The sequence below is a fragment of the Tiliqua scincoides genome, chromosome 4, assembly GCF_035046505.1.
Source record: "Tiliqua scincoides isolate rTilSci1 chromosome 4, rTilSci1.hap2, whole genome shotgun sequence".
Classification (NCBI taxonomy): Eukaryota; Metazoa; Chordata; class Lepidosauria; order Squamata; family Scincidae; genus Tiliqua; species Tiliqua scincoides.
This window is the reverse complement of record NC_089824.1, coordinates 170,167,107-170,228,054: the sequence shown is the minus strand read 5'-3', so window position 1 is coordinate 170,228,054 and position 60,948 is coordinate 170,167,107. Positions and strand designations below refer to the sequence as shown.

The 60,948-nt window shown below is 44.0% G+C and overlaps 1 protein-coding gene and 1 pseudogene across 1 annotated transcript; both read left to right on the top strand.

Moving 5' to 3' along the window:
* The first annotated feature begins 1,298 nt into the window (after positions 1-1,298).
* On the top strand, positions 1,299-27,741 carry PI16 (peptidase inhibitor 16). The gene is made up of 5 exons (XM_066625921.1): positions 1,299-1,469; positions 20,112-20,330; positions 23,260-23,369; positions 24,590-24,678; positions 26,406-27,741. The coding sequence occupies exons 1-5, from the start codon at positions 1,299-1,301 to the stop codon at positions 27,251-27,253; spliced, it is 1,437 nt and encodes a 478-aa protein (XP_066482018.1). The 3' UTR covers positions 27,254-27,741.
* Positions 27,742-40,767: 13,026 nt separating this feature from the next.
* Positions 40,768-40,887, top strand: LOC136650009 (5S ribosomal RNA; annotated as a pseudogene).
* The last annotated feature ends 20,061 nt before the right edge of the window (positions 40,888-60,948 follow it).

Here is a 60,948-nt window from a genome sequence, read left to right as displayed (position 1 = left end):
ACAGCTGACATATTAATACCTTATTAGTTCCCTTCTGTGTCATAATAACACTTCATTGGTTCTCGGAACAAGCAATCTCTTTGGTTAGTTTTGAATGATAGAAATCCACTTTTTGTTACATAAGGCAATTGTGTTTTCTTTTTCTGGTTATTGGCTATAACATTTCATAGAGTACAGACGATTCAATACAGTTTGTTTCATTACATTCTGCATTAAATTACCTGTCGAAAGATACATAATTTGATGGTATTATGTATAAATACCAAGGTTTCCACAATTTTAGCCCCTAGTTGAGTCCCCCCCACAACAGTGTCACCTGATGTGGTCCACCCCCCCGCCACTGCTAGCTACACCACTGATCCTCAGAACAAAGTGATAACCTTTTATCATGGCATGTATGTATATGCTGATATACTCATTGATCCTTATGCCAAATCACTCTATCCTGTTGTCATGCAGATCAATAATCTGTGTTCAGTTTCCAGATGATGCCAAGTAGTGTAAATACGCCACGTATTTCTTCATCCAGAGTGCTGTTGCTATGATTGATCATTGCTATTAGGGCAACACAGCCACTGTCCTAGTAATGTAGAGTGAGCAGTAGTGTAGCGCTCTCCATTTCTCACATGCAATTTGCATTCCATGAGAAAGCACCAGGGATTACCTGCTGTTCCAACATGTAGATCAGTCCTGCCACATGTGTCCATCCCCCCAAGCATGAGCTCTGCAGATCTGGAGGGACCACAGGGTTGATCCATTTTGCTGGTGGCTTTGGTGCCGACTTTTACTCAGTGTTTCTGGCTGCACCACATACAACCATTGCATCCAGGGCAATTTTGCTAACAGGTGAAGACAAGCTTGTGGGTAGTTTGACTTTGTATTGCAGTTGAAAGATTTGGGGAGAGAAGTAAGGGGGAGGAAGGGTGGCTATATGTCCACACAGTTTTGAGTGGGTTGGATTTTCAGGTTGGGGTATGTTAAGCATAAGGTTACCCAGCCATGTGCTCCTCAAACCACATTCATACTATGGAAGGAACTGTGGATGCAGACATCTCACGGACATGGCTGATTTAGTAGAATGGGCATGGCTTGCCTGACTGTCCCTTAAGGACCATTCTTCTTCTTCCATCAATGATACTATGTGAGATGGGTGTGTTCCTTCAATGGCTCTGAAAGGCATTCTAATAAAAAGATAAATTTCCTCCTTGCAGTCTTGGGCTTTGGGTGTTCCTTATTCTGGGAAGGGATTTAAAGCTGTCTGCCAGACCCGTGGGCTGTTAAAACAAGACAGTGCCACAATGCTGAGCTCAGGCCTGCGAATTCCCCTCCTTCTCCCCCTCCTCCTCCTGTTGCTCTCAGCGATGGAGCTGAGCTGGTCCTTTACAGATGATGAGAAGAAGCTGATTGTGAACCTGCACAATCAGTATCGTTCTGAGGTTTCCCCTCCAGCTGCAGACATGCTGAAAATTGTAAGTGAACTGTGGGGAGCCCGGGGCTGTGCTGCAATGGGGGGAATTCAGGGGGTTTTCATCTCCATTTTGCTGTGAATATATCTCTTGAAGCAACAAATTCTCTTAGCGAGCTGCCAAAATTCTTTTCTGTCTGCATCTAACTGGTGAGACAAGCCTTCTGAAAGCTAACTATTCAGCAGCCAGACAGATGATGACCTCTGTAGGTAGACATGCCTAGTGGTTCCTGGTGCACTTGACAGACAAGTGCTTGCTTATAAACAATATGATCTCTTTGCATATAAGGTTTAGTGCATAAGAGTCAATTTCTTAACTGGCTTGGACTCTGGAGATATTTTAGCACTGTACTGGAACTTTAAATGGAGGGATTATTTTTATTTATCAAAATTCTGTAATTATTATGATAAATTCAGGAGGGCAGTGTGGACTTGGCCACCAGAGCTCTGTGCCTTGTTGTGATGCTGAGCTGTTGTATGATTTGGGGCAATGACCTCTGTTCTCTCCGACCTTTATCTTTGCATGAAGAATTGCTTGGATCCCAGGTTTACTAGAGTATCAGTAAACCTGACTTGCACAGACTTTGGGGAAAAAATTCAAGACATGGTTGCACATTTGTAATTCATTTGTTGCAGTGGATATAAAGCAGATTTCATCCCTCCAGGTTGTGCTACTGTTGTTAGGATTCTGCACTCAAACCACTATTTGGCATAGCCAGTTAAATGAGATTCTTTCTTCCTCTTCAGCTAGTGGCTCGGTTGCTATCCCATTGTAATGTGCAACGCTGTTATGCAGCTGCCACAGACGTCTATTGGATAGTGCCCATGACATCACTAATGACAAGAAACACAATTCCACCACCCCCTGCCATGCTTACGCAATCGTTGCTGTTCTTTTAACAGGATTTTGTAAGATTTCTTTATTTTCTTTGATTTTTGCTTTTAGTCTTTCCAGGCTAATGTTTTTGCTGTTGTTATGTTGGCATGCTCACCCAGCACTTTGAACGAAAAAAAATGGCAAGTTTAAACAATGTCTAGGAGCAATATCCCACTGTGTGCAAGGCATTTCCTCCTTTTCCTCTGACGGACCTGCTTCTTTTGTAGTGATGGAATTATTTCGATGCATTCCAAAAAACACGGGCAAAAAAGCTTTTCATCTGCAGTTAAGGCTGTTACACTTCCCCGCCCCACCAATCTTTGTACTGATTCCAATCGCTTCAGAATCTGAGAGAGGAGCATATTTCTTTAGGCAAAGTCAACCCATTGTGTGCATGTCCGGTCACTGTTTGTATCACAAACCCATATACAGCAAATACTGAAATCGCCCCAATCCCTAAAATAAATACTGAGATCTGAAACAGTGTTTCTTAACCAGTGGTACTCGTACGCTGGTGGTATTTGAGGTTGTGTCCGGCAGTACACACAGGAACCCCCACTGCCTGACAGTGAGACCACCAATGCAACATGACAAATAGCAGTGGCAGGCTTGACTCCGGAGGCAGAGCTCCAGCGCATCCTTTTTGTGTGCTCGAAAAAACCCTCCTGTCCACCCTGAGCCTCTTACTGGTGTTTGTTGCATTACATCTGGTCTCCAAATGCTTGAAGTAACTGGCGATGACATCATTGCCAGTTATTTCACATGGTACTTCCAATAGGTTGACCATGTGAAGTGGTATGGTGGTGGACAAATGTTGAGAAATCCTGATCTAAAGCAGGCTTCTTCATTAAGACAACTCAGCCAGGAGTGATAAGAGAGAGCCAAGCAGGCTTACCCCTTATGATCATCTTCCCTCCACAATTCAATTTCTGTTTATCCTGTCAGACACCTTGATGTATTTAACTGTGGTTGAGTCGTGATTACCCTTTGTGAGATAATTAAAAGAAAAAAAGAAGACGCTTGAGTCAACTGCAACAACACCAATGCAACAACAACTGTGATTCTATGAATGCAGATTTGGTGGTTGTTAGCCTTTATTTTAAGGTTATTTCTTAAAATATATACAGTGATAATAACCAATTTAGAGCAATTAAAAAAATTTAGTAGCTCAACAGGCATATCCTATGGCAGGGTGAAAAGGAATTTCATTCTTTAACCAGCTTAAAATGTTTAAGGGAAGACATAGTGAGTGGATTGTCATTCTCTTTTTGCTGTTAAGGTGGTGGTTCATGATTGTTTAGGCTCCAAGGTACTGGCAAAGGGGCACCACATGGGGTGATGGTGGTCGCTGTCTGCAGCAGAAACTAGAACATTGGCATCTGGCCAGTTTTCAGATGGCAGATGAGAGAGGTGACGTAGCAGAGGCAGGAGGCCAGGGTTGAGTGAATGCTGATTGGACAGCAGGTGTCCAATTAAAATCTTAATCCCACCTCCTTAAACTGGTGGCAGAGAAACAGAGAACTAGGCTGAAGGAGAACAATAGGGAGGCATGAGATAGGTGGAGGGGGGAAATGAGATTTTTCTTTCTATCTGGCGAAGACAATGAGTCCTTTTAGAAGTAAATTAATTGACAGGGAATTAATTTGGGGAGATCTGAGTGGGAAATTAATTGAAGGGGAAATTATTACGGTTATTCAGGCTCATCTCTTTCCACCTGAGCTCCTACCATTGGGAAACTGTGTGATGTGATAAGAGACAATGATCCAGGATGAGACATATGATATGACAAAACATATCAGTTTCTTACATTCACATTGTTATACACTTGGAAGGAGAACTTCCAGGTACAGCAGCATTACGGTTTGGCTTCCTTTGGAGGGGAGAGGTCACTAGAGACTTATAGCATGTGGTACAGAGCCTGACATCTCCTTGAGTGGGTTTCTGCAGTAGAACATTTTTTTTAAATTTATCCTACTTTCATTCAAGAACCAAAAGCAGCTGGCAGCAAGAAATGTAAGCCAAGAACAACATGGCAGAATGTAATGCAATGATGGGACCATACAGGTTTACATAGGGAGTATTCCAAAAGCATCAGTGCCATAGCTAGTCCCCCGTCCTTATCGTACTGCTCTGCTGCATTTCAGTTGGTGGTGGGAAGAGTCAAAGCAGGACCTTTGATGTTTGGAGTGTACAAGAAGGGGCATACAGGTGAAGGCAGCCTTTAAGGAACCCATCATCTCTTCAAGGCTTAAGGATAAGTGTCAAACCTAGTGGTGGCCATTACCGTTTTTGAGAGTTCCAGGAAAAAAGTCTTCCAAGGGCTCTCCTGACACCCCCCCCCTGCTTTGGAAAGTGCATTCATGTTCAAGCTGCCCCCCATAGTGTCTAGAACCAGGCAGCAACAAACACAAGTTCTGGTTCATGTCACCTCCTGCAGCTAGAGTGGTGGTAATGAAGGAGGGCTCTTGCCCATCTGGGCAATGGTGGGGAGCAGCTGCTGCAGATCACCTTCTCTCTTCCTCTGATGCCATATGACAGTTCCCAGATTATCCCGAAAGGATTGGACAACCAGGAACTGTAAAGTGCCATTGAAGGAAGAAGATGGGTCTGCTGCTCCTGCTCCCCCCACTATGCAATCACTCCGTAAGTGTCCCCATGGGACTGGGCTTAGCAGGCAGTGGAGGAGAGCAGTAGCAGACCTGAGCTAGCTCTGGAATTGGCTGGATCTGGGTGTGGGCCTCTAGCACATGCACCTGTGGAGCCACCCCTGAGGGACAAAAGTGAGCAGGTAGACAGTGCAGGTCAAAGCATCCCAGCGTCATCTCATTGGCACTGTCTGGTCAGCTCCAATGAGCAGCAGTGGCATTTTGTGAAGAGGTAAAAAACCCCAACTAGCCTGGAAGGCCTTGCTAAAACCTTGCTGGTGGAGGGTGTGCCGAGAGACAAGTATGCCAAGAAGTGGGGCATGGGGGTCCTGTCTGTTGCGGTTCTACCTGCTGTGCAAGACATTCCTTGTGGCTCAGCAAGGCCAGCAGTTCCACACCCCTGTGCTTGGTGGTATCTAGTCCTTGAAGGACTTTGCCCATGCCCTGCTGCCTGATGCTACTAGTTCTGGGGAAGTCACATTCTGAACATGTTCCTTCCCTTGACCCCAAGCACGGGTGCTCAGAAGTTCTCAGTTGTGTCTGTGTTTGAGAACAGGACTTGCACTTCCATGGTCAGTGCCTCCTCTTGCCAATTCCCCCTCTGAAGTCACGTCACTTTTGTCTGGGTCAGCAGAGCTGGTTGCCAGGGAAACCCTTACATACATTGAGCTATACTGGCCAAATCATATTTTAATGGAAGAAGAAACACAGCTGCTGGACACTTTATATATGGGACTTGGCTCTGCATCACAGAAAGGGAATAATAAACCCACAAGTTGGACTTGCTATTTCAACTCCTCCCTGAGCTACAGAGAGAGCGGTCTTTGCCCCAGAGAGGGAGGAATGACATATGACATCTTCCATGTCTTGAACCTACACCTCATTTTTTTCCTGTCCCTTACTGAGAAGTGTTTTGGAACGATGCAATCCTATGCGTGTTTAGCCAGAAGTAAATCCTACTATATTCAACAGTGTTCATTCAGTGGAGGCTGATTTGAGGCATTGTGGGAATTTGAGGGAACAGGAAATACATGATTCAAAAGCAGGTGTTCTTCATCCTGTCAGCAGGGCCAGCCTTAGATGCTGTGGAGCCCAACTGGAAACATTTTTTGTGGGTGCCCAGATTCACAGCCATGGTCTGTAGAATCTTAGAGATATACATAAAATTTACTATAGACTTCATATTTCTATGGTAGGATGGAAAGTTATCAAAGTATGCACTTAAAAATGGATATGAGTTAATGGCCCAAATGCACTGAGTTCACAAATTGTGAACCGTGGCTCCCCAGGGAGCTGCAGAAACCCAGGGAGCTGCAGGGGAGCCATGGAATCCTCACAAAAACCCACCACCCTATACAATGTATAGGATTGTAGCCCTAATGGGGAGCCATGGCCAATGGCCAAGTAAGTCAAGGGCCAATTGAAAAAGATTGGGAATCACTGACCAAATGAATCTAAGCACATGTTAGTATAAAGCTGCATACAAGACTAGAGAAGATTACTCCAACACAGGGTCCCCTTAGGCACGGGGCCCAGTTGGGGGCAATCGGGTCCAATTGGCTTAAAGCTGGCCCTGCCTGTCAAGTCATTGATCTGACCCTGCCTGGCCCTTCTTCGGTGGTGATGCAGAAGCAAATACTTCCCCTATCTGTTTCATGCAAATGCATGCATCCCATGCAACCAGGCCTCAGGCATTAACCTGAAGAGTTTGGATCCTAGTAAAACCAGCTGATTTGCAACTGAGAATGTGTACTTCCATTTGCAGAAGCCATGCTGATTCTTCCAGAGATGGGCAAATCTGGTGTGGCTTGACTTGAGTCAAGTCAAGAGTCTCTGCCCCTTTTAACTTGACTTAAAAATGAGTACTAATGGGTGGACTTTTCGAGTTGCCCAAAGCTTTTTGGGGACTGTAAAAAACTCGAGTCCTGAGTCTTTTCCAAAAAAAAAGTTATCTGTGGAAAAAAAATGGAGCTGCTACAGATATGTGTGTGTGTCCTTCATCCAATGATCATCTGTTCCTACAGAGATGGACATGAGAGCCCACGTGTGCTTCCCCCTCATCTTCTGTTAGATACAAAACCAAAACATTCACCCTTCCCTGCCTCTTGGCTGGAACTTCCCTGCAGCTCTCCCAATCTGAATGATGGCCCCATGAGGTCTTTCACGCCACGAAAAAAACACACCCAGACTCAGGTCTGCATACATGGGGAGTCATTTCCGAGTCTGTGGCCTCAGACTTGAGTCCGTGCTGGAGGCATTGACATGACTGACTAGAGTGTAACGAGGCAGCCAAAAATACGTGATTTGCGACTGGACCAGAGGCACCTGACTCAAGTTCCTAACCCTGGATTCTTCCCCAGTAAGCCTTGCTTTTCTACATGTTTAATGATGGATTTTATTCATTTGTTTATCTGTAATAGAAGTTAAGCTAACCACTCTGTAATTCCCTGGTTCTATTAGCTACCATCCAATCCTCTGGCGAGGAGGCTGAGTTCAGTGACAGCTTGCATATTTTTTGTTTGATGATTGACACTTTTGCTTTGGCTTCTTGGTAAATTCTTCACATTTTTGTGTCGAAAAATTGTGCAAAGGTAACATGATCAAATCCATCTAGGCCAGTCTGGACATAAACTGCAATCTTCCTTCCTCTGTAGAAATGGAACCCAAGAGCTTTTCCTGGACCAGGCAAAACGTTACTTTGGGTCCTTGTGCTGAGAGAGGGCTTGCCAAGTGACCTTTCAGCATATTGAATTCCTTGTGTCCTTGGTTATTTATTTACATATTTAAAACATTTGCAACCCCACCCTTCAATGTTACAACTCCCAGAGTGGTTTATAATCCAGGATTAAAAACAATCAAACAAAATTACTAAACACAACAGAACAATTAAAGGACCAGCAGCAAATTAAACAGATATAGTAGGCATTGAAAAGCCTGGTTTAATAATAATAAATAATAATAATAATTTATAAAATCTTCACCTGGTTTGGGACAATAGATGCCTTGCTGCCGGACATGCCTCTCCTGTGAGAGCAGAGCTGGCCCAAGACTTCCTGGGGTGGCATGTCAAATGCTTCCTCCCTTTCCTGATGCTGTGCCATCCCCTGCTCCTCCTACTTAAGAACATAAGAACAGCCCCACTGGATCAGGCCATAGGCCCATCTAGTCCAGCTTTCTGTATCTCACAGCGGCTCCACCAAATGCCCTAGGGAGCACACCAGATAACAAGAGACCTGCATCCTGGTGCCCTCCCTTGCATCTGACATAGCCGATTTCTAAAATCAGGAGGTTGCACATACACATCATGGCTTGTAACCTGTAATTGATTTTTCCTCCAGAAACTTATCCAATCCCCTTTTAAAGGCATCTAGGCCAGATGCCACCACCACATCCTGTGGCAAGGAGTTCCACAGACCAACCACACGCTGAGTAAAGAAATATTTTCTTTTGTCTGTCCTAACTCTCCCAACACTCAATTTTAGTGGATGTCCCCTGGTTCTGGTGTTATGAGAGAGTGTAAAGAGCTTCTCTCTATCCACTTGATCCTTCCCATGCATAATTTTGTATGTTTCAATCATGTCCCCCCTCAGGTGTCTCTTTCCTAGGCTGAAGCGGCCCAAATGCCATAACCTTTCCTCATATGGAAGGTGCCCCAGCCCAGTAATCATCTTAGTTGCTCTCTTTTGCACCTTTTCCATTTCCACTATATCTTTTTTGAGATGCGGCAACCAGAACTGGATGCAATACTCCAGGTGTGGCCTTACCATCGATTTGTACAACGGCATTATAATGCTAGCCGTTTTGTTCTCAATACCTTTTCTAATGATCCCAAGCATAGAATTGGCCTTCTTTACTGCCGCCACACATTGGGTCGACACTTTCATCGACTTGTCCACCAAGATCTCTCTCCTTATCTGTCACAGACAGCTCAGAACCCATTAGCCTATATGTGAAGTTTTGATTTTTTGCCCCAATGTGCATGACTTTACACTTACTTACATTGAAATGCATCTGCCATTTTGCTGCCCATTCTGCCAGTTTGGAGAGATCCTTCTGGAGCTCCTCACAATCACTTCTGGTCTTCACCACTCGGAAAAGTTTGGTGTCGTCTGCAAAATTAGCCACCTCACTGCTCAACCCTGTCTCCAGGTCATTTATGAAGAGGTTGAAGAGCAGTGGTCCCAGGACAGATCCTTGGGGCACAACGCTTTTCACCTCTCTCCATTGTGAAAATTGCCCATCGACACCCACTCTCTGTTTCTTGGTCTTCAACCAGTTCTCAATCCAGGAGAGGACCTGCCCTCTAATTCCCTGACTGTGGAGTTTTTCAGTAGCCTTTGGTGAGGGACCATGTCGAACGCCTTCTGAAAGTCCAGATATATAATGTCTACGGGTTCTCCCGCATCCACAGGCCTGTTTACCTTTTCAAATAATTCTAAAAGGTTTGTGAGGCAAGACTTACCCTTACAGAAGCCATGCAGATTCTCCCTCAGCAAGGCTTGTTTGTCTATGTGTTTTGAGATTCTGTCTTTGATGAGGCATTCCACCATCTTACCAGGTATAGATGTTAGGCTGACTGGCCTATCGTTTCCCGGGTCCCCCCTCTTTCCCTTTTTAAAGATTGGTGTGACATTTGCTATCCTCCAATCCTCTGGCACTGTGGCCGTTTTGAGGGACAAGTTGCATATTTTAGTCAAGAGATCAGCAACTTCATTCTTCAATTCCTTACTAACTCTTGGGTGGATGCTATCAGGGCCTGGTGACATATTGATCTTTAATTTATCAACGAGGTCTGAAACATCTTCTCTTTTAACCTCTGTCTGACTTAATTCCTTGGTCAGGAGGGGCCGTTCGGGCAGCGGTATCTACCCGAGATCTTCTGCCGTGAAGACAGATGCAAAGAACTCATTCAATTTCTCTGCCATCTCTAAGTCTCCTTTTATCTCCCCTTTCCCTCCCTCACCATCCAGAGGGCCAACCGCTTCTCTGGCGGGTTTCCTGCTTCTAACATATTTGAAGAAGCTTTTATTATTCCCCTTAACGCTGCTGGCCATAAGTTCCTCATAGTCTCTCTTGGCCTCCCGTATCACCTTCTTACATTTCTTTTGCTGCAGTTTATGTTCCTTTTTATTAGGGCAAGACTTCCATTTATGGAAGGAAGCTTCCTTGCCCTTTACGGCCTCTCTAACTTGGCTGGTTAGCCATACAGGCACCCTCCTGGACTTAGTTGAGCCCTTCTTCCTTTGCGCTATACACTTCCACTGGTACACTTCCACTGATTTGAGCAACCTCCATGCACTCTGGAGAGACTGGGCTTTTCTTACCTTCCCTTTCAACCTCCTTCTAACCAGCCTCCTCATTTGAGAGAAGTCCGCTCGTCGAAAGTCAAGGTTTTTGTGAGAGATTTGCCCGGTATTCTTCCCCCGACATGCATGTCGAAACGGATCACAGCATGATCACTGTTCCCCAATGGCTCAGTAACACTGACATCTCTAACCAGGTCCTGAGTGCCACACAATATTAAATCCAGAGTCACCTGTCCTCTGGTGGGCTCCATGACTAGCTGCTCTATGGCACAGTCATTTAGGCTGTCAAGGAATCTGGTCTCCTTTTTGTTACTGAGCTCAGCACTCTCCTCCCCTTCTCATTTCCTCTTCCTCTCTGTCCCCCTCTTCTTTTTCAGATCCAGGAAATGGAAGGGGGAGGAGGAGCACTGGAGGCAAGAATGGTGGACAGAGAAGGGCACCTCACACTAACCCGCTGCCTGAGGCAATTGCTTCAACTGGCCTCTGGATGGGCCAAACTTAGGGGAGAGCATTTTGCACATTGGGGCAAAAAATCAAAACTTTAGATATAGGCTGATGGGTTCTGAGCTGTCTGTGACAGATCAGGAGAGAGATCTTGGGGTGGTGGTGGACAGGTCGATGAAAGTGTCGACCCAATGTGCGGCGGCAGTGAAGAAGGCCAATTCTATGCTTGGGATCATTAGGAAGGGTATTGAGAACAAAACGGCTAGCATTATAATGCCATTGTACAAATCTATGGTAAGGCCACACCTGGAGTACTGTGTCCAGTTCTGGTTGCCGCATCTCAAAAAGGATATAGTGGAAATGGAAAAGGTGCAAAAGAGAGCGACTAAGATGGTTACGGGGCTGGGGCACCTTCCTTATGAGGAAAGGCTACGGCGTTTGGGCCTCTTCAGCCTAGAAAAGAGACGCCTGAGTGGGGGACATGATTGAGACATACAAAATTATGCAGGGGATGGACAGAGTGGATAGGGAGATGCTCTTTACACTCTCACATAATACCAGAACCAGGGGACATCCACTAAAATTGAGTGTTGGACGGGTTAGGACAGACAAAAGAAAATATTTCTTTACTCAGCGTGTGGTCGGTCTGTGGAACTCCTTGCCACAGGATGTGGTGCTGGCGTCTAGCCTAGACGCCTTTAAAAGGGGATTGGACAAGTTTCTGGAGGAAAAATCCATTATGGGGTACAAGCCATGATGTGTATGCGCAACCTCCTGATTTTAGAAATGGGTTATGTCAGAATGCCAAATGCAGGGGAGGGCACCAGGATGAGGTCTCTTGTTATCTGGTGTGCTCCCTGGGGCATTTGGTGGGCCGCTGTGAGATACAGGAAGCTGGACTAGATGGGCCTATGGCCTGATCCAGTGGGGCTGTTCTTATGTTCTTATGTTCTAGAAAGCCACAAGAGTGAAGGTTCCTTCCCAAGTTGCTACCCTCCTAATATCAGGTGAAGGCACCAAGAAAGTCGCCTTAGGGGGATGAACTTGACGTTCATTCAGATCTGGATAGGAGTCGGCAGTCTTTAAGCTACCTGGGTCCCAAGTCCAAGTATAGGGCTCTAGACATTAAAACTAATATGTTGTGCTCGGAAGTGGAGCAGCAGCCAGTGAAGTTGCTTAAGAATGGTCAATATTTTTTTTTTAAATGGAATTAAGAAATTGATTCAGAGTTAAGATTATCAGGGCTGGCTCAAGAACTAGTACTACGAAGGGCCACTCCCCCCCTTAAACTGGTAATGCTCTAGCCTCTGCTTTTCCCTTTCCCTGGATTAGAAAAGAAAGAGGGAATGGAGCAGAAGAGAAAAGGTGGAGAAGAGAAGGGCAGGCCAGAGTATCTCCTTTCCTCCACACTTTTTCTTCTGCTCCACCCCGCCTTCCTTTTCCAATTCATAGAACAAGAGGCAGAGGAGCCTTGGATGCAAATGGATAAACAAAAGCTGGTGTCCCCCACCATGGCGTCGCCCCTACTGACTGTCAGTATTAGACCAACTGCTCATTTGTGCTAAAATGCTAGTGGGCCAGATCTCTTACTGCTCTTTGTGTTAAGAATTCAGGAGGCTAGTTGATGGTTCTGAACTATCTTCAGTGGGTCCCAGGAGCCAAGGTGCTTCTTAAAGAGATCACTGACTCATCATCCAGGAAGCACAAAGCTGCTTCTCTGAAAGGGACACCTCCCTTGGAACACAGGTGCCCATGAAGCACCTGAGGTGAGAAGCAGTTGCGTAAGCTGATTCCTTTTCCTTGCCTTCTCTTGGGTGGTCAGTGAAATAACAAAGGCAGTTTGTTGTTCTGGCAGGTCCTGGGGGGAGACAGAGAGTGATGTGATATTACTTGAGTCTGAAGCTAAAACAGTAGCTAAAAGAAGAACCTGGCAGCCAGCAGCGCCTAGCAGCTAAAAAGATGCTGCAAACATCTATAGCCTGTTGTTGCTCGCAGACGTGTGCTGTTGGCTATCTCCAATTCAGCGCTAAAGCAAATATTACAAAGATACTGAAAAGCTTCCAGTGAATTCTGGTAATGTTCTGCCCCTGGAACATCTCACTGCTCAAGGAAATAGGGTATGAGCATGTAACAATATGTTCCATCTGGACGATCCAACTTCTTTCATGATGAGACTCCCTAGAATACAGATTCCATTGTTTTTCCACCTGGAACCCATTAACCCTGAAAGCCGACCAAAATGGAGTATAATTTGTTTATTGATGTGGAAGGATGTCGGAGCATGAAAACCACACATCATTGGCATCCTTCAGTCTTGGGAGACTATGGTATCGCGCTCTGAAAAGTGGTTCTGGAACAGCATCTAGTGTGGCTGAAGAGGCCAATTTGGGAGTGACAATCCCTTCCACACTGGGAGCAAAGGTAGTCTGTCCCTGGTGTGTCTCCTTGGCTGTGGGCCTTCCTTCTTTGCCTCTTTGCCTCAGTCTGTTGGGCAAGTGCCTCTTCAAACTGGGAGAGGCCATGCTGCACAGCCTGCATCCAAGCAGTACACTCAGAGGCCAAGGTTTCCCACCTGTTGAGGTCCATTCCTAAGGCCTTCAGATCCCTCTTGCAGATGTCCTTATATCGCAGCTGAGGTCTACCTGTAGGGCGCTTTCCCTGCATGAGTTCTCCATAGAGGAGATCCTTTGAGATCCGGCCATCGCCCATTCTCACGACATGACCAAGCCAACGCAGGTGTTTCTGTTTCAGTAGTGCATACATGCTAGGGATTCCAGCTCGTTCCAGGACTGTGTTGTTTGGAACTTTGTCCTGCCAGGTGATACCAAGGATGCGTCGGTTGCAGTGCCATGTTGAAAGTGTTCAGTTTCCTCTCCTGTTGTAAGCGAAGAGTCCATGACTCGCTGCAGGACAGAAGTGTACTCAAGACGCAAGCTCTTTAGACCTGGATCTTGGTATATTCTGTTAGCTTCTTGTTGGACCATACTCTCTTTGTGAGTCTGGAAAACGTGGTAGCTGCTTTACTGATGCATTTGTTTAGCTCAGTATCGAGAGAAAGAGTGTCGGAGATCGTTGAGCCAAGGTACACAAAGTCATGGACAACCTCCAGTTCATGCGCAGAGATTGTAATGCAGGGAGGTGAGTCCACATCCTGAACCATGACCTGTGTTTTCTTAAGGCTGATCGTCAGTCCAGAATTTTGGCAGGCCTTGCTAAAACGATCCATGAGCTGCTGGAGATCTCTGGCAGAGTGGGCAGTGACAGCTGCATCGTTGGCAAAGAGGAAATCACACAGACATTTCAGCTGGACTCTGGACTTTGCTCTCAGTCTGGAGAGGCTGAAGAGCTTTCCATCTGATCTGGTCCGGAGATAGATGCCTTCTGTTGCAGTTCCAAAAGCATGCTTCAGCAGCCACATGTGGATAAAAACCACATCGTTATGACAAACCATGTCTTTATAAAGGCAGGAGGATGAATAGGGAGTAACATTGGCTGTATACCATGTAGTTGACTAGTCTCTCGGTAAGAATTGGATGGAAGAATTATGTCCAAAACAGAGGCAGCCTATTTACGTTTGTATCCCACTCATCCTCCACTGAGCTCAGCAGGTACATGAGTGGAATTTAACCCATTTTCATCCTTACAACAACCCTGTTAGGTAGAGTGGCCTGGCTCAGGTCACCCAATGAACTTCATGGCTATTTGGGTATCTGAACTCATGTCTCCTTGGTCAAAGTTCACCACCTGAATGGCTATGCTACACTGGCTTTTGAAAAAAATGAGTGCCACATCATCTGCGTCAGTACTGGCAACAAGGTGTTGGGTGTCCTGTGGCAAAGCCCTGCGCCGGGCCTCCCATGGTGCCCACTGCCTACCTGAAATGGTGCAGTGGGTACTATTGCTGCCATTGGTATTGGGGGTTCAAGGGTGGGCAGAGCATATTTGAAGTGGAAGAGGATGCTCCCAGCATGCATTGTCCAACCTATATACAGAGGGTGCTGCCCATTATTCGTTTCTCTGCATTTCCATCCTCTGCTTTTAGAGGAACTAGATGTAAGACTTTCCCATAACTTGCATCCTGTACATCTGCTAAATTGTGAAAAATGCTGTACTATAAGTTCATCTGTTATAAATCTGCCAACCTCCTAACAGAAAATGGATATTTGTGTTTGCCATGCAGACACCCTTAGCCACTACTCCCAGCACCCATCCTTTCTTTACCTTAGATGATTTAACCTCAGACCATACCTCAATCCAAGGCATTTTACTTTGTGTCTCCATGAAAAGTGATTTTATATTGAACAAAATGTGTTCAATCTTGCACTATGAGTGTCTGAACAAGTACAAGGGGTAGTGCTGGGTTTGAAAGTCAGAGGAAGTGCCAAAGTATTATAGTACTTTACACTTAGAATTGTCAACTATTTGGAGAAGTAAGAGTGGCAAACACCTTAATTTGGCTCACATCCCCAGTCTTCTTCCAACAAGTGTGTGTCAATGCTGAATAGATCAAAGCCAAAGGTTGACAAGCATTCAAGCACTCAGAGGTAAAAAATTACATTGAGAAGGAGCGAATTAATGGAGAGGGTGCAGGCTTTGTGAGTCAAAGAAGGATCTGTATACAAGGAAACCCCCCCCCCCAATGAGCTAAGCCCTCACACAAGAGCAGGTCATAAGCTTCTATGAAGACTTGAAGAAGGAGTTTGGGCAGGAGAGGAAGAAGCTGCAAAGGAAAAGCAAGGCAGCAAGAGGATGTTTAAAGGTACAACTTTTAAAATGACAAGTTCCAAGAGATGCTGGCAGCAGAGTCATTTCTGGATGAAGGCAGCTGTGATGATTCAAGGCAAGTCCTCAGTGTTGATGAGTCAGGTCTCTACTCGAAACAGCTGCCCTCTCATATGTACCGTTCAGTTGGAGAAGAATGTACGCTGTCTTCAAGGTGTCCAAACGCAGAGCCACTCTTCTTGTTGGTGGAAATGCCAGTGGTGATAACAAATTTATTTAAGTCACTGCATATTTATAGGGAGGAAAATCCAGAAGCACTGCATAGAGTGATGGTTAAAGGTATTGGATTTGGCAGAAATGGACAAACTTACAATTCTTCTTAAAGACAAGTCAGTAAAATCTTTTATGGACAATTGGAAACCATTAATGGACTTTGTGCGCACTGAGGAGAAAATGGGCCAAACAATCTATGGATTTGATGAGTAGATAGGAGTTAAGTTTTATTTATTTTTTATTTTTATTTTTGTGTGGAAAATGTATTATTTTATAAGTGTAGACTGTTTAAGATTTGATAATTTTTCGTATGATTTTGTAGTAGAACAAAGAAATGTAGCTAGAGATCTCCGCACTTGTCATATAATTTGCAATGCTCTTTTAATTTTTTTATGTGTGTATGTTTACTTTTAATAAAAATTTAAAAAAATTATATACCGCTTTTCAACAGAATACTGTAATTTACAAAGTGGTTTACATAGAAATAAATAAATGAATAGATCCTGTCCCCAAAGGGCTCACACTCTTAAAAAAAATAAAATAAAATAAAAAGAAGAGACACCAACAACAGTCATTTTGAAAGATGCCATGCTGGGGTGAAAAGGGGCTATCAGTCCAAGTTTTTCTAGTCCTTAACCCCAGTGTATAACAGGGAACTTATTCAAATCCCCACTTCCACTTGCAAAATACCCTTTTCTCTGACCATGTAAGGATTGCCATCCTTTTCATCCTTGTCCTGAGGTTTAGCTGGATTCTCAGTTCGGTCCATATGAGGACCGTATGCCCTGGCAAAGAATCCTACTGTGTCAGAATCCCAGTACCAAGAATCCCAGGACCATGTGAATTACTATCAGTTATTCCCCCTGCCCTGTGAAGATTTTTTAAAGCTGCGCTTTGATCTGCCTATTTTCTTGTAAATCTTTATGACAGAATTTTTGTGGCCTATAAGACTTTGCAGTCACATGTAAACATGTGCCTCAGTTGTACCACTTCAGACAGACAGCAGGTGGCGCTCACATTACTGGATGCTTCTCCTTATCAAAAGAATAAAAATAAAATACTTGCACATAGTACTGTATGGTGGTTTATCAGGGACGTGTGAAGGGTGGGGAGGCAGGTGAGGCAGAGCCTCCTCACCAGAATCCTTCAAAAAGCACCACCACTGTGTGAGGCACCCAAGCTCTGCGCATAGGTTGTGGCTGCTTGGGTGACTCACACGGAAGCAGCACTTTTCAAAGAACTCCAGTGGGGAAGCTCTGCCTCACCTGCCTCTCCACCCACCCCATGTCCCTGACATGGTTGGGGCTGCAATTCTGTGCTTACTTACCTGGGCACAATGGAACTTAGTTCTGAGTAAATGTGTTCAGGACTGTGCTGTAAGGCAACCAGCTTAAATTCTCCCAGTTGTATAGGGAGAGGCTAAGGTGGGTACATACTTTTTTGTCTAGACCGGTTCATGGTATCATCCCAACTGGCCCATTGTTGGGCAGCTGCTGAAGGTCCTCAAAAGTCTACTGCTTATCCCTGAGGTGCATGTAGGCTTTGTGTGGTTGTGGTGGAAAGACTCTCTTGGGGCCTACCCAGGTATGAAGGGTCCATGAATGGAACTTAGATGAGGATCCCCTGGAACCTGGAGTTGGCCTTGGCCCAAGTAAGGAGACGTGGGAACACCTTAATGCAGAAGGCCTCTTGAGGATAACTGGATAATCCCTGATATATAAAGGATTGCGATTAGGGTCTTTGACTGCCCTCTCTGTCCCTTTTGTTTGTGAAACTGTGTAAACTATGGTGTACTCTGATGGCAGTGTATACATAAACAAAAGAATTTCAACTGTGAGGTGGAAAACATGGTCACACAAATCAACTGAGAGCTACTGTAGTCCTTTTGTTCACTGTGGGGATTGACATTTATGTGTTGAATTTCACAGACACACCCCATGTGAGTCTTATTGTTCTATAACCTTTAACATATGAATTATGCCCTTTATGTAGGAAAAGAGGGCGAACCTCACTGTGGTGAGTTCTCCAAAATGATACATCTAGGAGGGGGTGGAAATTTACCACAGGGCTGCTAATCCTGTAACATCTAGACCAGTTGAGACTCTGAAGTGGAGTGGAACCAAGACCATTCATGCACCTCCATCAAGGCAAATTTCGCTCTCTTCCCATTCAAATAAATGACTCCACTCCACGCAGCAAGTGGCCAGCTGACACACTTCAGGAAGCATGGGTGCCTCTGAACCTGTTAGTCAAGGCTCTGTGACTTTGCTTGGTGCTGTTTTGGATAGAGCTTAGAGCAGTGGTTCTCACACATTAAGCACCGGGACCCACTTTTTAGAATGAGAAACTTGTCAGGACCCACCAGAAGTGATGTCATCCAGAAGTCATCCAGTCATGTCATCTGGTCATCCAGACGTGACATCATCAAGCAGGAAAACTTTTATCAGTCCTAGGCTGCAATTCTACCCACACTTGCCCAGGAGTCAGTCCCATTGACTATCATTGTTAAAAGAATATGCATAGTAGCTTGTTAAAAGTACAGGTCTGTAGCATCTCCCCAAACATAGTCACATATCATGGTAGCATCAAGTCTACTATATTAAAAATAAAATATTGAAATGAATGGGGACCCACCTGAAATGGGCTTGTGACCTACCTAGTGGGTCCCGACCTACAGTTTGAGAAACACTGGCTTAGAGACATTAAGACCTTCCCAGAAAATAACCTGCGTTTGTACCAGAACATTCACTAAACACTCTCCCTGTACAAAAGCTCTTCTTTCTTCTTGCTTAGCAACTGCTACTCAAGTAACCTACGGAGCACAGCTGGATTCGGAGGGACTGTCGATCACTGCATTGGAAGAATCTGTTGGCAACAGCTGTTGGTCTCTGTTAACTAACAAGCCTTCCAGATGTTTGCATTGGCTGTGGCCTAGCACAGCTGTTAAATTGGGCATGCCTTTCTCTTCACAGCAGGGAGGAATGCTGCAAATTTACTATCTTTTTTTTTTTACATACTCTTAGCATGGTTGGAAGGGGGAGGGGTTTTTATTCCCAGCTCTGCTACTGGCCTCCAAACCGTTTTACGTATTACACCAGATGAGGTGATAGACTGTGAGAAGTTTGGACTACAACCCACTTCGTTGATGTGCTCGCTTACGACATCCAGGAAGCAATATTTTTTTTCAATTGCTCAGCTTTCTGGATGTAGTCAACTAGTTCATCAGGGAGAGGATACACTTAACCCGTTTCCTGATGTACTATCCTTCTACATGCAGGGGGCATACATTACAAAAGTCAATGCACTGGCTGGAGTGGTTGACCCAGAACTGCTCATTTTGCCTAATGGTTGGCTGTTAGTTCAAAACTTATCTGGTATTTTTGGCTCCTGTACCAAAAAATGTTACAGCACTATCCTATCCATAGGATAGGGTAACCCTGGGCAGACATCTTATGCAACCTGGCCTCAGTGTTTCAGCTATAAAATGGGGGACAGCAGACTTTCACTATCCATCAGTGATGCTTTCTGGGTATCAAAAGAACTGCTCCCAGTGTGAACCTTCCTGTTCTTTAAGATCTTCCTGCTTCAGGTTTCCTTGCTGTTTGAAGCTTGGTGGGTAAATCACTTGGGCTATTTCTGCAATGACTTTGGATCTCTGCCTAGAGGCCATTTTGTCCCACCACTTTGCTTTTGACCCGGAGCTGAAAGTTGTTCTGTTTTGGAGGACATATGAGGTCCTCTGAGTATGGAAGGGATCCTTTTTCCTCCCTTGGCTCTTGTATTGCATTTTTCTTCCTGCTGGTTTATTGCTGTTCTGCTGTTTATTTGACTGTTTGGAGTTTTATGTTTTTAATTTGTTGTATTTGGTTTAATGTTATTAGTTGCCGTGAAATGCCTTTGGCACAAAAAGCAGAACTATATGAATACTAATGAAAACAAATAGAAAAAAAATGATTTGCTCACATATATGTTTTTTGGCTAGAATTTGCAAAGGCAGTGAAGGGGATTTAGGGCCCATTGCCTATTGTTTTTCAGTAGCCAGAAACAATTAAGGCTGGGCTTAAAAATGGCTTGGCCCTCCCTGTGGCCTCTGAACAAGTTGGGAGGTAGGGTACACTGATAGTTAATTGGGATGGGTAGTTTTACCAGTACAAAGTGCAAATTATTTACAGATGAAGCTGGAAAAATATTGTGAGTCCTGAGCTCATTTTTTCCTTGTTATGACAACTGCTCACTCATTTTAAACAAAGCACCAGCCTCATATGTTGCTATGCAGGCCAGGGACTCAGACCAATTTTCAACGGGCAATACTCATCCCTGCAGTTTGTATGGAAAGTCCTTCTCTGTGTTTACGATGCCCTGGTTTGTTTTGATTTCAGAGCTGGGACCCGGAACTAGAAGCTTTTGCCAAGGACTATGCCGCAAAATGCATCTGGGAACACAACAAGGAGCGGGGCCGAAGGGGTGAGAACCTCTTTGCCATGTCTGGCAACCTGGATGTGAAGACAGCAGTAGAGAACTGGCACAATGAATATGTGTATTATAATTTCACCACACTGGAATGTAAAGAAGGCGAAATGTGTGGTCACTACACCCAGGTATCTGCTTATGTTGTACTATAAGAGGGCAAAGCATGGGAAATAGTACACTCAAATGAAGAGACTCCATGGCAGTGATGTGCCATGGTGAGACTCAAGTTCAGTTCTAAGTCCCCACCGTCTTTGACTTGACTCAAGCGCAAGTCAAGTCACTTCCAGTTTCAAAACACATGTGTCTCGAATCTGCACGAGTCTGGGAAACTCATGAAACTCATGTTTGGCCACTTGTGTCTGAGTCTTATGAGTCGAGTCGCACATCCCGGCTCCACAGTGATGGACCTTGTTTAGAACGATATACAAAGTATTCTGTAGGCCCCCATTAGAACCTAAAGAATCTCTTGCTTTGAGGCTGTTGGGTTCTAGTTTCAGTTCTTGGTCATGGCCAGGGTGGCAGAAGAAAAGTCATGGCTACAGTTCTGTCTCATGCAGGAGCACGAACAGCAGATCTGCTGCCTGAATCTATACAGATCTGCCAGCACCCTCCCTCCCAGTAATTTCCCTCTGCTACCACTGCCTCCTTGCCTACCTTCCTTCTAAGGAAGCAGCCAGGTGTGTGAGGGGAGGGAGGCACAGCAGGGCAGGAGCTCCCCCTTCTTCTTACCTTTATGTCTTTTTATCGTCTCTTCTTGCTTCTTCCCTCCTGCCTGGCTGTATTCAAACTGATTGCACTGACTGAAGTGGCTGGGTGTGTGGCTGACCAGAAGAGGGTGGTGGGCAGATGTAGAGAACAGGGCACCTTTCTCAGTTTGACTGTACATTTTGTTTGCAGTCTTGGGTACCCACAGAGTGGGGAAAAGGTGGGGGGTGCATTAAATAAATAATGTATGGCAGCCTGTTGCTCAAAGCAGCTGCTTCTGCCGACCTCATGGCTGGGCTGACCTTGGTCTCTTGGGAAGCATCTTTGAGGATTTGCAGAAAACAGATTTTTATTGTTTGTTTTTTGCTAGTGCTATCTTAATGCTGATTATGCACTATCTAGCCCATATGCAATAGACAGCCAACTCCACCCTTTTCTCCATAAAGAGCTTCTGAAGTCCCTCTTTTCTTAACTGTAGCTCCTGCCAGTTGCATCTGCTGGAGAAATGTCATTCCTTTTCTTGTGAAAGCTCCTGTTGAACCTACCAGCTGTGGCTGTTGAGAAATTCATTCATGCACCAACCCTTGTTTTTGGAAAGGTTCATGGTTGTTGATGTTCAGTGGAAGGAGAGTGAGTTTGCTCCCTTCCTTAACCCCAAAGTGCAGCGTGTGTATGGCTTGTGTTTGCCAGTGCTAGAGCAAGAAAGCACATGTTTAAAAATTGTTATAGAACAGAAAACTGGGCAGATTTGAGTATGACCAGTACATAGCTTGTCTTATGTGATGTAGAGTCCAATTCTGAGTGTAAAGCACATTTGCGAGGGTTGGCACTGGCCAAACACTGGAGCTGGCCCAGTGCCGGTCAGAGGCCGATGATACGCTGCCTGGTGGTAACCCGGACTGCCAGACGGCAGTGAGTTGAGTGAGGGCATGGGGGAAGGTGGAGAGGAGGAGTTCTGGGGTTGGGGGATGTGGGGGGAGGGCGGGGAGAAGGAGGGGAAGAGGCATAGTGGGGAAGGGAGCAGGTAGACTGGGGTGGGACTGGTGGAGCTCTGCTCTACTGGATCCTAAGCCCCATGTCGGACTGCGTGGTCTGACAACGGGACTCTCGATTCTGTCCCCTTCCCTTCCCCCGAGGAGTTGCCGGCGGCTGCCTCATTGCACACTGGATACTGTGCAGCTGTTTTGGTGCCACAGCCGCCCTGCATGCCAGGCAGCTCAGGATTAGGCTATTAGTCCTCAATCTTATCCCCTATTACCAGTGCTGGTGCACACATGTCAAAATGCACTGCATCATATGGTGTAGGTGACACTTGGGCAGCTTGCAGGAGGTAAATAGAAATATTTCTACTTACATCTTGTAGGTTGTGAATTAGCAATGGGTCTCCTTGGACATATACCACTTCTTTTGGGTGGGGAGGTTTGAAAAGGAAGGAGGGGATCCAGCATGCACGATCACTACCAGATTCACCCCCTCCTTCCCCTCCTCACCCCAGAGCCTCCCTCCTCCCTGTCCTGAAACACACCAAATCCTCCCTCCCTTGTCCCTCCCACTGCCCACCTCCACTGCCGCTTTACCTATTCCCAGAGGCGCTTACCTTACCTTCTGGCCTGTGCATGCAGCTACATTCTGAAAGCCCCATCGAAATTGTTGGTGGCACTGGAGTGAGCGACACTGTTGTGTGGCATCCACCACGATCCAGGATCCTGCTGGCTCTGCTGGTGGAACATATGTTCCAGCAGCTGAGCCCAATGGATAGGGGATGTGACCTGATGACATCACTGTGTCACTCCATCCCAGACACCAGCCCGCCCCTCAACGCTACTGATTCCAGGGTCTTTGGGGGGGGGGGAGAGAAGAATTCTCCAATCTCCATTGTTATGTGATTAGGTCATTAAGTGAACATTAATTCCAATCTATTGCCTTTGTCGTGTCTGCCAGACACTAGCTGGCTGCACAGGCTACTGGAGCTACTGGAGGAGACTGATTGTCTTCTTTACATTAAGAGCCTCTCTGTTGTGTAAACAGACACTCTGCTGCAGGTGATTGACTCATTAAGAGCATCTTTATTGTGCTTTGACCACCGTCATATATGTGATCCATTGTTAAGTGAATGGTTGTTAAGTGGTGCACGCCTATATTATAATATGAATGGCTTCTAGAAGAATCGCTGCAGATTAGCAATTTTTAAAAAGCAGAATAGCTGGAGAAAACCAAAAATGCAATGATTTGAGAGAAATGACTCAGGAGTGAGTAAATAGTGCCAGTTTTGGAGGAAAAGGCTAGCATGAAGTAATCAGCAGGCTCTGTTTTACCTGGACTAATTTGCTCTTTCCCTGCTTGCTGCCATAGGTGGTCTGGGCGACCAGTGAGCGGGTTGGCTGTGGGACTGTGTTCTGTGAAGATCTGCACAACACCAATGATACTGACATGCACTTGGTGGTCTGCAATTATGAGCCCCCGTAAGTTTCATTTGTGCCAGGGAGTAGGGCTGGGGCTGGGGGCATCCATACCTTGAAGAAGAAGTAAGGGAAGGGTGAAGGCTTAGTGGTAACACACCTGCCCTGCATGCAAAAAGTCGTAGGTTCTAACCCAGGTAGGGTAGAGAAAAATTCCTGTCTGAAACTCTGGAGAGCTGCTGCCAGCCTGTGTTGACAGTACTGATCTAGACAGAGTAAACATCTAACTCAGTATATGGCAATGCCTATGAACCATTCTTGTTACATGAATTTGTTCCCTCCTAGGTTAGAACTGTGGCTGTGCTGGTGGGTGCCCCAGAATAAGAATCTAGACAAGCCAGAATAAATGAAACATGAAAACATTCATACGTGTGTATTGTACAGTATATGCCTGTAACAGAGCCATACAAGAAAGACATACAAACCTGGACTATGATCATATGAAGAAGCTGCCAGACCTAGATTCATAATAACCCAGGATGTGATGATGATATACACGTTCTTCTGAACAAGTTGCTACCTTGTGTTGGCTGAAGTTTCGCAGCTATCACACTGGCAGTTGCACCAATTTTACTCTGGGCAAATCATCCCACAAGAGTGTGCATCTGTCTAGCAACTACCAGTGTGACACAGAAATACCCAGAAATACCAGTTGCTCCTGGTGATATGTGGATACCAGGAACTTGGAAGCAGGAACTGTGCTTGCTTGCATTTCTCTAAGGCTGGGTCTCTAAACCCCAGCCCGGGGGCCAGATGCAGCCTGCGGCAAGCCTCTATCCGGTCTGCGGCCTGCCTCTTGTCCCCTGAAAGCCTCTGGCCCACTTGGCCGAACATGACTGGAACTGTGCTCTGGTTGCATCTGGAGAGTGTTCTAAGGGCCAGAGAGCTTGAATGAATGAGCCCATTCATTAGTTTATTCACTCATTTAAGTTCCATCTCTATAAATTTTATATTTAAATTTTTTTTCTGGCCCTCAACACCATGCCAGATATTTGATGCGGCCCTCTGGCCAAAATGTTTGGAGACCCCTGCTCTAGGGCACTGGTGCTCAAAGTGGTGGGTCGTGCCCCACCACAGGAACTAAAAACAGGCCATTCCTCCTTAAGGGGATGTCGCTCCCAGTCCCCATCCCTGCAAGCACTTATCAGTGGAGAGTTTGAGAACTGCTGCTCCAGGGAAATGGTTTGCTGTGTGGAGTGACCTGTGATTCTTTTCATCTCTAGGGGTAATGTAAAAGGGCGCAAACCATACAAGGAAGGTGCTCCATGTTCCATGTGCCCAGATGGCTATTTCTGTAAGAACTCGCTCTGTGGTAAGTGAATCGAGGAACTAGAGGGGTCTGCTCCTTCTACGTGAATGTAGGTGAGGCGGAGAATTGTAGGCCAGAGAGCACTGCAATGGTACCCTGGATCTTTTTCCCGCTCTGCCCCATTAGAGCAGAATTAATTTCCACTGGTTGATGGGTGCAGATTATCTGGTCGTGTAGGAGTCGAATGACTTTTGCTAGCTACTTTCTCTCCCAAAGATTATCCTTGTTAAGGCCATTTGGCTTCTGCAAGGATGGGAGAAGATGTTTTGAAGGTATAGTTTCCCCTCCAGGTGGAAACATCTGCCTCCTGGCTCTAGTGCTGTCCTCCTCCAACAGGCTCAAGAAGTTACATTCATTTGCTTCCTCTCTGGGAGTGGTGGTTTCTTGTTTCAAACACAAGTGATTTATGGAGCAGACGGATGCTCCTTAGGAAACCACATTTCATATATATCTTCTGAGTTGTGGATTCTTTATTCAAAGGACATCCCAATCCAATTTGCTTCCCATTAAGACATTTCTGCCCAACGTTGCATTTACGCAACAGGGATCAAATATATACAGCTGTGGGCTGGGCAGAAATGGGTTAAGGCAGTGGTTCTAAAACTCTCTGGGAGAGTTTGAGAGCCACTAAGTTCTTGCGTGGGTGGGAGGGGGGAGGTAGCAGGGGTGGGGGAAGGCCTCCACGAGCGCAATCACTCCGCATCTACTTTCACTGCTGCGGGGAGCCCTGCTGCAGGTCGTGCCGGGCTCCCTGCACCCCCTGCAGCCCCCAGATCCTGGGGATCGCGCCACTGCCTCCTCTCTGCCTCCAGGCTGCCCCCGCCCCTTAAGGGGGCAAGGGCTAGCTAGTGCCTGCAGGCTGGGGCGTCACAATGCCCCAGTTTGAAAAGCCCTGGGTTAAGGTCATTTAGAATCTGCTACCTGAGCTTGTCACCTCGTTCTATCACATGGTAGGGCCAATGTCACTGGTGGCTCCAGTTTTGGGGCACCTGGGGTAGAAGCTCTGTGAGCACCTTCCCCATGGCATACTCTCTTCGTATTTTGGAAAGTGCATGTGTGTAACAGTTACTTCCCTCTTAGTGCCAGGGAACTGGGCTGTGAATAAGTTACAGTCATCCTTCACCCCTGCCATTATAGTTGTGGGTCACAGCACAGGGGAGAGCTTGGGTGCATTGCTACTACCTGCTCCCCACCACCTTCTTGTAAGAGGCTTGGCTACTCCAGATATGAAGAAGAACCCACATCCATTTCCAGGGCATGACTGTCTGGGAATGGCATTCTCAGACAAAGGAGAAATATTGCTGCAAGAACATGTACCAGCAGCTTTTAGGTTGCTGAACCAGTTCAGAAGCTTCTGGGAGATTAGAAATGTTCAAAAATAAGGAAAAATTGACAAAAAATGGGGGGGGGGGAGACAGGCATTCAACACAACAGCTTTTCTACCGTTGCCCAATGAGTGTCCCTATGGGCCCTGACTTACTGAGCAATGGTGGGGTATAGTGAAAGCAGTGGCCCTCATGCATTTGCTGGGGATGTGTGGGAGCCCAGGAACTACCTGCAAAGCCTTTGACTCTACCATTTTAAGACAAAAATGTTTCATGTGAACATAAATGATTAACTTTCCATTCTGATTTTCCTTCTCCTGATCTTCAGGAAGGAGACTGTGGCTTTGTGGGCATGTTTGCTTGATTTTGCTGCTTGTCTTTGATGACCTCTCTGCTTTCCACCAGAATCCAGTGTTGACTTGGAAGCATCCACTCCGTCTGCTGAGCCCACAGGCAGATCAGAACATCTTGAATCGACCACAGATGCAGAACCTGCATCCCCCACGCCCGACGGGCCAGCCTCTTCCCTCGAGCCACCTTCAGACCTGGACCTGACCACATCTCCGGCATTGCAAAGAGATGACTTTCTGATGACCCCAGGGAGTGTGCCTGTCACACACTTGGACCTAACTCCTAGTACTACCTCTCCAGACACAGCAACCATGCATACCTCTCCAGAAACAGGAACCATGCAAGTAAACTACACAGGACCTCCTTCACCTGATGGCTTCATCACTTCCAAAGCCAGTGTGAACAATTTTGAGTCACCTCTGTCTACCCTTGTACCACTGCACTCAACCCCAAAGTCACCCTCCACTCCTAAGTCGCCTTCTACCCCTAAACCTCCCTCCACTCCTAAGCGGCCCCCCTTCTCTAAATTTCCCTCTGCTCCTAAACCACCCTCCTTTCCTAAGCCGCCACCAATCCCTAAGCCTCCCACCATCTCTAAGTCACCTGCACGCCACCGTTTGATGGCTTACGCCAAAGCAATAAAGCGGCACAGCAACACCGTTCAGGCCTCTGCAAAGAAGGCAGCTGCTCTGTCTGTCTGTTTGCCCTGCCTGGGATGCAAACAGATTAACCATGCTGAAGAAATAAAGACTGCACTTAAAGAGTTGACCTCAAGATACCCCTATGCTCCTTGTTTGTCCCCGCTTCCCCGATGGCAGAGGCACAGCAAGTGCAGCTGGTGTGGACACACCTGGGGCAATGCGCTCAGGAGGGCCAGGCCTTATTGGCTCAACAGTTTATAGCAGTGTCAACGTAATCAAATATATTTATATGCAGAGCCTTCCACCTTCTCTTCTATGAATGCATGTGTATGTGTGGCCATGTGCATGCATGTATATCCTTCTTTCTGCACTTATGTGACTATTCCAATCTGACAGGAATAGCATTGCAGCATCCCCAGCAGCTGATCACACCATATGCTGAGGTATGCGACTTTCCTAAACAATGGGGTGTGCAACAATGCTTGAGGGTTTATTGAAAAATGTTGTTTATTGCCACAGCCCCTATGTTTCCTTTGGTTCAGGAGTGTGGGGCACATCTGATTTCTTTTCCTACTTCCCACAAGCTTTGCTGGGGACAAAGTGGAGTAGCACCAGAACTCAGGCATGTTGGATAAGTGCAGAGCCCCACACCATCAAGAGATTCACTTGTGATGAGGGCCCCAGAGTTGTTCACCTCACCTTCCCTGTATCTAAGCAGCACTGATGATGAGGGCTCTAAATGTTCACATGACTGGTCCTGCAAGTCATTCCCATGCTGACCACTCTGCGAGGTGTTGGGAACATGTTCAGAATTCCGTGCTCTCACGGCATTCTCCATTGTTCACTGACAAAAGCTTCAGATTACATAAGAACTTGGATCTTGAAAGCAGTAACATGTTATGTAAACGAAGTAAATGCATGCAAATTGGCTGAATTTGTTTAGCCTTTTCAACATAATGAATTTTTTGTTTTTGGTACAGTTTTCCTGTTTTTTGTACTTCATGATCCTGATTGTTTCATCATCCTGCTGGGTTTGGAACACAACAGGAAAAAAAACGGAAAAAAACCAAAACTGGATGGATTGGTCTCCTATGGCCCTTTCCATCCCTCTGATCAGCAATGATCACTAAATTCATTAGGAAGATACACAGAACATCCATTCTGATTGGCTATTTCTTGTATATGACAACTGGCTCCAGTTTGCCAATAGGTCTCTCTCTCTCTCTCTCTCTCTCTCTCTCTCTCTCGCTGTGTGTGTGTTTGTGTGTGTGTGTGTGTGTGAGAGAGAGAGAGAGAGAGAGAGAGAGTGAAAGTTAGTGCACACATGAGCGCATGTTCAAATGAAGATGGTAAAATAGATCTGTTCAAGCCTGACTCACAAAATCATTTTTGTCAGTTGCTATTATCAGATGAAACTTGATTGTGTGAGAGCACTCTTACAAATTAGCTATCATGAATAGAACATTTTAATCATGAGAACATGATACCCATTGGCCCAAGCTTATTGTCTGATGACTAACTAGCGTCTCAGTGAAGCGTGTGAACAGGCTCTCAGCATGTCTGAATTTCAACTTGAAACTACTTGACTCCTATCTACTTGGATGTATGTTCCATTGATTTCAGTGGCACTTGCGTTCAAGTCACTGAGTTTAGGATTGCAACCTTATGCCCCTGTCCTCAAGGTGCAAAGCTACAGTGGTACACAGAGTTGCTTATGTATAGCTATAGTAGCATTCTTTGCCTGGCACATCGGTACTACTGTCTGCCTTTCATTTCCAATGAAAGTTTTCTAGCAAGTTTTCTAGTAGGTAATTCAGTGGTACTGACAAAACTGATTCTTCAGAAGCTGAAATAACATATAGGTGAGTTGTACCAAACCACAGAACAGTTTTGTAAAAAATCCTTGTGCCACATTGATGTTGCCTATTCCTGGTGTATCAGTGTCAGCCTATTTGCTGCATCAGTGCAAAAATCCAGGGAGGACAGCATTTGCACATCACCAGGTAAGGGGGATACACAGCATTGGCATGGCCTCAGGCACTAGGAGGTCTTGGACCAGACCTGCACTTGTTTGGTAGTGCAGTGACCTATAGGAGCGGGGATCATGGCTATAAGGCTATAGTGGGGGCCTCTAGTAGGAACCAAGATTATATCATAACAATCGCTTTCATTCTTTCTGATAACTCTCTGCTGAAGGCAATGATCTCTATTGTCCCCATTCCAAGAGCAATAAGCCATTCACTATCTCTGTAGGCCTGACCTTTTCCTCTTCTACTCTGTCACACCATTTGCTGCACATTGCAATGCAAATTGTTTCCTAGGTTTCTGGAGTAAGTAAGATCTAAGCCCTACTCATCAGCTTTGCTTTGACTGTTGCATGCATCCCATCCCACCTGGTAGAAGAAAAACTGTTCGTTTCCAAAATACCCTATGATATGTGACTTGCAGCATTTTTATCCATGTTCCTCAAATTAGGGCTGTTTCAAGCTAGATGCCAATTACATGCCAGTGGACTGCATCCTGGATAGCTATTAAAAAGGGTTGATTTATCTGGTCTTCTTCAAAGCGAAACCAAATGAAACCGACTCCGCTTTAGGAAGACCTCAGGCCAAATTCAGTGAAGTTCCTTGCGCATCACATCCAGGCTTCTTTTCATTTTGTGTAGTTGACTGATTCATGAATCTTAATATTCTGGGAAAGATGTGTTACAATCATGACAAACCTCAGTTGTCCTAGCTAAGGGGCAATTGAAGGTGCCACTTGAAACAAACATCAGCAAATGTCATGTACTTTGCTAACAGGGTTGTGGAGAAGGGGTGGTAAATCTTCAAAACAGTGAAGTAGCACTGCATGACATGTTTTTCAGTACTTGTGGAAAGTCTTGTTCATAATAAATAAAAGTTATTCTGAAAGCTATTGGTTTGGAAATTGCACTGGTTGTACTGGATGGCTAACAGAGTCCTAGGGGAACATCACCACCATGGAGATTTGGGAGAGGGAGTTGACTTCAGTTGGCATCCTTCAGTTGATCCTGAATCCTCTAGAACGTTCTTAAAAAAATAATAATCTAGCAGCTACTGCTTGTACTGGCTGAGGTGGAAAAAAGGTACCTGCACATAAAAGCACCAGTTTATTCCCTCTATTAGGGTTAGGTCATGTGCACCAAACCATAAACACTGAAATGGCCAATTGGCTGTGCCCAAGAATGTGATTACTGTGAATTAAAAGGATATTATTGCAATGGAATATGACATTCAGCCGATATATGTCAAATGTCATGTAATGAGTTTAATACAGTTTTGACAGTCGTGGCTCCTCCCCCTCCAATACTGGGATCTGTAGTTTGGTAAGAGCCCTGAGACTCTTCTGGTAGAAATTCCTGCTATCATCACTGAATTACAATTCCCAGAAATTGTTGGGAAGAGGAGATCACTCAGTCTGCAGTGTGCCTGCTATTGAGATCACTTCCCCAGAGACAGAATGCAGACGGGACCTGCTAGATCAGACCAGTGCTTCCTCTATTCCTTTATCTGGCTCTGCACGGTGGCCAATCAGTTTTATTATAGAGGGTAACAAATTGGAACTCAGTATCCACAGAGGCAGGGTGGTCTTCATTATGTGTCTTAAACTTTGGTCAAGGCCAGGCCAAAATGGAGCCTGTGAATCAGAATGCTTGTAAGTGATGCCCTACTCCCACTCATCATTCTGAGAGAAGGAAAGCCCTTAAACTAAGCTAGCTCACTCCTGAAGCACCACACGCCCCCTCTTAATAAGGGCCCAATCCTATCCAATTTTCCAGTGCTGGTGCAGTTGTGCCGGTGGGGTGTGTGCTGTATCCTGTGGTGGAGGGGCAGTCACTTCTCAAGGTATGGGAACATGTGTTCCCTTACCACAGGGCTGCATTGTGGATACACCGGAGCTCAAAAGTTGGATAGGATTGGGCCCTAAGTCACCAAAGCCAAAATTAAAAAAAATTGTAACTTAAGTGTTCAGAACTGGTCATCTTTCTTTCTTATGTGATTGCTTTTCCCTTTTTCCTTTTCTTGATTCATCCTGGAACCTAACTCAGCAGAACAAGCTTGAGCAACCTCATTTGTGCACCTGATTCTATCAGATTGGGACACGCACTATCAGCCAGGACTGCTCTAAGCTATCTTCATGGTTTCTGTGCACAGCCCATGGACTGTTGCAGTTTTTCCTCTTTTCTCTCTTATTTTTCAGACCTCACAGGTCTGGACATCGGCCTCCGGGCTGTCTAGAACAGGGATCCAGAAAGATCTCTGGGCATATGAAATCTGTCTAAAGTGGAACAGCAGCAGTTGTCAGCAAAGGAGGAAATACAAGCCATCGTTCCTCCTCAATGTCCCCTCTCAGGGGGCTGAGACACCACTAAAGAGTCATTGTACAGGGAAGCACATTCTCTTACTATGAGTGAATAGCAAAGCAATTTCATTGTAACTCCTCCCTCTCTTACTCTGCTTTCCAATCATTGCATGCACTAAACCGGTGGTTCTCAATTGTTTTAGAGGCTGCTGCCTGATTTATAAATTCAAAGAAGTGTGGTTATAATGGTGATTGGGAAAGCAGTGCTCCCCTGCCAAAGTAGCTGCTTGTTTAACTCTTGATGCACATAGCCTAAACAGTCCTGTCAACTCAACAAAAATTGGGTCAAGAATCATGATCCACTGGAGAGTCTCAGGCCCACAGTTTGAGAATTGGCTGCACTAAGCAACTGATGTGCCTTGTGCCTTGGTCAGGCTCTCCATTTCCTTGCAGCTTGTTTGTGGTTTTCCCTCCTGCCCCCCCCCCGGCACTTGCCACACATTTTGTTTTCCAGAAATCCCACCTGTCCTCCAGGATAAGCCACCTACTAACCAGGCACAACTGCACCTCTCCCATTTAGTGTGAACCATGATCTCTTCTATCTCCATCTTTCCTCCTCTATAGAGCACAAGCTCTTACTCATCTTCCCTCCCCATTCCTGCTCTAGTATTTTGGGGTTAAAAAAAGCAACACAGCACATTCTAAATGGGATTGTTGGTCTGTTATTCTTTGTTAATTTTGCCTCTCATTATATTACTGGTTTCCCTTTCATATTGCTCTTGCTTTGCCTCTCACTACATTTATTTTGATTCCCCCACCCCACCCCCATTGTAAGTAATTACTAAATAAATTGCATACTGTGATTTGAACCCTTTGGGTTTCTCCTTTTCTGTTATAAATACCAATTCCCCTTAAGTGTGCCAGGCCTAATGGTTGAATATCATTAACAGCGTAATCCTGTTCTCTTCCCCACTCCTGCCGAGGCAGTCGCACCAGGGAGGCTTGCACTACATTCTGCAGGGGAAGGGCAGATCAGGAGGCCTGAGAGAAGTAAGGGAAAATGTTTTCCCTTACTTCACCATAAACCCCTTGACTGGCAATGGGTCACCTCCAATCTGTGCCAGCTTCTTAGCTGGTGCAAGTCTGAGGAAAGGGGGCATGATATCTGCTATTGGAGAGGATAGTATCCAGCACACAGCACTTGCATGAGTGCCACCCCCTCCTGCCTCCATCATCCTCCATGGCTTTCCCTGTTCCAGCCTCCTCCTGCCCCGTTCTGTCTCCTCTGCCAACCTACATGAGTTGGCAGTTTTCCGAGTCCCACTGCTGTGTGCTGGCCTGCTCCAGCCTCAACATTGGCATTCTGGAAGCTCGTGGCTCTGCTGTGTGGTTTCGGAAAGCCATTTGTGGTGTTAGTTATGGCTGTGGGAGGGGGGAAATAGGATCGAGCCATTAATACACTTGTTTGATTACATATGTAGGTCCATTCTTGCACATTTCTGAGCAAGTAAAGTAATTACTTAATTTACTTTACTTGGCATTTTGCAGAATTCATGGAAGGCTATCATACCTCCAAGGTGTATGATTTTGGGGCCCAGGGAAAATGTTTGAAGGTATATGTAGACATCTGTCACTGCGAATCAAATCACATTCATGCAAAGGAGCTACACAGGTGCATGGATGCTTATGTAATAATACACACATATACACACTTTCTGTTACATCAGCACAGCTACTTTATGTGGGCTGGGGTAGTTGATTCTAGTTCAGCCATATATGTCTGTACTAAAAATTTGAAGTCAGTGGCTCCATTTAATGGTCCCTTCAGGGAGAAAGGCTGGGTTAAAATACTGTAAATAAATGACTCTCCCTGCAATCATCAGCTCAAATGAGACTGGAAGGACTATGCAGACAAAGGTGTAATTAATTCTATACTGCATCCAGACAAAGAGGAATAACAAACTTGCTTTCTGCAGCTATTCATGCTAAAAAGTGTGCATTTTACAGCATTCGTTGAACATTACATGAGGAGTAATTACCATTGTTGCAGAGCACGGGGCAAATTCCAATGATAATTATAACACCGTGGTGAATTGGTTGCACTGGTGAACGCTATATTGTATTTTAAAATGCAACTGGATTACTGCTTTGGAAGGCAACAAACCTTTAATGTGCTGTTGTCCATTAGGCTTTACTTGGCATTTCAGCATGAGCTTTCTGGTGTGCATCTCCTGAGTTTAGTGTCTGCTTAATTCCACATTAAAACAGGGTGCTTCATTTGCTAATATCTGTATGGTAATAGAGCACTTGTGTAATGACAAGCTCAGCAAGGTTTTTTGAGGTCATCTCTCCCACCAGCTGTTCCAAAGTTTAGCCAGTAGATGGCACTGGGGAAAGTGTCGCTCAAAGAAAAACATTAAAAGTACACTTGTGGGCGCGCATACACACACATCCATGCCCTTGAGCAGCACTGGACGGAGAGCAAGCATTTTTCTGCCACAGATCTACAGACTTCACCAGGTTTAATCAATCAGAAAATCCACTTGTGCATGAGCAACAAATCAAAGGCATTGCTGTCTCAGGTTGGTGCTCCAGCCACTTGACTCCAGCATCATTGGAAGGCTAATTCACACCACCAAATTGTGCAAGTGAGTTCAGCAAAGTACCAGTGTGGAGCACTGAAAACACGGCTTGTGTTATGCCAAAACGATCACACAAGCATGGAAGCTTCAGCGCAAGGCCACACAAACACCTTCAACCTACGAGACCCTCAAATATCATCAGCCATTGTGGCGCTACTTCCCTTACACAGGGGAAGGGGATGAAAGTCCCCTTCTCCCGAAGAGATGGCGGTGGCTGTCTGGGGCACACAGAATACCGTGGCAGCAGTTTTTGGCACCGCAGCAGCCCCGCACTCTGGGCAGCTCAGGATTGGGCTGCCAGGCTGCAATCCTATGCAAATTGTCTTGGGAGAACAGCTAATTGAACACAGTGGGGCTTACTTCTGAGCAGTGGCGTAAGTGATGATTATGTAGCCCAGTGCCGAGCTCAAAATAATACCCCAGAAGTGACGTCACACCTGAGCTTTTAGAAGAGTGAAAATGGGGGGAAAATCACTTCCTCCCCTCAGCAGCTTGCCGTACACTTGCTCTGCCACCTCCCCCCAGGCTCCCCTCCATATTAACACCTTATTGGTTCCCTGATGTATCATAATAAGACCTAATTGGCTCTTGGAACCATCAGTCTCATTGATCAATTTGGAGTTAAGAAAATCCAGTTTTTGTCATGTAATGCAGTTGTATTTTTATTGTCTGGTTATTTGGCTATAACCTTTCACAGATATTTTGTCACTCTTTGTTTCATTTCATTCTACATTAAATGGTATATAACACGGTTCTCCAAACTTTTTGGCCAGAGGGCCGCATGAAATATCTGGCATAGTGCTGAGGGCTGGGAAAAAATTTAAATATAAAATTTAAATAAATAAATTAGAGACGGAACTTAGAAGAATGAATAAATGAATGAGTGGGCTCATTCACTCAGCCTCTCTGACCCTCAGAACACGCTCCAGATGCAATCAGAGCACAGCTCTGGTCATGTTCAGTCGAGTGGGCCAGAGGCTTTCAGGGGCTGGCCGTGAGTCAGATAGAGGCTTGCTGCGGGCCGCATCTGGCCCCTGGGTCAGGGTTTGGAGACCCCTGGTATATAACATGATGGCATTATTCAAAAATGCCAAGGTTTTCACCGTTTTGGCTACTAGTGTCAAACTCAGGTTGTTGCCTCCCTAAAGCATATTGCCCAGTGCAATTGCTAACCCCTGCACCCCCTTAGCTATGCCACTGCTTCTGAGCAAACAAGTATCAGATTGTATGGTAAATAGTGTATTGCTAACTTGCCATTTTGTTTCCTCCATGTTCTGCAGTTGGTTGACAAGTTTTGCAGTATTTTAGGAGGTCATAAACTGGAGTGCTTGCTTTCCATGTATAAGCTCCCATACTCAATTCCTGGCACTTCTAGTGAAGAAGAATCTCAGGAAGCAGGGCTGAGGAAAACCATTACCTGAGGTCTTGGAGAGTCATTTCAGCTATGGTTGACAGCAAGGACTAGATGGCCTGAGAACTTGTGTAGCACAGTGGCTTTACTGCAAACAAAGTCTTCCCTGCATTGACTCTCAATGGCCATGAACTCACCAGGTTGGCCTTAAACAAACTGCTTCATCAACAAACTGCAGTTGATGACCCAACTGCAATATAGGGATACTATGGGGTAGACCGATGGGCTTTTGGTCTCATCCAGCAGGGCTTTTGTTCTTATAATAAACCTTACTTACCCTGCAGCTTTATTGTATGGATTACATAAAAATAATACATGTAAAGTGTTTTGAACCCTGGAAAGTGTTCAGCAAATGCTCAGTAGTACTGTGGAAGTTTTACAGATTCACATTTCATAAATTTCACCTTCCATGGTTAGTCTTCTGGTGGTGAGAAATAAGAAATAAAGACAGAAAATACAAAGAGGGTGTTTTTCTTTCAAAATATTACATGTCATTATTATGGCCTGGTTACAAAAAATGTGGGTCATCACTTTTTTCATAGTTTTGGAATGCTTGAGATTGGCATCATGAAAAGCTCTGCAGCTGCCAAAGAATTTGGCACATGGGATACACAGCAGCTTTTTTCCTAAATAATAAACACCATGAAAATGATGGAAGAGGCTTCCTAGACGTCTTGTAACTGCTCCATTACCAGCAATCCAAATTTTCTGCCTCTCTATAGTCTGTATTGCCAGCTAATTATGAGTTGCATTTTTATTCAAAGACAGAACTAATCTCAGAATTTGCTGTTCATGGCCGGACATAGCAGAACAGTATTGAATTAGACTAAAGGGACTTAAATTCCACACGCCCCACTAAAAGCTTCCCCCATCATTCCATACAACTCCTGTGAACATTCTTCTCCAAGCAGAGAGCAGGCACCTTGTAGAAACACACACTAATAGTTACTATCAGAGCAACAACTCTCAGATGAACCAAGCAAGGGGCAACCCAATCTTGAGCTGCCCAGTGTGTGGGGCTGCCGCAGTGCCAAAATGGCTGCCATAGCATCCTAAGCATGCCGGGCAGCCACTGACGGCCCCTTGGGGAAAGGGAAGGGAAATAGTTCGCAGTGGGGCTACTCGATTCTGTGGTGGTTCTTTCACCAGCACAGAATCAAGGAGCCACACGTTAGGCAGCACAGCCTGACACAGGACTCTGGATTCGGTGCCCCGCCATGCCTTCCCCCACATTCCACTCACCTTGGAAATCTCTTCCCCAACTCCCCCCCCCCCGTCTTACCTCCTCACTGGTTCATACAGAGCGTTGGGCAGCAGACAAATGCGGACTTGTGCTGGGCTAGCTTTGACCCTGGGCCTGTGGTAAGGCTTGCAAACATCCCTTATGGTATGTTTGCAACAGTGCGCACTGGTGGTGACCTGGCGCGTGAAGGTCTGGATCAGGCCCCAAGTCTGGGGACATCACCTGATGACATCATTATCATCACCAAGAAGCCAACTCCACTTTCTCAAACAACTCAGGGTCACAGTCTGATCTGAGGGAAAATTCTTCCCTAACCCCAGATCAAATTGCCTTTAAAAGTGAGTAACATTCATCTGGTGAGTCACCCAAAAAGACATGGTGTTGGGTTTGGTTCAGTGCCACCTAATATTGTGTCTCAAACCGACAAGCCCTGATGACACAGAAGATATGGGAGAATCATACAAGTGTAAGTGAAAATATGTAGAGTGTAAGCTATCTTGGGTCCCCTCTGGAGAAAGGTGGAATAGAAATAACACAAAGAAATAAATAAAATGTGAGAACATTTGAAATCTGGTGAATTTCAAATTTCAATATTTGATTTTGAAATTTGATTTTAAAATTTGACAGTTAAATTTTTGAATCACAATATGACAATCATAATGCCAATAAAGGTTACGGAACGGATATGACAATCATTAGAAATTCAACTGTTTGTGCTTTTTTCCACTTGCCAGGGAATGTTTCCTGTTTGGTTCAATAACATAGGTCAAATATATCTGTCATTTACCATTAAATACTGATTCCTACTGCATGTCAGCTACTATCCAATACTGACTTCTAGTTGAAAAGTATTTAACAGCTAACATGCAAGTAGCAGTCCATATTTGGCAGTACCGGGCAGCTGATGTACTACAGCAATCATTGTTTAACAATCACTGAACTAGGAGTAAGCATTTAATGGTATTTGACCCATTCAATTTTGGGGAAAAAAAGGCTAGGTAACCAAATCGGGAGACATCCTTTGAATAGGTAAGAAAGTATGAACTGCTGATTCTCCTATGTCAATTTCAAATTTTGATTTAGAAATTAGAATTTCAGTTTTTTATGACAGACTTCAAAATCAACATCTGCTTTTTTGACTCTTAAAACTTTCCAAATACCAACTGTTCTCAAAAACTTCATTTTGGCCTTCCAGAGGTTTCCCTCTCGTTCTTCTGGGCCTTGAAGTATTGGTTCAATACTTGTCAAATGTGAACTGCAACTGAAACCACTGGATGTCAATGGGCGCAATCCTGACTCAGGTTTGGGCCAGTATAAGTCCCTTGTGCTGGCCCAGGAGGGTCATAAACATGCTGTAAGGCCCGTTTGTGCCTCCCCAGGAGGAAGCCGCGTTGGCACAAGGAGATGCGTTGACACATGGATGCTGAATCCAGCCTCCGTGGTGGCTTCCCTGCCAAGTCTTGCGGGCCGACGCAAGCAGTGTCTCAAACCGACAAGCCCGAAAGTAGGCGGGGGAGGTGGGGGTCGCGTTTCTGGGTGGGGGGAGGGAAGGTGGTGGGCGACCCTGGGGGTGGGCAAGTGGATGGGAAGCGGGAGGTGGGGCTGGGATCCAACAGTTATGCCGGGTCCCAATTCCCGTTCCTGGGGAGAACAGAGTGGCTTCAAGCTGCTCCGCTTTCCTAGAAATCGTGCCACAAGTTTGAGGAGACCCATAGGCACCAGCGGCCCTTACCCAGAGGTAAGGGGAATTGTTTCCCCTTGCCTCTGGCTGCGCTGCTTGTGGCCACAAACCTGCAGTGGATACAGCGCAAGTCTCCTGGCTTGCCTGTTCCAGCACAGGATAGGATTGTGCCCCAAAACAGATGTGCAACTACAAGAATTGACCAAAGTTTCTAACAAAAAGCAGAGTAGAATTGTAACCATTTATTTAAGTTCTAAAAGCACCCACTAAACTGCACCAATAATATCCAGTACACCTCACCATTCCCTCAAAGCTCTCAAAAGCTTTCTCCAGCTCATAGTTAACCAGGAGTTATTAAAAACCAACCAACCAAACAAACCCCTGTCAAGGTTACAAATTAAATAAAAAACACTGGAGCTATAAGTTCCACTACATCAATCTGTTGCAGGCAGACAAGAGCCTGATAATCCCACTCTCGCCTGCCCTGCTGGCTGTGGGCACTAAGCACTCCTCTTTGCCTTGCTATCTGAAGCACTGAGAGTTGCTGGATGGGACAGCTTACAACTCTCTTTATCTACAGCCATGTTGCTATAGTAGCTGAAGTTGCCGAACACAAGCCCTTTTGTTAGCATTCACGGACCAGCTCCAAATTGCCCCTCCCCTCAACTTTGACAGAGGCTTTGCAAGTCTCTGAATTGCACATTCTCACATAGGAAGGAAGAGTGAAGCTCTGGGGAGGCTGGATTGTGTGTTGTTGGAGTTACAGCCCTCACCAGCCCTCAGGTGACCACCAATGGTGAGGCGGTTGCCTGCAGCCATGCACCAATAAAGCAGTTTGCATGCACTGAGCAGGGAAGGTTGCTCTCTTCCAAGGTCATTGCTGCTGGAGCTCAGAGCCATGCCATGGATTCTGATGACTCACAAGACAGCTCCTGCAAGCTCCCTGTCACTGTGATAAGAGCTGAACTGAGATGCAGGGTGTCCACAGGGAGAATGAGTGCACTGGCGCCACAGCCACACATGCGGTGCAGAAAGCCCAGCTGCACGTTCTAGTGGCAGTGGAAAGGCACAGAACACAGAAAACCCACGGGTGGCTCAAGAAGGCTTATTTCTGAATACAGAACCATACATCTCGCTTCCATGCATCTCACTTCCTCCATCTCCCACACCTTGCCTAAATGTAAAGGCCTGTACTGTACTTGGCAGTTGTCCTGGAAATGTGGGGCTGAAATAATACAAGGCCAGCCATACTGGGTCATGATAGTGACATGACCAGTGTCCCGTCTGTGACATTAGCCAGATTTGGATGTTTGAGGAAGTTGATGTCAGCAAAAAGCACCAACAACCCCTGCTTACTGGACTAAGAGGCACCTTTCAAAGTGGTATCCGCTTGTATTTAGCTTTTCAGTGGCTGCTGCTGGTGTTTCTCAAATAAGTTGGGAGGTAAAACTGATGGGGGTGTCTGACTATAATTTTGTCTGATTTTACCCAAGATCAGATTCAGAAAAATGAACTACCAATTGACTGTTCAGTCTAATTTATTAAAAATAGAGTAAAAGATCATAAGATACATTTGTATTAAGCAACTTTTTAAAAATTTGGGCTTCACCACCTTTTCGTAAACATTATCAGAGTACTAAGAGCACTGTAAACAACATACTGGTAGAACCATTACAGTAACCAAATTCTTTTTTAAGGTGCTTGCTATGTTAAGCCAGAGGCTCTGCTTATAATATATAACACAATACTTCAAGAGCAGTTTGACATGCTGGCTTTTTCCCATTTTTGTCGTCAGAATGCCCACATAACTGCTGGAACTGTTCTTTAGTGACATCATCAGGCTAAATGTCCTCTATGTCACCACCAACTGAATCAGTATCAGATGCTATCATCTCTGCCCTCATAGACAGCATAATCTTCGGTGCCATCCAATGGCATAGTTGATCCCACATTTCAGGAATGCCTTTCTTCACCATTTCTGGTGGAATTGTGTCTCAAGCAACCTTTACCCAATTAACAGCCAAATCAATGTCTGGTTTCATCATGTCCCCTCCTTTGGCTAAATTGGCTTGACTACAGCACAACCATTCCCACCACATAGTGCACACTCAGTCTTTGAATGACTTGTTGAGGCAGACATCCAGTGGCTGGAGAACTGATCTGAGGCCACCTGGAATAACTGCTAATGTAGTAGCCATTTTTTCACTTCTTTCTTTACTTCTTCTGTTATATGCGCATGGAACTGATCCTACAGCAGTAGTGACAAGCGTTTTCTTAGCCCCGTGTCTGGTCTCCTACCCCACACATCACACAACCACTCTTTAGTGCCCTCTTCATCCATCCAGTCTTTAGGGTGGACAAATACAATTACTCCAGCAGGAATTTTTATGGCATGGTTTTCCTTTTGAAAATTAGCACTGAGTGCAGTTTTGTGCCATCTGCCAGACAAGACAGGACAACTGTGAATTGGATTTCTTTGACAGCAACTGTTACCCTGCACATGCCCGATCTTGTCTGATCTTGGAAGCTAAGCAGGGTCAGGCCTGGTTAGTACTTGGATGGGAGACCGCTTGGGAATGCCGGGTGCTGTAGGCTTATACCATAGTCTTTCGAGACTGAAGGTTGCCAACCATGAGCAGTCATTTTCACAAGTGCAGTCTTCTCACCAACACTTGTAACAGTTCTATTACCAGGCAGATTAAATTTCATTTGGGTTTCATCCATATTGCCAATGTTAGCTGCATCAAAGGCATTCATTTGTCTCTGCCTTACAATGAATTGGTGGAATGATGTCACCTTGTCATCCAGTTCTTTAGGCAGCTTCTGTGAAATCTTTGTTTGCTAACGAAGGCACAATCCATATCGGTTCATGAACCGTGTGCACCAGCCAGCAGATGCTATAAACTGTACAATGCCTTTGGTCTCTGAATGTTTTTCATCTTTGGCCAATTGAAGTGCCCACATTCAAATGCTGGAGTGTGTGGCTATATAGCCGTTTTGCCTTCATTCCATGACCCAATCATTCAGATCCTTTTCCATGGCATAAAAAGGTGCAGGTGTGAAATGCACTGCTTGCAGTTCAACCTCTCTTTTTCTCCGGTCTTGAACAAGTTTTTCAGTTCTGCCAAACTGCCTTGCAGCCACAGAATTATTGCTTTCCTTGGCACGTTTAATTACTTTCAGTTTGAATGATGCCCTGTAAGAAGCTCTCCTTTGGATTCCAGAACTCATTTTGAGGACTGGAGTGGACAAAGTTTACAGTACCTATGGTCTATATTGGTACTATGTGAACTGGTCTGGAGATGCTTAGTCACTAGGTCCTGGTTACTTTGCAGGTCAGAAAAGCTCCAAACTAGCCTCCTGTAGCCTCTCTGCACAAGCTGCCTACAAAATTCATAAGCAGCAAACTCCCTTCATTTCTCCCATGCTGAGAAGGTCAGGAGCCAATCATTGCAGTGAGAGGACAAAGAGAGAAATGGTGCTTGTGAGGAGGAGCTGCAGCTTGCCCTTTCACACACAGAACCAACAATCTGAAGTTGGGGGGGGGGGAATAGCTCGATACAGACCAGCTCAAAAATACTTTCACATTCAGAGCCAACAGACGAAAAGGGGGGGGGGGGAGGAGATATTCATACAGACCAGGGCAAAAACTCTTTCACACTCAGAACCAACACAGGGAAGTTGGGGTGACGGAGATCTCTGTATAGGCCAATGCAAAAACACTTTCACACTCAGTACCAACAGAGGGAAGGAGGGGAGGTGGGAAGATCTGTACCTCTAGTAGTAGTAGTAGTAGTAGTAGTAGTAGTAGTAGTAGTAGTAGTAGTAACTTTATTGTCATTGTGCTGCAGCACAATGAAATTTATGCACCTTTGAGATACAAGTATAAATATATACTCCAGTTCCAACAATCACACTCTACACACTCACCCACACATTCTATACAACATGCATCATAATATAAAAACAGTAAAACAGGCCATAATGCCCAGGAGCATGGTAACAACTATATCGCCTTATTCAACGTAATTATGGCTGTGGGACAAAAACTGTTCAGGAATTGTGTGGTGCATGCTCTAATAGTTCTGAATCGTCTACCCAAAGGCAACAGTTCAAAGAACTTATGAGCCAGATGGAAGGGGTCTCTCAGAATACTGTGTGACTTCTGCAGACAGTGAGATGTATAGACGTCCTCCAAAGCTGGTAGATGAAGGTTGATGATATGCTGCGCGATCTTAATAATTCTCTGCAGAGCTTTTTTGTCTCCTGCAGAGCAATTTCCTTACTACACCAAGATATCATAGGTTAGGACACTCTCAATGGTGCAACGATAGTAAGACACAAGCAGCTGCTGTGACAAATTTAACTTCCCAAGCTTCCTCAGAAAATATAACCACTTTTCTGCCTTTTTTGTCAACATGCTGGTGTTAATAGTCCCTCACATCCCTCTTTTTCTTTGCACCACAATAACAACTCTATTCCCTGTATACACATGATTGTACCCCATCACATAACACCAATGAAATTATATAATTTGCAGACGATACTACAGTGGTGGGGCTTGTTAGCAGGAATGATGAGTCTGCTTATAGGAAGGAGGTACAGGAGTTGTTATTGTGGAGCAAAGAAAATAATCTCTCACTTAACATCCAAAAACCTAAAGAACTTATAATTGACTTCCGGAAAAAGAGGGATGTGCACACACCATTATACATAAATGGTGAGGAGGTGGAGAGGGTTGCTAGTTTCAAATTCCTAGGTATTTACATCACAGAGGACCCCTCATGGACTATTAACACCAGCATGTTGATAAAAAAGGCACAAAAGCAGTTATATTTTCTGAGGAAGCTTGGAGGTGAAATTTGTCACAGCAGCTGCTTGTGTCTTACTATCGTTGCACCATTGAGAGTGTCCTAACCTATGATATCTTGGTGTGGTATGGAAATTGCTCTGCAGGGGACAAAAAACTCTCTAGAGTTTGCATTTGTGGACCTCTAGAGCAGCGATTTTCAACCTTTTTCATCTAACGGCACACTGACAAGGGACTAAAATTGTCAAGGAACACCATCAGGTTTTTGATAATTGCCAAGGTACACCATGTTGCCAGTGGGAGCTTCACATCCCTATTGGCCCTACCTTCCCTCAAATTCTTGTGGCACATCTGTGGACCACTTACGGCACACCAGTGTGCTACGGCACAGTGGTTGAAAATGGCTGCTCTAGAGTTTGCACTTGAATTTCCAGCCACACAGGGAATCTAGCAAGAAGGGCTCCTCTAACATTTGGCTCCCTGTACAAGCTTGCTAGCATTTTATTAAAAGTGGATATTATTTCATAAATCATCGATATACAGCACCGGAAAACAAGCTGTAAGGCTCCAGATGCCTGAAAGAAGCCCCAAACCCCATCTCTCTCTCTCAAATTCTTTGCCACCTGTATGATGAGAATTTGCAGAAAGTGATCACACTCCTGGTGCAGGAGTGGGGTTAACATTACTGTAGCACCAAGCAACCCCTTCCACTCAGAAAAACACAATGGTCTGTTCATATCTGAAGTTACTACTACTAGTGAATGTACTCAAAAGTCAGGAATCACAAGCAGATGCAGAGGTAAGGAAACAAACTAGGAAGAGATAAAAGCATTGTGGAAAAGATTCAATTCAAAAGGTTTGAGTGGTGAGAAGTGATATAGAGAAGTCCTGTTCTTTCACTCTGGAACCCATCCCCACTGCTTATGTTGCTTTATGAGGTTTGGGATCCACTCCTATCCAACATTCCAGTACTGATGCAATTGTGCCAATGGAGCAAGCACCACATCTTGCAGTAGAGGGGTAGTGATGGAGGCCTCCTCAAGGTAAGGGAATGTTTGCTCCCTTTCCTCGGTCTGCATCAGTGCTGGAAAGTTGGAGAGGATTGGGCTCTTATGCTGTCCCTACAGTCCCTGGCTATCTTTTCCTTGGCAATGGGTTGTTTTTACCGAAAAAAGGTGTGTGCCAAGATATCTTTATACATCATTATCCAAGTTTCTCACTATGCAATAGGAATCCACAAAAATATAAGCAATCCTGGATTGCATACATCCAAGATAGGATGTGAGTTACAACAGGTTTCTTTCCCTGCTTGCATCTGAATGTTTATCTCTTGGAAACTGTAGTCCCAGGGTTGATTCACACAACCATCTGGGCATGTGGTTCATACTTTACAAACTTGCACTTGTTGGTTCACAGTATATGAAAAACTGGTTGTGCTATTTCATGATTCAGTTTTTGGCACATCAGCACAAACATCCCTTTTTGAGAGGGGTAGGTGTGTTAGGCACCAAAGCTTCTGCTGAAATGAATGTACTAGCCTTTAAGGTGACACAAGAATCTTCGTTGTTATTCTTTTTCGTGTGATTGGCAGTATAGTTGCAGGTGTGCCCACAACACAGGACTACCTTGCTAGAGGCAGGAAGCCAATATATGCAGGCTTCCCCAACAGTTTTCAAGAAAATACAATGTGCATTTTCCCAGAATACTCAACACCAGGAAGGAAAAGGAATTTCAATGGGGGTGAGAGAGAAAAAGAAGAGAAAAATCACAGGAAGAGGAATAGGGAAAGGGAGGGTGGAAAATACCACATGAAGGAACACAGAAAATAAAATTCAAGATGTTACTGTGCATGTTGTGTCTTGTTGGAAACGAGTTTCCAAATGCTGGTTGTGGGTTCAGTTTGTACTAAAAAAAAAAAACAACCCAAAGAACAAACTGTCATGGCAAAGTGCTAGGAGACTGGCTTCCATCGTGCACAGGCTGCAAACACAGAGGCTTAGGAGGCTGAATACACTGAGGGGCCATGTTGTTGTTAGGCTGTTCAGCAGCTGTGCATCACGAAAGGAAGGCCTGAAGCCGTAGGAGTCAAACAATTCCAGAGGCAGATTTGCTGCTTCTTAAGGAAGGCAATAGACTGTATAGTTATCACCTGAAATGGGATGCAATCCCTCCCACAAACTATACAACCTACTACCTCACCTCCACAGAGCAGGACAGTCTCCTCACACCATGATGCATGTCACAACAGCAGTGGAATTACTGGCCTGGCGCTGAAGGGCACAAATGTGGCATCATCTGCAGCAGACGACTGGAGAGCAGCTAATCCCGCACTGACAGGAAAGAGTGATCTGACTGGCACAGATGACCTGACTGTCTCCTTAGGAAAGACAGTAGATTGTATAGTTAGCTCAGAGGGAGAATATGGCTCCACAACTATTCAATCTACTACCTCAGCCTCAAGGACAGCATCGATCCCGAATGGCAGACATGATGATGTGGTGGCCAAGGAGAATGGTGATGGGCTGGAGGTTTCAGGCCAAGATGGTCGGGAAGCTCAACCTGCAAACAGAAGTTCAAAGAAATGTTTAGTTTTTGTGGTGATCGAATGCTGGCACATGCAAGCAATCACCTCAGTCTGGCTGCTAAAGACTTTCTCCTTCTTTATTGACTTTCTCTGGGTTCCACAGGAACTCACATGGTAAGAAACCAGTTGTGTGCGCTGGGGAAAATCAGGGACGAATGTTCAGGTCAAATGAAATGGCTGGTTTGGACAGCGTCCAGTTAAGGTATGCAAATGCAGCCCAAAATGTTACCTTCTTCAAGGTCCTTGAATAGGGGTTTGATCCTTATTAAGGTCCACTTGTAAAACATGCAGCCCTTGAAAAACAAAGGTTTTATTTCCACTATTAAATAAAAAGTTGAGTCCTAAAAGGAAAACCAGGCAGAAAATATTCCATGCACAGTCTGACCTGTACAACTTAGAATAACATCCCCTTCTTTTCAAATGCAGCACTGTTGTAGAACAGGTAGCGTGACTGTTACCTGTTGCGGTTCTGCATTTTCACTAATGTCTTTAATGCAGGGGAAGTGGGTCACTTTGCACAATCCACAGATAATAAAACAGCAAAAGTGTATTGTCAGGTCACATCTTACACAAAGGCTTGGTTGTGAAGTCAGCAAGTATGGTGAAAGTTGGGTACAGTACAGTCAAAATTACCTTTGAATCTGAAAAATACATACTGTCTCTTTAAAAACTAAGAACACACTATGAGTGACGTGGGAACTGAGCTGAATGAGGGACTGGCATCTTACACTAATCTTGGGGCATATCTTTTGTTAAGTTGCAATCCTATGCACACTTTCCTGGGTGTGAGCTTCATTGAACACAATGGGACTTACTTCTGAGTAGACATGTATAGTATTATGCTGTAAGTGGAAAGGCAGGTGGAGTTGCCTGCACAATTTAAGCTGCTGTTTCTCTCTCACAATCTGTCTTTTGCAGAATGCATATACAGTGGTGCCTCGCAAGACGAAATTAATTCGTTCCGCAAGTCGTTTCGTATTGCGAAAATTTCGTCTTGCAAAGCACGGTTTCCCATAGGAATGCATTGAAATTTAATTAATGCGTTCCTATGGGCAAAAAAAGTCAGAACAAAGTCAAATTTGGTTTACAAAGTGTTTATTAAGTGCTCTTTAAAGGCATACATACTGTACAGAGGATTTCAAAAATTTCAAGCACAAAACTTCAACTTTTTAATTTTAAAAATTCGTCTTGCGAAGCATGGCCATAGAAAAATTCGTCTTGCGAAGCACGGCATAGAAAAATTTGTCTTGCGAGTCACCAGAAAAAATCACAAAAACGCTTTTGTCTTGCGAGTTTTTCAGTGTGCGAGGCATTCGTCTTGCGAGGCACCACTGTACTTAAATTTGTACAAGTAAAATCTGCATATGACGTGACCTGACTGTACAGATGCAATCGAGCACAGAGTTAGGTCTGCCTCAGCTCATGGTTTTCAAAGGACTTAGGCTAGGCATATCTGTGTTAGATTAGGCAATATAAATAATATACAGACAATATGTTTAATCCTTCAGATGATATTGATAACTTGGCAAAAGTTGAAATCAATGAAATGAAATTCAACAGACACCTTACTATATAACACAGAAGGGTGGAGTGAGAGGTAAAACCAGCCCATTAATGATACTGACTGAAGTGCTCACTCCAGGCAGCAGATTGGTGGTGAACATCTTCATGCACCCACTCACCTCCACTGCCCTCCTCTTCCTCCCACTTCCTGCACTGGAAAAGGAAAACGGGGATGGAATGGAAGAGAAGCAGTTTCAATGCAGTACCACACCACTGTCCTCTCCTCCATACTTGCCTTTTCTCTCTGTCCCCTCTCCTCTTTTTCCAGTTCAAGGAGCAGAGGAAGCAGGAGCTAGCCAGACATATCACCAGGTTTGGGGGGGGGGGGAGCACACCATCTCAGGTGTCAGGACGACTTGGGCTGGACCTGAGGTGGGCAGGGCAGGAGCCTGCAGATCTGCAGGCAGTAGGGCTGTGAGCCCACTCCTATGCATGTATACTCAGAAGAAAGTCCCATTATAGTCAATAGAGCTTACTTCCAGGTAAGTGTGGATAGGTTTGCAGCCTTAGAGTAAGACAGTAAGGTAATACTGTTGCAGAAGGCACTATCAACAAGTTGGGCAGCATTAACAGAAGCATCATAGCCAAGACATAATAAACATAAACATGGCATTGGTTTGGCCATCTACCCTTCCAAAAAGTTCTTGGTGATTTAGAGGACAAAAACATCAGAACTGCACACCACATGACCCTCAGCAGTCTGAATGCTAAATAATTTTTTTTTTGCACATGTTATTACCACATCATTTCCTAAAAGGGTAGAACAGGGAGAAAACTAACCATCTCACAGCATGTTGGATTATACTTTAATAGCTTATTGGCTGAGAAGAATCTGGATCGGAGGCGTTGCTAGAGGGGGGGGTGCACTAAGTTTTGCAGAGAGCCTCCGTGCAGCGAGCAAGCGGCTCCTTCCCCTCCCATCGGGAGCCATTCGCCTCCGTTTCCCCCACCCCCGCCCACATGGCTCCAAGGGGGAGGGGAGGAGCCACTTACATGCTGCAGGGAGGCTCTCTGCAAAACTTAGTGCACCGCCCCCCCTAGCGACGCCTCTGATCTGGATATCATAAAAGATTGTGACTCTACATGAACTTTTGGGAGTGATTTATAGATAGAATAAAAGATGTTTTAAAATAATATTTATTATGACTTGCTCCATCGTTGTTTTGGGCTTTGAATCATGAGGTACTATATTGATGGCCCTATTTTAATGGAAAGAAACAGTGTGCACAAATAGGAAGAAGTATGCATTTTTAACGTATATGCATTGTATGGGGTGCTCAAAGCCAAAATGGCATGTTGCACATACCCCTGATAGTTTCAGAAGTCAGTGCAGGGTTCTACCCTCTCACACCTCCAAAAAACAGTTTTACACCTGAGAATCTTGTGGCAGATACACCAAGGTACTGTGAAAGAAAATAGTTTTATTTATTGGGAAAGGTATTCTAATCTCAGGATGCATGCATCTGTTGTTCCATATCTCATTGCTGTCAGAAATCTACCTGGCTAGGATTCAGGATGTGACCTTTTTATTAGTGGCACACAGCATGAGGCATTTCATCCCCCTAGTGGTCCAATCAGACCCCTCTTTATTGGCATTTAGGCAGATATTCCATTGTGCCTTTATTGAATCTCCTCCTTGCTTTGTCTTGATTGGATATCTGGTTCTGTTTTTTTGTAACTCTCTATTTTGGTGCTTATTTTATTGATTTTCATTTTATGACTTCAAACACTTTTCCTCGTTCTTAGCCACTTTAGGAGTTCCTTATGAGGCCAAAGGAAGAGACATCTAGAGACTATAGCAGTGTTTCTCAAACTGTGGGTCGGGACCCACTAGGTGGGTCATGAGCCAATTTCAGGTGGGTCCCAATTCATTTCAATATTTTGTTTTTAATATATTAGACTTGATGTTACCATGGTATGTGACTGCATTTGGGGAAATGTTACAGACCTGTACTTTTAACAAGCTGCTATGTATATTTTTTTAACAATGATAGTCAATGGGACTTACTCCTGGGTAAATGTGGGTAGGATTGCAGCCTAGGATTGCTAAAAATTTTCCTGCTGGATGATGTCACTTCTGGTCATGACATCACTTCCGGTGGGTCCTGACAGATTCTCATTCTAAAAAGTGGGTCCCGGTGTGAAATGTGTGAGAACCACTGCTATAGCGGGTTTAAAAAACACACACACTTAAGTACAAGGGTGCCAAGCACTGGGGTTCCATCTCCACACAGACATACTCAGATATCCTATATGACAGATAGAAAGGACAAGTATGTCATGAAGCAGTGATTTTCAAACTTTTTCATCTCATGGCACACTGACAAGGCACTAAAATGGTCAAGGCACACCACCAGGTTTTTGACAATTGACAAGGCACACCATGCTGCCAGTGGGGGGTCACATCTCCTATTGGCCCTATTAATAAATGACCTTCTCCCAAAATTCCTGTGGCACACCTGTGGACCACTCGTGGCATACTAGTGTGCCAAGGCACAATGGTTGAAAATGGCTGTCATAAAGGCTTAAACAAAGGTGGTAAGGTTCTTTAAGCATGATACAACAGCAAGGCAACGCAACCTTCATTAATGGCTGCACAAATCTACTTTAGGGTTGCCATCTGGTCATTTAAAGCAAGTATTATCAGTTCTTAAAGCTCATCCTCAGGTCAATTTTACATTTGCTTACACTGGTTTGAACTAGTATATTGGAGAGTTATCAGTCCTAATCCGCTATCTTATTTTTGAGCTGTGAGACTACTATTCCCCACAACCAATGCTCCAGCATGAAAAGACTGTAATTCCCAGTCAGCAACAATGTACTGGATGTAACAACAGTAGAAACAAAATATCACAACAAGTTGCACTACTTCTCATAGCAACAGCTAGAAGCAAATCCAGGAAACCCTAGTTCTATTTTTAATATTACAATAGGGGCCAGAGGTGCCAACTATAATCAGGACCCGCCTTAACAGAAACTGCACAAGCACAGGAGAAAATATAGCAGCTACAAAGAAGAGAGCACAGAGTAGCTGAATAAGATAACTGGAGAGTCACATAACAGGGCATTAGCCAGAGCTATCACCTATATTCCCAGTATTCACAGCCACACCTTTGGCAGTGGCGGTGGTGGGGGTGCTGGGTCCTCACAGCATAGGGGATGGGTGGGGAGACAGTAAGAAGACAACATGAAATAGCACACAAAAATACATTGTTTAATAGATCTGATTAAATAGTTTTAAAACTACAAAATAAAGTGAAATAGTGAGTGTCGAGTAGTTATCAGTCAGCTCAGTGCCTGTGAACCCTTAGGGCCAAACCAGGTGTTACTTTAAAAGATGAGTTTAAAGCAGGAAGGGGTTCAGTAAAGACCCCAGGCAGCTACTGGGGGGGGGGGGGAGATTTGCTGTAGGACCCAGATGCAACTTCAGGTGTTTGTTTTTTTAAATGCTTGCCCTAATTGCTGTATTTGCACTGAAAATCACCTCTCTGAAATGGGAATTTGCTTCAAAGGGGTGCAATTTCCACATTAGACAGAACACTGGAAATAAAAAAGAAGTTTACTCCATGCACAAGAAAGTAAAACATGGCCTGCAAATTTTCTTAGATATCCATGTCAAAGGACTAGAGACTTCATTTTTTACAAAAAAAAGCCAGCAAGCCAAACACTCAAGAAAAGTTCTGGAATATCCTTGAGGGGGCAAACCTCTAAAAGTCTCCAGATTTTGCTGGAACCCTAAATCTTAACCTATGAGGTCTTGTTCCCTTCTACTAATAATCACCTCACTGTAGTGGATAGGATGGATAGTAGCTACTTTGTGCCTGTGGAAAAGGATGTGTACACTTTAGCAGCTAAAGGAGAGGGACATGACTGAGACATACAAAATTATGCAGGGAATGGATAGAGTGGATAGAGAGATGCTCTTTTCCCTCTCACATAGCACCAGAACCAGGGGACATCTACTAAAATTGAGTGTTGGGAGAGTTAGGGCAGACAAAATAAAATATTTCTTTACCCAGCGTGTAATTAGTCTGTGGAACTCTTTGCCACAGAAAGTGGTGAAGGCACCTCGCCAAGATGCCTTGAAGAGGGGATTGGACAAATTTCTGGAGGAAAAGTTCATCACAGGTTACTAGTCATGATAAGTCTGTGCAAGCTCCTGATTTTAGAAGTATGCTATGTCAGAATGCTAGATGCAAGGGAGGGCACCAGGACACAGGTTGTGTTTTGTCCTGTGTGTTCCCTGAAGCATTTGGTGGGCCACTGTGAGATCCTGGAAGCTGGACTAGATGGGCTTTTAGCCTGATCCAGTGGGGGTCTTCTTATGTTAGCTACTTGGAGAGCTGGAGTTGCTAAGCAACCCCACAAATTTGCCCTCCCAGGTTTTTTGCCAATTGTCAAAAAAGCATGGAACATTGGTGGTCCTCTGTCTCCCATCCCAACCTTTTTTATGGGAGAAAAATAGGGTTTCTGTAAATTTTTTTTTTAATCTTCTTTTTTTTTGTTAGATATACCCCACCTGCTCAGGGGAGAAACTGCCTAAGGCTGCAATCCTATAAAACACTTTCATAAGCCCAATTGAACACAATGGGAGTTAATTCAGAGTAAGCATGCATACAATTGTGCTATTAGAAAGTAAACACAAGAAAGACACCAACATTAAGGAGAAAAACAGAAGATAAAAATAGTGCAAATCTGACAGGAAAGAAAGCAATGTTATGAATAAAGGAGGTGTTTACGTCCACCCCACTTCTAATAATTGATTGAAATAACTTGTACTACTCTCAGAAGCCCTGGTATTGCCATGTTTCCTGCAGAGTTTTTTTTGCATACATTTTAAAAGAAAGATGTCTTAAAATCTTCAGAAAGGATACCAACCAAAAATGAATTATCTCACTCAGCTGCAGTGAAAACGTTCCAGTGTTATAAGATAGTATTGGTTGGGGGATCGGCAGGGTGGTTTGAAAGGGCATTTTTACAAATTGGAATGGTTCTCATGATGCCACAGTAAACACACACCACAACGTGTTGTCAGAATGGCAAGAAATCAGGTGTTTCGAATCTGGGTTTCAGGCACATTCCTAGGAAAATAGGTATCATAGCTGTGTTTTCTCTGTGGCTGGGTATCAAAGCTGGATTGTCCAGGACCATATCAGATTGAATGCCATAGAATTCATAGCATTTGCAAAGCCAGAAAGTCTGAATGCAGTTAAGGCTGCTATTTAAAAAGCAAACAAACTCAAGCCATTATGAGATCCCAAATTCACCTTAAAAAAAACAAAACCAAAAGGTTTTCGGGGAAATTTTAAAGGCTTCAGGTGCTGCCCTGGCTTATTAAAACTGTCTGGCAAACTCTTGAGACAAAGAACAAAATAGCTCTTTTAAAAGTGGACGCTGCTTTCAGCTTTTGTGTAGTCACAGCCCGGAAAGGCGCTGCCAAAACGATCCGGGGACATTTCCCAAAGAGAAAAGTGGTGCCAGTCTCTCTTAAAATCTTTTCAGGCCCTCAGAGTGATAGCCGAACTGGGAGACAACCAACCTGAAACAAAAGCACTGCATTAAGTCAGCTGTCGGCATTCATACAAAATGGCTGACAGTCAGCCATTTTGTCATTTAGATTTGCCTATAGGAAGGCTGTAGCGGTTTTGGATGTTCCGTTGATTTTGTCTGATAGAAAAGTAGTCAAATTAACAGGAACAATTGTTTTGAAAAGTCATTCAAACTTTTCAGATGTTGTTCTTGTTGCAGTATTGCTGTTTGCTGCTTTGGAATATATTCCCTAGATGAGAGCTTTCTTTTCTTTCTGTTTTAGCCACAATAACATCCTAACCATCATATACTTTTTTTGGAGTGTGTCCTACTGAAGTATTGGATTGATTTTTTTATTTTATTTTATTTTTGCCATGTTCAATCTTTTCTGGCAAAGTGGGGAATCAAATCATAGAATAATTGTGAAGTATTTGTAAAGCATACAGGCCCTTTCTAGAAAATAACAAGAAAAGATCAGAGTTTAACATTTCTCTGTTTACATTTTCATTCAATTTATCCCTATGTTCAAAGCAGCTAAGCTATATTGTTAAAACCACAACTATCATAAAATGCAGGGAGGTAAAAACAGAAAAAGTCACCAATACAGTATTCTGTATTAAGCACAAAGATAGCAGAGATCAGTACAAAACAATGTGACCACAGTAAAGCAAACACCAAACAACACAGCTGGCAGTTCACTATCTTTTCTCTTTCCTTGACAATGGATATGGGGTGCAGGACAGCAGAAGCAGGGTACAAAACTTTTAGCAGGACTCAGCCTATTTGACACTTGATTTTTGTTTTAGATTTTTAAATAGGAGAAAATAAAATCAAGAAACAGCAGCGCTGTACCATGTCTTGTATCAGATTATAAGTTTTTAATATGCTTGTCAAGGCCAGCTCATCTATGAGGCAAAGTGAGGGGAGCTGCCAGGAGTGGTGGGAGTAGGTGCTTCTCCCTTGCTCTGCTACTGTATTTGAAACCTGGGTAGCAGAGCCAAGATTCAGGGGAGGGGGAAAGGTAAGATGGGATGGTGGGTGGGCAAACAAGTGATGGGCACTGCCTCCATCGCCACTACCAAAGGTTGTAGGAGTAGTACTGGAGGAGGAGGAGGAAGAGGAGGAGGAGGGAGGGAGGCTGATCAAGTCAGCTTAGACGTGTTGGTGCTGGTAGTAATTGTGGAGGATATGTGCCAATAAAGCAAAAATAAAAGGGTGTGTGTGTGTGTGTGTGTGTGTGTGTGTGTGTGTGTGTACATACAACCTGGTGCTGGGGAGAGGGCTCGTGTGTGCATATTGGCAGAGAGCAGGGGGTGGCAGAATTTGGGGAATAGGGCATCACATCAGCTGCAGTTTCAAGTGGTAAATTAGCATCAGCTGCCCATATTGCTCTGAGAGTCTTTTTGATTAATAGAATAAACTTTTGAAAGCAAGCAAATTAGCAAGCATGTAGCTATGGAAGAAACCTCCTCAATCCTTCCACACATCCATTTAAAAATACTTTCTCACCACTCCTGTATTAAGAATACAAATAAAATCAAATTGTCCATATACATCTCTTGTGCGTGGGCCAGTGGGTGCATAAAGGCAGGCTGTGATAGCAATATCAATTATGTTGGAGGCATTATCCAAAAAGTGCCCAAGATGTCTGGGCAATCCCCATTCCCCTCCGCAATTTCAGGAGCAATGAATACAATATCAGAAGAAAGAATTGCCATTTCCCAGGTACAAAGTAGGGCAATCTGAGTGCTGGAAAAATGCAATATGCTTCTGCAAAAGTGCTTCTGCAACAGAAGCACTACATGGAAGGAAAAGATCTGGATCCTTGCAATACGTAAGTCACATTTCTTGTGCTAATAAATGATGGCTTGAAAGGCCATTAAAATTGCCCATTGACACTGAAAATTTTGAAGAAGAAAAAAATCCCTAAATTTCTAGGCATCACAAATTTAATAGTCTGACTGAATTTTTTACAAACACTTTGGAACTAATTCTTACTATATATATATATATATATATATATATATATATATATATATATATATATATATATATATTTTACTAAAAAAAATATCCACTGCTTGAGTGCTATCTCTCTGCGGCTGCACTTCAGACTGGAAATAATTAATTTGACCATTGCAAAGGGTTAAAAGCAGAAAAAATAATTCTAATAAGCGAAAATCAGTTTTTCTCACATTTAGGCCGCAGTTCGAAACACACCTGAGAGTAAACGCCTTTGAACAAAATGGGATTTACTTCTGAGTAAACATGTATAGGATTGTGCTGTTAGGCTGCAATCCTATACACACTTTCCTGGGAGTAAGCACCATTAAATGTAATAGGAGTTACTTCTGAGGAGACATGCATAGAATTGTGCTGTGACTGACGTACTAAATGGCAGGAACTTCTTTGTCACCTTTAGTAGCTTTGACTGTAATCACAAGCATCCGTATCTCTTGAATAATTCCTCCTTATAATTTACGAATCCTTCATTACCCATGAATAAACTAAAATGTAAACATAACACAAACCACAGCTGCAAATTAGACACAAATCTCTATACTGCTTATCCAGGATTTATTTAACCATTTCCTTTTGAGAAGAGCCCTTCAGAACGCAGCATCAGGGTATCAATAAATTTTCAATATGCTGCTCAAAGGTGATACAGAACAAGTGTTTTGATGTTTAAACCACCCTACAGATATTGATACAGCAGCTGACAGAGTGGCTCAGACAGCAGCTTGCTCTACATTGTACAGAATATTTCCAAAGTATTTTAAGGTACTGTTCAAAATTCAAGCATCAATATTTCATGATCAATAATCTAGAGCCCCTCTTATTCTAGAAAAGTCTTCTGTCATTTCAGTTGCTTTCCACTCCCTCTTGTGTTCCAGATACCTGTCTATAGCTGAGCAATTTATCAATTTATTGATCAGCTTATAAGGAAAAAGACGCATTTTCTATAATCCTTTTCAATATCATATTTTGCACTGAAAAACAACTACTGTATACAGATGATAGATGAATACTGCATCAGAACTGTAATTACTGATCTTGTTACAAATCAAGTGTCACCCTATTGTCCAGCTAAAGAGAAGGAAGCAAATATTTAATCTCCTTCTTGCTGATGTTAATCCAACATTATTCAGAATTTTAACAGTGGACTAACTTTCCAACAGGTATTCACAAAATAATTAGAAACTGGCTTCTCAAGTATCAGATTTTGGTATCATCAGACAGAGAAATATTACTTAGACACATTGCAACATCATAGCACTTCAAAAACACTGAACTGAATAGAGAGGCATAGAAATTACATCAAGGTATTTTGTGGTGGTTCTTCAAATTTTCCTGGTATGGCATCTTATAGGGTCTCACAATTTATTATAGGACCTGAAGGTATCGCTGCAGGGATTTTCTTTAATGGTACTAACTCCACTTCTACTGTAAACAGTAGTGAAACAATGGTACCATATACATGACTGTGTTTTAAAACCAAAAAAACTGGATTTCTCTTGAGGTGAATACTTTTGAAGAAAAGAAGCAATCATAGACAAACTAGTCAACAGACCAACAAACATAAAGATTCTTGGAACAAAAATATAATCAAATCCTGTTTTCAGAAACGAAAAACAAGAAAGGAAGTGGGATAAGCTAAATTCTACCCTATGACAAGGCCTCTTATAATCATATTGACCTAGCATATAAAATTGTTGACAATTCTAGTGCTTAATCAAATAGCCACTGATGCTACAACATACAAGAAACATGCAAAACAGTCTGCTACAATACTGCGAACAAACCTTTCTAGCCGGTTATAAAGCACAGTCCCTCAATCCTGGCTGTACCGAGTAATGTTACACCGATAACACAATAGCTCAGTTTGGCAACTCAGCCCATTTGTAACACTTGGCATATGCCAAAACTACCCACATGTGTCTCCAACTCTGGTCTTATTCCAAACTGGCTTTCTCAGTTTTGTTACAGATGGTGCCACGTAGAGATGAAAGAGTGAGGCTCAAACATGGCCGCAGATAGCCAAAAGAGCCACGTCCCAGCCTCTTTGCTTCCCCTTCCTGACGGAAGATGAGTTGGCCGGGCAGCAGCCATTTTGCACGCCTCGGAAGATGGAGAAAAAAGAAAGGGAGGGGAGAAGCAGACCAGGAAATGTGCATGTACATTAGAAAGGAATCCAAGCTCACCAGAAACACCCTGTCACCCCCTTCCCTCCCTACTGTTGGGGCAGAAAACCAAAGCCTACAGAGATCAGCTCCTGAGGTTTCTAATACGCTTCTGCTCCTGAAGTTTGAATCTGCTGGTCTTAAAGAAGAAACACATCTTTCTAGGGCTAGCTTGCTGCTGGCACCAGTAGAAGCATGACTCAGCTTGTACTTCTTGGCCAAAAAGGGACACACACTCACACAAAAAAATTCTGTGGAAAAATTCCCAATGGGAAAAGAGCAGGGTAATGGAAACCACCTGGCAGTGTCAAACGTTACTGACCTTCCCCTGGTAGGAAGCTGCACAAATAATATTTCACTAAAGGCATACTAGGACTGTTCTCAGTAAAGGGTCCTTGGCTGATTGGACAACCCAGCTTCTAGATGACTTCTTACGCAACTTGAAGGAGGGCTTGCAGTGGAGAACCCAGTGGATTTTTAAAGGAGAAGATCACACTGTCTCTCATGAACACTCATTTCCGATGAAGTTGCACTAATTAATAGTTTGGCTTAACTTGTATTGTGGCTTTATATGAGGACTATATCTGAACTGCTAGCTTCTTCTAGATTCAGAACAAAATACCTCAGCACTTAGGATTCCATAATAAAATTATGAAAGGAAGTTCCACTTGGAGATTTCTGTTATGATAGACATACCTGGCATTTACAGCCTCCACTGTGCTAATCTCATTAAGTTCAAATGGATGGGCAGGATTGGTCTGACTAGCACAAAATCAACAATGGTACTACCAACCCGTTGTTGTTACCTTTCCTGTAAGATAATCCCCGCTCCCCGGTTATACTGTATTCCATCGAAGGATGCACTCTAACTTCTTGATAGAAAACATTGCCAATAGCTGGGCTAAGTCTCCTGTTAACTGCCTATCCCAAATCTACACAGATATTATCACATGGGGTCAACCAGGCATGAAGCATATATCCCATATTCCTATAGCCAAGCACTCCTCCAGAAATATTTGTGGCTGAAGAAGTGGATCATCACATTCCGGTGACTGCTTATACACTGTTTGAGGACACATGAGAAGGGAGGAGCCAAAGATAGTTCCCAAGATGGGAAAGTGACAAGGAAAAAAAGGATGCTACATGAATAGATACTTATTTCTGTGGATTGCTCCCCAAAAAGTCCAAAATCCAGTATATGGGCAAATCTTGAAGCGCAAAATAAGGAACCCTTTTCATTTTCCTTAGTACCGTATTTGCAAAGTGGAAGCCAAACACAGGTGTTACAAAGAAATGTGGATATTGCAAGAAATTTGACGGGTTATGTTTTATGCTCCATAAAAGACCCTTTTCTCAGATATATTAAATTCTTGGGGAAGTAGAGCTAAATGATTTTGTTCTGTGCTAGCTCCAGTTGAGGGCTGTATTTAAGGATGCCTATCTCATTGAAAGCAATGCTTTGTGGCTTTCTGACATCTCATGTGCATCTGTTTTATACCATGGTTACCAATCCAGTCAAGGACACCTGTATATGCAGTGGTGTAGCTAGAGGGGGTGCAAAGCACTAAGCTTAGCAAGGAGCCTCACTGTGGTGTGCAAGCATTTGCCTCTGTTTTGCTCTCAGCACCAGGAATGGCTCCGAAGGGGAGGGGGAGGGGCTGCCTGCACGCTGCAGTGCGGCTGCCTGCAAAGCTTAGTGATTTGCACCACCTCTACCCACTGTGTATATGGAAGACACTTTTGCATCTGGATATCGTTCTTGAAACTGGGTTGCTTAAATATAAGGATAACTGGGAAATGGTAATTTTGAATTCCAAATGAATTTGCATATGCAAGGACGAGTGCTCACTAGGTGCAGGCGCAAACATATTTGTTTTAACAACAAGCTATTAGACAATAACAAGCTATTATATTTACCATTCAGAATTTTAAGTAACAGGGAGATAATACTGTAGTTGTGAAGGTGAAAGCATGCAGAATAGTTGTCGACGTGGTGAAAGTACAAGCAAGCTTATTAGAGGAATATGGTATTTTTTAAATAAAAAGTATGTTACCATTAAAATCAAAATCAGTGGTGATTCTTTTAGGTTATCTGAAGCCATATGCTATGAAAAAAACATAACATTCTAATAGGGAATTTATTGATAGCAAACTGGCCTGATATTATTGGCCAGAATCCTGTTGGCAAAACATTGGAAAAGTAAGCGATCACCAAACAACAGAGTAATAGACATGGAATTTCTAGCAGACGTTAATGAAACAAGTTGATATATTTTAAGTGCTTATGAGAAGGAACAAACTGTACAAGAATGTCACTATTCGAGTAGTGGCAACCCTTTTATATTCTGCAAGACAACCAGACTCATTGAGAATGCTTTGCAGGAAGAATTGTCCATAACGTAACTGTTAGGCTATCAAGGATTGACATTAATAAAATATGTGGTATTGTTTGTAGTATTTTGATTTACTCATTACCTTTTATTACATAAAAAACTAAGGTCTGTAATATTTTCCTCTGGCTGAATCCAAAGAAGGATAAAGGAACTCTTTCAAACCATATTATTTGGCTTCTTATTTATTTAGTTAGTTCTGCTGTGAAGACTTTCCTGAGCCAGACAGAACCTTGTCTAGCTAATGGTGGATTTATTATAAATGAGAAGGTGCTTGCCCTGGGAGTAATCTCTAGGTTTCATCATAACAGTGTGACACGACACAGCCCCGATTAACTCTTAGTGTCGGTTGCTTGACAAGGCTGGAAGCCAGACATAAGATATAATGTTCCAGAGCTGGAAATGTTTCGTGCTTGTCAGAATGGGGTGGTGGCTCAGCTGGTGATGATGGTTTCATCACAAAGTCAGGAATGTAGATTCAAAATGTTGCTCTGAGTGCAACTGAAGATGCAGTCTTAAAGGTCCTTCCAGAAGTTGGTGGTTCCCAGTTACATGTTAGAACTAGCCTGATCTAGCATACAAACCTGGATTTGACTTGGTCTTGCAAGTAATGTTCTTCTCAGGGCACAGTAAGAAGATGATGGAGAGAGAAATTCAAGGGGTGTTTACCAATTTTAATTCAGTTGGCTTCTGTACTGAATCCTGGCTTAAATAACTGCTTTGCAATGCTATGAACTCAAATATAATTCAGGATATGACACATGGATGGTAATCTGAAGGCTTCTTTGTGTTTTGATTTCCCACTGGGATATTAATCTCAGAGTGTATTTTGTGATTTATGAAGAGTGACACAAGTACATTAACCAGGTGATGAGTGAGCATAATGGCATAATTTGTGCACTGTTTATGTGGGGAAAACACTTGTTCCATATTTCAAATATTATCATTAATCTTTGGGTAGAAAATTCATGCATGGTACAGGCCAGTCACCAGCAGAGTCACTTATCTTATTCTGGGGAATTCACAGAATCCCAGATTCCTTCAAAAGAAGCTAGAGTTGACCTCCTCTTTTTGAAGAAGGCCTGTAAAAGAGCTGGAGGCTATGACTGAGGCTATCGGTTATCATTCTTCATGTAGTTTTGAGTTTGATTCTCGCTTGTTCTTTCACAAGATTGACTTCTTCCAGTGCACCAATTGTTAATGGATATTTGAACAACCAGTTAGAGAAATCAAAGATGATTTGGCCTGATGGAGCTAGCTTGTGCTCTTGTGTGTGCTAACCACAGAAACATGGGCACCTTAACTATGTCAACTACATTGATTCCAATGCAACTGAATTTTCATGTGCAAATTTGTGTGGTGGAATGTGCATTTCTACATCATTTCAAATGCTTTTGGTGCCACTGGCACATCCCATCTAAATAAATCTGAAATGAATGTGAGGTTTATTAGCATCTAAATATAGCAGCAGCACAAGACCCCACTACAGATACTCTTCTTGGGCCGATCATAGATTGCATGGGTAGCATCCTTTGCAGACTGTATAGGTAAAGTGATGTATATGTACCAAGACAGCAAGGAATTTATCTGAAGCTCATG

Excerpts from the sequence above, each read along its gene's own strand:
- PI16 (XM_066625921.1), top strand. The coding sequence starts at position 1,299 with ATGCTGAGCTCAGGCCTGCGAATTCCCCTCCTTCTCCCCCTCCTCCTC. Across the intron at positions 1,470-20,111 it reads CTGCAGACATGCTGAAAATT|AGCTGGGACCCGGAACTAGA; the intron begins GTAAGTGAACTG and ends TTTTGATTTCAG. Across the intron at positions 20,331-23,259 it reads TGTGTGGTCACTACACCCAG|GTGGTCTGGGCGACCAGTGA; the intron begins GTATCTGCTTAT and ends TTGCTGCCATAG.